Source organism: Chrysemys picta, chromosome 13, assembly GCF_011386835.1.
Source record: "Chrysemys picta bellii isolate R12L10 chromosome 13, ASM1138683v2, whole genome shotgun sequence".
Classification (NCBI taxonomy): domain Eukaryota; kingdom Metazoa; phylum Chordata; order Testudines; family Emydidae; genus Chrysemys; species Chrysemys picta.
This window is the reverse complement of record NC_088803.1, coordinates 50,844,704-50,915,828: the sequence shown is the minus strand read 5'-3', so window position 1 is coordinate 50,915,828 and position 71,125 is coordinate 50,844,704. Positions and strand designations below refer to the sequence as shown.

Sequence of the window (71,125 nt, the reverse complement as noted above, 5' to 3'; positions counted from 1 at the left end):
ATAAAGCCCGGCTGAAAGTGGGGGGAGACAGCGCCAGAGAGACAGGCAGCCGGGGAGGGAGAGGGAAAGCCACTGGGGGGGCTGCCCTGGGCCCTCCCGCTTCTCACAGTTCGGATTCGCAGCGGCGTATGGAGAGGAAATGTTGGATATTCCTGGGCAGAGATAAGATCATTGTAAAAGCCAGCTGGGTGACCTCTCCCATCACCCGCCTCACCAGGGCTGGCGTCTGACGAGCTGGCCCTTAGCCCAGCAGCCGCCACTCTGCACAGGGCTTTTTTTTTTATTGGGCCCTTGGATTTCTCTCTCCCCCCACCCCCTCCCCGCTGCCCCGGTTTCCCTTTATAGACTCCTGTGCTTCCGCGTGCTCCAGCACCACACCTAGGAGAGGAAGTTTGGCTGGGGATGCAGACTCTGTGGCTGAAACGCTCTTTAAACACAAAAGTTTTTTTTTCCTGTGTTCCCCCTCCCTCCCCATCCCCCCTCGTCTTTCGCGCTTCTGATTATTTGTCAAAGTAGCTGACGCTGGGGCTGCCATCAAGCTCCCACCAGTCTAAAAATAGGCCCAGCACCTCCTGCCTGCTCCAAAGGCAGTTGGAGCCCTCCAGAGTCTTTGGGAAATGGCGCTGTAGGAGAGGAGGCAGGGGAGGAAGGCCGTGGGCAGGAGGGCTGGTCAGGGGAGCTAACTCATGCTATTATTTATGATTATTTGTTTTGAGGTAGCGCTTAGGAGGTCTAGTCGTGGAACATGGTGGCAGCGCACTAGGTGCTGTACAAATACAGAACAAAAAGAAAGTCCCTGTCCCCCACCCCCCGCAAGACTAACAATCTAAGTTAAAGACAAAAGGCAACAGGTGGAGTCAGACAGACAGACGAGGGAGCCCAAGGATCTCAAAGCACTTGCCCAAGAAAGGTCATTAGCTTCATTTTGCAGATTGGGAAACTGAGGCACAGAGCGTTGAAGTAAGTTGCCCAAGGTCACCCAGCAATGGCTGTAGCAGAGCCAGGAACTGAAGGCAGGCCTCCTGACTTCAAGTTCAATGCCCTATCCGCTGGACCACACTGCCAACAGCGGAATAGTATTCGTCATATCAAAATCATTCAGGAGCCACTCCTGATTCCTGAACATGGATACATTGTTTGTAAGGATTCCCCAACCAGTTGGGACAATGTTCAGACTCTGGGTGGGTTCAGGAACTCCTGCATGAATCATTCACTCCAATTATTCACAGTCCGGGGTGTGGGATTGTTTCACATGGTACTGCTTCTACACTCTGATTGGATGGGCGAAACTTTTAACAGGAGGATATTTATTAATAATTTATTATTATTATTACTTTATTATTGGTTAACATTATATTGAAGTAACACCTCGAGGCTAAAAAAATCAGGGACTTATTGTGGTAGGTGCTGTTTAGCCATAGAAAGTCTGTACACCAAAAAGCCTAAAAGATGCGATAATTTCACTCCTCACTGAAATGCAACCCTCTCTGGGGTAGAACATGGTAGCTCTTTAACAGCACATAACAACACTATACAACATGCTAGGGCAGGAAATAAAGAAGATTAATATAGCCAGTGATAACTTTAGGGGGATTTAAGTAAGAGTTAATTACCTGAGTTTGAAGTTAGCCGGGAGACTGGGGTTAAGACACCCCTACTCGTGTCATGGGACAATCCACAAGGCTGTACTGGATGATGCCGATTGCTGTCGGGGTGGGGACATGACTGACCTTTGGTTAACTGAATATCCACTAACCAGAGTTTGGTTATTCTGTACATGGCATAAGACAGCCAGGGAAAATAAGGATGCAGTTCGCAGTAGAGTAGACATTGGAGCTGGACAGCTGTGATCCCAATCTCCAGACCTGCTGGGCTGCGAACCTGGGATCTGCAGATATACAGTGTATTAACAGGGCCCTCCATAGACTCATTCGACCCCATCACCTCTCCTGTCCCCTACTTTCTCATTCATGCACCGACCTATCCCCTACATCTCCAGTGGAACCAGCAGCCTCTGATGGTCTCGTTGCCTGTATTGGTCGCCCTGGTATTATGATCAGCAATAAGGACTTCATCTTTTTCTAAATCAAATATTTCCAAAAGACTTTAAAAAAAAAAGCCATTTCCTGGAGAACAAAGAGCTCAGAAGTCCAAGACTGTTTATAAGCCTTGTGGAGAAGTTAAAAGATGCAACACAGCTAAAGGGGCCAGTTAGGTGAGGACAAATTCATCCCTAATGACACTCATTTGACTCCCAGCTGAGTTCCATTTGGCCCCTCGCCTTTTAGGGTGAAACTTTTCAGCCAGCTTCCAATTTTTCATGCCTATTTCTGCATGCACAATTGTTGTGACCACTTCTTTTGTGGGTGCAAACCCCACACGGGTGCACCCGTGATGGATGACTAACTTCCTGGTGTGCAAATGCTGAGATCTGTTTGCCCACCAGGATGTGGTAACATTGGACACCAGAGTCAGCTGATCACTGCAGAGGGGGAGCAGAATGGGAGGCCAGGACTGGCATGCTGGTCCTTTTTGGTCTGACCTTTGTTCTCTGTAGCTTCTCCAATCCTTGCTTCCGGGGGTGGAGGGAATCCCTAACCTGACAAATGTAGCCTGGCTGACCAGAGATGAACACCTGCATGGTGAAAAGGTGACCAATGGCGGTGACTCCAGATGGAATTCCAAGAACTTTGATCCCTTCTTCCCTTGAATAGGTCTAAACTTTACTACGTTTGGGTATTTTGATGTGGTCTACTTGACGTCGCCAAGTTCTCCTGTGCAAGGACAGCTGGGCAGGCTGCTATTAACTTTAGGAAGGCTGGCGGTTTTTCCCACTTGCCCAAGGTGCAACAGGACCAGTTAAGGGTGGAACATCCCTCTTAGCTTTCAGTGCCCTGTCTCCTATTAGATCAGGCCACTGTGATAACTGAAGCCTAGTTGGGTTGTGCGGTAATTTCTTTCTCACTGGGTCTTTTCTGTGAAGCTTCAGAGGCCACATTTAACTGAGGACACTTTAAACGTTCAGGAAGGGCTGTTTCTGAAATGTTTTTTCTCCCCCGTTGCTTATTTGAGTGGGTTATGGAGATTTATGGCCCGATGGGAACTCACTGAAGTCAATGGGAACTTTTCCACTGACTCCATGGGGCTTTGAATCAGGACCATTGGGAGGTTGAGCTGGCTGTGAGGATTCCCTCCTGTCTGTGACTCCATCATCTGCATTCCCTGCTTGGGGTTGTTTTCTTAGTGTTTGTCTATTTTATGTGGAAGCGATCTTCATGCTGTTAAAAAGTGATGAGTTGCCAGCCTTGGCGAGCCAAGTCCTTTGTCTACAGAGCAGGTGCAGCAGACTTCCCTATGATACTACCCACCAAGGTGTCTCTGCCTTAGCCTGAAGTCACGTATTAGGACGGGAGAGGAGCTGTCCCCATGGTCCATCCTATCCCTTGGTCTCTCCACTGAGGCAGCCAACAAAGGGCCAGTTGGTGCCAAATGAGACGGCGGCATTTGATCATGTGCGCACCTGTTCAATCAGCACTGGCCAGAAACATAAGAACATAAGCATGGCCATAGTGGGCCAGACCATTGGTCCTTCCAGCCCAGTATCCTGTCATCTAACAGCGGCCTGTGCCAGAAACTTCAGAGAGAATAAACAGAACAGAACAGGGAATCATCAAATGATCCATCCCCTGTCATCCAGTCCCAGCTTCTGCCAGTCAGAGGCTTAGGGACACCCAGAGCATGGGGCTGCATCCCTGACCATCTAGGCTAAGAGCCACCGATGGACCAGTCCTCTATCTAATTCTTATTTGAACCCAGTTATACTTTTGGCCTTCAATCACAACATCTTTTGGCAACAAGTGCCACAGGCAACAAGTGTGCGTTGGGTGAAGAAGTACTTCCTTATATTTGTTTGAAACCTGCTGCCTATTAATTTCATTGGGTTCGTGAGTTCTGTGAAGGGGTAAATAGCACTTCCTTATTCACTTTCTCTACACCATTCATGATTTTATAGATCTCTATCATTTCCCCGCTCAGTCATCTCTTTTCTAAGCTGAACTGTACCAGTCTTTTTAACCTCTCCTCATATGGAAGCTGTTACATATTCCTAATCATTTTTGTTGCTCTTCTCTGTACTTTTTCCAATTCTAATATATCTTTTCGAGATGGGACGCCCAGAACTGCACACTGTATTCAAGGTGTGGGCGTACCATGGATTTATATAGTGTCATTATGCTATTTTCTGTCTTATTATCTATCCCTTTTCTAACAGTTCCTAACATTCTGTTCGCTTTTTTTGACTGCCGCTGCACATTGAGCAGATGTTTTCAGAGAACAATCCATAATGACTCCCAGATCTCTTTCTTGAGTGGTAACAGCTAATTTAGACCCCATCATTTTGTATGTATAGCTGGGATTTGTTTTCCAATGTGCATTACTTTGCACTTATCAACATTGAATTTCATCCGCCATTTTGTTGCCCAGTCACACAGTTTTGTGAGATCCTTTTGTAACTTTTCACAGTCAGCTTTGGACTTAACTACCTTGGGTAATTTTGTATGGTCTGCAAATTTTGCCCCTTCACTTTTTACCACTCTTTCCAGATCATTTATGAATATGTTGACCAGTACTGGTCCCGGTACAGACCCCCAGGGGACACCACTATTTACCTCTCTCCACTGTGAAAACAGACCGTTTATTCCTACCCTTTGTTTCCTATCTTTTAACCAGCTTCTGATCCATGAGAGAACCTTCCCTCTTAGCCCATGACAGCTTACTTTGCTTAAGAGCCTTTGGCAAGAGACCTTGTCAAAGGCTTTCTGAAATTCCAAGTACACTATATCCACGGGATCACCTTTGTCCACATGTTTGTTGGCCCCCTCAAAGAATTCTAATAGACAGGTGAGGCATGATTTCCCTTTACAAAAGTCATGGTGACTCTTCCCCAACATATAGTGGTCATCTGTGCCTGAGAATTCTGTTCTTTACTATAGTTTCTATCAATTTGCCTGGTAATTGCCAGGATCACCTCTGGAACCTTTTTTAAAAATTGGCGTTACATTAGCTATCTGCCCGTCATCTGGTACAGAGGCTGATTTAAGCGATAGGTCACATACCACAGTTAGACTCCCCCCCCAAATACATTTTGCATGGGCCACCAAACTGTCACCGTGGGGCTGTAAAATTGTGGCATAGACCTTTGGGCTTGGGCTGGAGCCCTAGGTCTGGGACCCCAAGAGGGGTGTGGGATCCCAGAGCCTGGGCTCCAACCTGAGCCCAAATGTCTTCACTGCAGTTTTGCAGCCCGAGCCCTGTGAGCCTGTCAGCGGACACGGGCCAGCCCGAAGTGTTTAACAGCAGTGTAGACAGACCCCAAACGTCATGACTTTGGTCACTACCAATCTGGGCCAGATTTGACTCAGTAATTTAGGGAAAGGCTTCTTCGCTCTCCGAGCTGAGCTATCCGCCACACACACACACACATACTGTTTGTTTTAATAGTATATTTGTTATATATATAAAACAAACAGCAAAGCTTTCATCTTCCACTCCGATTGTAAGCTCTCTGAGGCAGGGACTGCCTTTTTGTTCTGTACTGCGCTTAGTGCAATGGAGTCCTGTTTCATGACGGGGGCTCCTAGGTCCTAGGATCATACATACAAATAAATACATAACTCTCAAGGAAGAGCGTGTCCCAAGACACCGCCTGAGCATTGGCTTGCCCCCAGGAAAAGTGAGCCTTCGCAGCACAGAAACCAGGCACCAGTCGCAAGGAAGTGGAGAAAGTTTTCTCCTTCTATGTAAGAAATCAAAGTCATCCTCGTTTATACAGGAATCCCACTGTAACCAAAAATCCCCATTGTCTGAGCAGACAAAACCCACAGCTAACCCAAAAGAGCTGTTGCTTGGCACATGCTCCACCCACCAGACAACGAGCGATTGCCCCAGGAACAGAGGATCAAGTTTTGCATGGCTAGCATTTCAGGATCACCCCTGCTGCACTCAGAGAAGCCTCAACCCTCACCTGAGGAAAACTTCCGTCTCGCTTCCATTGGACATTCACAGAGATATTTGCCTTTAGAAATTCTCTTCTGGCACGGACTCTGCTGCTCTCCTCTCCACCACCTCATCAGCAGTCTGCCCACAAAGACTCCAGTGATTTTCAGAGGCACTGTGCCCACTGAATTCAGCACTTCTTAAAATCAGGCCCTCAAGCAAGGGGTTGCCATGGCTGCTCCAACTGCCTGTCCAGCTGTAACTCAGAGTGCAGCCAGCCAAAAATCTCTCGCTTTAAACAGGCCCCTCTCACCAAGCTGGAAACTGGGAAACTCATCACACTTGTGACCTGTGTTTCAGTGCTGAGATAGTACTAAACACCCCTTGCTCTGTGTGTGTGGGATTGAATGCTCTGGGTATTTCTCAGTGACATAGCAGAGGTGCATATGGGGGTGATGTCGTGACTCAGTATTTTCAAGGCCTTGATTTGTGAGCCAGCAGTGTTGCGTGCAAAGACAACCGTGTGCATGTGGAGGCCTTGGAATTGAACAGAAGCCGAGAGAGGGTTTTGCATGTGCAAATTCTATCCCCAGTGCACACGCCGAAAAATGCTGGTCCGTATAAAGTTGCACAGGCACAAACAGAATCTGTGCTTTGAAAGCGTGGCCCTGTGTATTTAACTGGATGGTGCAGAACTAAGAATGGGGGTCGGGGGGTGACTATGTAGGTATGTGTATATGTGAGTGAATGGTGTATGTCAGGGGTTCTCAAACGTCATTGCCCCGGGACCCGCTTCTGACAACAAAAATGACTACCCGACCCTGGGGCAGGGGGACCGAAGCCTGAGCCCCCCCAAGCCCTGCCACCTCAGCAAAGGGGTGTGGGGAAAAGCCAAAGCCCGAGCCCCATCGCACCGGGTGGTGAGGCTTGGGCTTGGGTTTGGCCCCAGACTCCAGCAAGTCTAAGCCAGTCCAGGTAACCCCATTCAAACGGGGTCACTACCCACTTTGGGGTCCCGACCCACAGTTTGAGAACCCACTGGTGTATGTTATGGCCAGCAATGAGCACTTTGGAAAATTCCACCCATTATGTTTATAACTAGTTCGTTTGTCAAGTGCTCTGATTATGAATAGTGCCACTCAGGTGCTAAGTCCTACTGTGTGTGACAGCATCATGTATGCACAAGTGCACATGATAGGAGGGTACGTGTGGGTCTGACTGGGGTGCATGTGTGCTTTTTTGAACAGTCATTTGTGTTTGTGTTTATTTTAGTATTCAGTGCTCATCCCCAAACCAGCCCAGCGTTTCAGCAAGGAAAGTATTACATTTCCCCCAACCATTTCCAGACTCCCATAAACACATTTTTGTTTCAGCATTAATGAATTACCTCAATGCATAGCCAGCCGCATGCCAAATACGTGGACACAGATTGCAGAAAAGCCACTGAGAAACAGAACTGGCGGTCATTCAACAGCTCCGATCGACACAATTTATTTTCTTGATTACAGCACGAAAATCAGTTCTAGGCCCAGCATCCCATACAGGCAGGAGAAAGCATCTGGTCTACACTGAAACATTTCAAATGTTCATTTGCTATGCTTGACTTTTTTTTTTAATTGTTGGCAGAAAATATTATTCATTAGTATTTGTACAAAAGATTCCCACAATTCTGAGTTCCTTGAACAGCCAGGACGCTGCTGACTTGGCTGCTTTGAGTCTGTTAAGTGGCTCTGGGTGTGCAAGAAATGCAGGAAAAGACCTGTCAAATCAATGGTGCCATCATCCTTGAGACTTTTGCATAACCGAGTTTGTAAAATCGGTTGAGTTTGTACAATCCCAAGCAGTCTTATAGGAGCTTCTGTACTTCTTATCTGTGTTAGCTCGAAAGCTTGTCTCTCCCATCAACAGAAGTTCATCAAATAAAAGATATTACCTCACCCGCCTTGTCTCTCTAATATCCTGGGACCGATACAGCTATAACACCACTGCGTACGTTACAGGAGCTCAGTTAATTATATTTATCTGCTGCAATCTCAAAGGGAAAAAAAATCTTTGCGTGGATCACTTTCAGGAATAGCTGTTCTAAAGTGTGTACCCTGCCTTGTGCATGCATAGCCTCTGATGGACATACCCAAGGGAATTATGTATGCACATCAGTATGTACAAAGCCCACCTTGCATGTGGGTTTTGGGAGTAGCGTGAACAGAAAAGCACACATCTGTTTTCATAAAATCTTTTCCTAAAACTGTTTACACAGAAGTGAAGCTGCTGGAGAGGGAAGCAGGACCAGTTTAAGTGCCTGATATCACTCCTCTGCATGCTAAGACTTTTACAATAGGTGGTTTCCCATCAATCTTTGTGTCGTTTTGTAATATGTTGCACACTTGTGTCCATGCAATACACATGGACTGATGCCCACACACACACAGTCCTTCTGCCACTAATCTACAGTAAGACAAAGGTTTGCTGTGGACTGTTTTTCCATAGAGAGATAAGGTGGGGGAGGCAAAATCTTTTATTGGACCAACTTCTGTTGAGGAAAGACACAAGCTTTCGCGCTTACACAGAACTCTTTAGGTCTGGGAAAGGTACTCAGAGTATCACAGCAAAATACAAGGTGGAACAGAGAAGGAGTTAACACATGTTCCAAGAGACCATTCAAAGTGAAGTGGGCAGCTAACACCTCTACAGGCTGGGACAAAGGAGTTAGTTGGTTACAGATTGCTGTAATGAACCGTAAGTCCGGAATCTTTATTAAGTCCATGATTTTTGGTGTCTAGCAGAGTTGTGAATTTACATTCCCAGGGCCATCTTTTGAAGAAGTTGCACAGTTTTCCTTTGCGGATGAGGACTGGGAGGTGAGCTATGCAGTGAGTGTTTTGTGAAGTGCTCGCCTACGGGCGATAGGGTGTTTTTGTCCTTTACCATTTTTCTGTGTGAGTTCACTGGAGAGCGCAGTGATTGTCTCGTTTCACCCACATAGTTGTTCCTGGGGGCATTTAGTGCACCGGATGAGGTACACCACATGTTGTGATAGGCACCATGGATCTTGAAAGGTGTGTTGGGTGGGTATTGATCAGTGATGAAGTGGAGCTATGTCGGCAGGTTTTGCATCTGTTATGGCAGGGGCTGAGTTGATGTATCCTGGTCTGTGGGGAGCTTGCCTCTGATGATGAGCTTGGTGAGGTGGTTTTTTCTGAGCACTTTGTAGTCCAGTACACTGGCCTCGTAAAGAGCGCCCCTCCCTTTCTGTTGACAGCAAAGTCTCTTTCACGCCGGGTAGTGTCAGATCAGGTGATTTGCAGGAAAAGAACCCCTCCCCCTTCTTGTGTGGAAAACCTTCTCTCCTGGGCTGTGCTCTGAGAGTTTCCTAATCACCAGGGTTCCTTTCTTGAAATTTATTGTATGTCTTGTTACTAAAACTTCATTTGATTGAAGCAGGGCCGGCTCCAGGGTTTTGGCCGCCCCAAGCAGCCAAAAAAAAAAAAAAGCCGCGATCGCGATCTGCGGTGGCAATTTGGCGGGAGGTCCTTTGCTCCCAGCGGGAGTGAGGGACCGTCCACCGAATTGCCGCTGAATACCTGGACCTGCCGCCCCTCTCCGGAGCGGCCGCCCCAAGCACCTGCTTGCCAGGCTGGTGCCTGGAGCCGGCCCTGGATTGAAGATGTCATAATAAAAGGTTCCACGCAGGCTCCCAGAAAACAATGCTCCTTTCAAATAAGGGAAATGAGCTACATACTGTGATGACAATTCAGAAGCACTTGAAAGCAAGGGCATCCCCAACACAGGATTCTACGTTGAGTTATTATACCCCACTGCAGAAATATGGCCTCACCCAGCAAATCCCAATGCAAGAAGACATCCCAGTGAGTTCCAGTAAAGCACACCCACAAAGAAGGAAGTGGGCACTCCAGAGCTTGAGCTCCAGAAATACGGGCCTCTGATTGTTTGGGGAAGGAAGCAACCTCACAATCACAGAGCAGTCTCCATGAACAGGTCCGTAACGCAGAGTTGGCTAGTGGTGCTTGCTGCTCATACACTTCGCCAGCTAGCACCGCCTGTCAGCCTGCAGAAACGCAGCTAAGAGTGAAAAGGAACATTCCCCCGTCTTAGAAGTATCTGATATAATAATGTAGGATGTGTACATCTGGGAAAGGTTTTCTGCTCCTCCAAACTGTTGTGTTCCTTGACATGTTATAAGTTATAACAGACCATTACCTCACCAGCCTTCTGCAGATGGCTGCTGTCTGCAAAATGCACTAAGTAGTTTTCTTGCTTTCCCAGTTGAGTCTGCAGCCCTTTAACTGAGCTCCTTTAGGTTTTCGGTCTGGTTTCCTAGTTTTGTCTGGTTTCCTCATTGTAACCTGGCTTGGGATTGGCATGTGCTTGTTTTGTTTGCATAGTGCTAGGCTGGGGGCTGGGGATACTGGAAATGTCTTGTAGTTCGATTTGCACAGACAGTCTTCACTATGGAGTGGGAGGTTGGAGGTTGACCCTAAGCGTGCAATGAAAGAACCCTGGACTTGCGTCTGATGTCACTACTCACAGAGTGGCACCCAGGAAGCAGAATTCCCAGTGCAGAGGTGGTGAATATTCACCATAAAGAGAGAGAATATTACAGAAATTAATAGCAGCTTGATAACAGGAGGAACCCATTCTGGGGGGGGTCCGGGGGGGGAAGGAATGTTACAATAATAGAGCCCTGCGCAGATACAAAATTTGTACCCGCATCTGTTCCGCAAACAAGATCTGAGGCTATCCGCAGATTTGCAGGGCTCTATGTGCAAACCTTGCCTTCTAGAGACATGAGCAGGGGGTTCAGACTAATGCTAACATTTAGAGTCACTCCTGATTAGACACAGCCGTCAAATCCCATGATTCCAAGAATCAGTGGATTGACTCTGGGCTAGGAAGGGACCTCCTCTCCCAAAGCACAGGTTTGTGCCGTGGCGGGTTGCTGTACTGAAGGCAAAGTCACCGTCCTCAGAAACATCAGGAATTAAACGTGTGCCAGCGAGAGGAAGATGGATTTGAGGGGCCATTTGTCCAGTCTCCTCTGGCAAATCATACGATTGTATGGCTATGTGATATGCAACATCCACAGCTCATGGTTATTCTTTACGTATGAGACAGTGGAATACATTGCAAATATCCTGAAATATGGCCAGCTAGGTAATATTCTCAGTGCATGATGTATATATGACCATGCCCAATAGATTTAAACTCAAATAGGGCTAATTTCCTTTATGGGTTGCAGACTGCGAGGCAGCCTATAGATATCCGAGTGCAATGGACGTTCAGCTCCTATTCACCCAAGGCTGGGCAGGAAATGTCCAATCGCTAGAGCATACATTTGGGGCTAAAGAGAAATGGTGTCTCTTTCAGGCCTTACCACAGACTTGCTCAGGTAATTCACGTCCCAGCTCGGTGCCTCAGTTTCCCCATTTGTGAAATGGAGAGAATTTCAGGGGTCAGCAGGTTGAATTCCTCACTGGGTGAAATTCAGCCAGCACAAGGATCAGGCGCACCACTTGAGAATCTGACAACAGCGAGGCTGCGGCTGTGCTGAAACCACTGCCCGGCACCCGGATCAATACTGTCTCATTGTTTCCTTGTGTTCCCCTGTCGCTCTGTAGCTAACTGTTATTTCTTACCTCATACTTAGATTGTCAGCTCCCTGGGGCAGGGACTGTCTTTTTGTTCCGTGTCTGTACTGCGCCTAGCGCAGTGGGGTCCTGGCCCAGGACTGGGGCGCCTAGGCGCTACGATCATACAAATAATAATAATGATAAGTGGTGGCCCACTGTCCAGGGGTGAAGCCTGTCCTATTGTCAGTAAAGCTCTTTGGAAGGAACCACTAGGAGTGCAAAGAGCAGATTATTATTGTCTGACAGCGGTGCCTGCAAAAGGAAAGGCTGGTGGTCCCTCCCAGTTTCCTCTGCCACGACCCCTGGCTATTCCCATAACCAGAGGGCTGGGAGGGGAAGTCAGCGGAAAGGAAAGGGCCAGAAGGAAGCTGACAGCATTACGTGGCTCTGGAGCCTCGTGTGGAGTCGCTGGGCTGATTAGTCAGCGCGGTTCCAGGGGCTGGGAGGAGAGGGAACAACCTGGATCTCACCTCTCTCCATAACGAAGGGTCTCCCAGCCGAGGGGCAGGATGTGCCGGGGTCATTTTGACCAAGTGCTTCTTTCCTGGAGGGAAAAAAAAAAAAAAAAAGCCCAGGAGTTTTCTGTGAAATGACGGTTCCTTTTCTTTTCAGGCCTTGGCAGCTGAAGCTCTAGCTGAGAGGTTCAAGTGGAGAAACGCTTTTCCCTTTCAGCACTGGGTTTCGGAGTCAGCACTGAGGCCTCCTAAGATAAGCCAGCCCCGCGCTCAACCCGGGCCTCCTACCAACGGCCACGCTCAGTCCCGAGAAAAGCGACGCTCCCGTGCGGGGTGGGTGCTCCCGGTCAAGCCTGTCTGTGGCTCTTATCTGGCCCCTACCACCGCAGTATCCGACACCTCACTAGCTTTAATGCATTTACCCTCCCGGTGCCCCCGTGAGGCAAGGCAGTGCTATTCTCCCCAATGTACAGATGGGAACTGAGGCCCAGAGAGGCTCACTCAGGAAGTCTATGAAGCAATGACATGAACCTGGGTCTGTGCATGTAAACCATAGGCTAGTGCCCCAGTCACTCAAGCATTTCTCACTGGTACTTGGCTAGCACTTGTCCTCCACTGCCCCCCTGCCCGCACCCCAGCAAGGACTCAGGGCCCAGTCTCTGCACCGATTCCCATTCACTGGGTATGCTGTAAACCGTGACAGGGGTTGGCAATACCGTGGGTGAACGCTCACAAATTCTGCGCCAGGCCTCAAAAAATCATGGTATTGGCTTAAAAAATGTCAAAGGTAACAACTGCTGGGTTCTGTTTTCTTTGCCTCCAGGCTTGCGAGGCTCCAGGCCGCACTCAGGACACGTGCTCAGGCTTTTCCGTTGCACGGATGAAGGCTAGAAACGAAACGTGCTTTTCGAAAAGGGCCAAACTCGCGCTCAATCGTGAGCGGATGCTGCACTGCACCAGTGGGTGGGAGAAGAAAGGCCAGAAGAAAGGCACCGCTGCACAGCACAGGACCTTTGCCCAGTGGGAGGGGTGTACCGGCTGCAGAGAAATGCTGCAGGTGTGTGTGTGTGTGTGACAGAGAGAAGGCTATTTGTGATAGATGGAGGTGTGGGTGGCTGTACAGGAAGTACCAGGGATCTGGAAGACAAGAGGGTTCTCTTCTGCAGAGGAAGGGAGCAGGAGGTTATTGACCCGAGGGGTTGGAGGTCACTGGTGGGTGGGGGTCATCGACTGGCACAGTGGAGATCTTACTATAATTAGGGCATCTGTGTCTGTCACGGAGGTTGCAGAAGTCATGGATTCTGTGACTTTCCGTGACCTCCGTGACTTTTTAGGGGCCAGTGTGGCTGACCCCAGGGCTGCCCAAGCAGCTGGCTCCGGGGCCAGCTGCTCAGGTGGTCCCCAGGACAGCCACACCAGCTGCTGCTGGAGTGTCTTCGGGGACAGCCACATCAACCGCTGCTCCGGCAGCGGTCCCCGGGCAGCGGTCCCTGGGTGGCCGGTCAGAGCAGCCGCGGCCCGGGCAGCGGGTGCACCTGGCCCCAGGCGTCCCCCTCAGCAGCAGCCCCCCCCATGCTCCCCAGCCCCCCCAAAAGATTTAATTACAGGTCACAGGCCGTGAATTTGTGTTTATTGCCCATGACCTGTCCATGACTTTTACTAAAAATACCCATGACTAACTCGTAGCCTTAACAATGCTCAACGGAGAAACACTGCTCAGACTGGGACGGGGGTTGAGCTCAGGGATCCTGCCTGTCAGAAGAGCGTTGGGAAGTGTGAGGCCAGGAAGGGATCTTGCGTCACTTAGCTAAGAGCAGTGTCGAGAAAAGGTTGTCCAGGTAAAGGATCTGAGATCCTTGGCTCAGTCCTTTGCTGCTGGTCCAGCAGGGGGTGGGAGAGCGTGATGGGCTCTGGAGTTCACAGTGGTGCTCTTTCACTTCACTCCTGAAGACCCCTACGTGTATGTGCCTTGCCCTGAGACTGGCTGCCCCGGAGGATGCTGGGGTGGAGTTAGTTCTTAAAGGAGACAGCTGATGGCCCAATGCTTAGGGCATCAGTTGCCCAGGAAGGTGTCTCTATCCTGATATCTCCCTCCAGGGATCTTATTACACCCATTTTGATGCCATTCCCCGAGGAACCCTCTCTATATACCTCAATTCCTACTTCCCCCCCAACAGTTCCTCTTTCTTAAATCTTTGAACCCCATCAGTTACTAAAATACTTGCGAGGAGCAAGAGAAACCAAGCACCAGAACTCCTCTTCCTCCCCGGGTCACGTTATAGCTGAAGAAATAAGGTTAGCGCTCTTATCTGATGGAGCTCGAGTCTTGCCAAAGCTTGCTGCTATCAGCTCAGGACACATGTACAATTGGCAAAGGCTCTGGGACAGAATAATACAAACAGTTTTCATTGTGGAGTCAACAATGATGGGAGAAGGAGCGCCATGCTATAACCAATGTAAAAGGCACACTTCATGCAGGCTCAAGAGAGGAGGATGCAGTCAAAATCAACAGCAGGGGCAAGCAGATTACTACAATGATATTTGTATTCTCAAAGGAGAAATCTGCCATTGAAAATGGCTCGGAGCCAGAAATAGGAAACGGAGGGATTTTGGCTGCCTAGTAAAAGGCCATGAAATGAACTGAAATCAACTGCATTTCCAGCGTCTTTGGAGAAATGTGTACAAACAGGGCAGGTTTGCCCATGTGCCAGGGGCCACGTTAATCTGTTGTTGATTTGGAGGAGGAAAGAGATCCTCCAAGCTGCTGAATAACACATGGGGGGATTTCCAGGAAAGAAGTGATACAACCGTGACAGTCAGAAATCTGGGGATTTGTTTCCTTATATCCAGATCCTCTCATTTATACGGTGCATGGCCCTGATTTTCAGAATACCTGGATGTGTGCAAAGTGTGTGTGTACAATTAAGCATGTAATTTGTGCACGCAGTTACCCTGATTGTGCATATAGTAGGTAATTACAATGAAAATATCAATAATTAGGTATTTGTGCTTACGATCACCTTATTTGCACACACAATTAGTGTATATTAACTATGTGTTTTGCATGTGCCATTGCATGCCCACATTCAAGTACATAAAAGGTTGTTACAAGGAGGAGGGAGAAGAATTGTTCTTCTTAACCTCTGAGGATAGGACAAGAAGCAATGGGCTTACATTGCAGCAAGGGAGGTTTAGGTTGGACATTAGAAAAAACTTCTTAACTGTCAGAGTGGTTAAGCCCTGGAATAAATTGCCTAGGGAGGTTGTGGAATCTCCATCATTGGAGATTTTAAAGAGCGGGTTAGACAAACACCTGTCAGGGATGGTCATAATACTTAGTCCTGCCGTGAGTGTAGGGGACTGGACTAGATGACCTCTCGAGGTCCCTTCCAGTTCTATGATTCTATGAAAATCTGCCGGTGACTATACCATGAATTCTTTTCCAACCACATGACAAGTCTCCCAAGTGATGACAGTCCTACCAGCCTAGCTTCTTGTCATACCACTGGTTCAGTACGGACGTGGGAACATAGGAATTGTCAGACTGGCTCAGACCCCAGGTTCATCTAACCCAGTATCCGGTCTCTGAGGATGGCCGGCACCAGATGCTTCAGTGGAAGGTATAAGAGCCTCACAATAGGCAGATGTGAGATAATCTGCCCCTCCATCAGGTCTCATCCAGGTCTTTGATAGTTAGAAATTGGCTTATGCCCTGAAGCACAAGGCTTAATATCCTTTCCAGAATTTTTGTGAGCAATGACAATTATAACTCTGGACATACTTTTTATCCATTTTATCCTAATCCCTTCGAGACACTTGTTAAATTCTTATCCTCCATAACTTACTGTGGCAATGAGTTCCACAGTCTAATTGCATGTTACATGAAGAGTATTTCCTTTTATTAGGTTTCAATTTGCCACCTTTTAATTTTGTTGGCTGGCCCCTTGGTTTGTGTTATGAGACAGAGAGAAAAGAACCTCCCAGTCTAACTTACCTCGACCATTCAGTATTTGATATACTTTTATCAGGTCCCCTCTTATCCATCTCCTTTGTAAGATAATCTTTTCAATCTTTATTCACACAAGAGTTTTTCCAGGCCCTTGATCATTCTTGTCACCCATCTCTAAGCTCCCTCTAATTCTGTGATATCCTTTTGACAAGGGTTGACCAGTACCGTGCATGAGGCTGCAGCACTGATTAATATAGTGGCATTATAATATTATCTGTATTAATCTCCATTTCATTCCTTATTCATCATAAGTCAGTTGGGTTAGTTATGTGCTTACATACCTTACTGGAGCAGGGTCTTGACTCAAAATGAAATTGTAAATGGAGAATCCTCTTCAAGTGGGTGTGTTTCTAGTGGGGTCCTGCAGGGATCGGATCTTGGCCCTATTCCATTCAACATTGTTATCAATCATTTGGAAGAAAACATCAAATCATCACTGATAAAGTTTGCAAATGATACAAAGAGTGGTAAATAATGAAGAGGACAAGTCACTGACCCAGAACGATTTTGATTGCTTGGGAAACTGGGTTCAAGCAAACGACAATTTCAATACAGCCAAATGTAAGGTCATACATCGAGGAACAAAGAATGTCGACCATACTTACAAGATGGGGGACTCTGTTCTGGGAAGCAGTGACTGAAAAGACTTGGGGGTCCCGGTAGATAATCACCCCAACATGAGCTCCCAATGCAATGCTGTGGGCAAAAGGGCTAATACAATGTATTGGATGTATAAACAGGAGAATCTTGAGTAGGAGCAGAGAGGTTATACTGCCTCTGTATTTGGCACTGGTGTGATTACCGTTGGAATCCTGTGTCCAGTTCTGGTGCCCACAACTCAAGAAGGGTGTTGATAAATTGGAGAGAGTTCAGAAAAGAATCACAAAAAGATTGGGAAACTTGCCTGATAGTGCAAGACTCAAGGAGTTCAATCTACTTAGCTTATCAAAGAGAAGGTTAAGGGGTGACTTGATCACAGTCTATAAGGAGCTACATGGAACAGACCTTTGATAATAGAGGGCTCTTCAGTCTAGCAGCTAAAGGAATAACAAGGTCATAAGATTTAAAGGCTGAAAGTTGAAGCTAGACAATTCCAGACCAGAAATTAAGCACAAGTTTTTAATTACCCATTGGAACAACTTTTGAAGGGTTATGGTGGATTTTCCATCCCTGGTAATTTGTAAATGAAGATGGGATGTTTTTCTAAAAGATCTGCTCTACTTCAACTGCAGCTATTGGACTTGAAGCAGTAATTAATCCAGGGAAGTCCTGTGGCCTGTGTTATACGGGACGTCAGACTAGATGATCACAATGGTCCCTTATGGCCTTTGAATCTATGAATTCTCCCCTTGCAGGTTTGCATCAGTTTGTTTTGTGTGTTGCTACTCGTTGTGTTAAGTGAGTGTGCGTTTCTGCAGGACTGCTGCAATCCGTCCCCTATACAGCTGGCATCCTCTGTGTAAGTGAGGGCAAGGCAGCTCTTGTCTTTATACTGAATTAGAGCAATGCTTAAAGTCAGCCCTGGCCTTGGATGGACGTTGTGTGAAATTCAGACGTTGCATTTCAGGACGTTCGTTCCCTGTACAGATGTTGGCCGTTTAGCCTTGCACGGCATCATTTGCCCCGAGTGTCGCTGCCGATAAATTTTAACACCCACCTGCCCAGCCCAACCCCATGAATTTCCAACCCACCCCCCTGAGTTTGATTTTACTTTTCCCCATCTGGGAAGCTGCAGCTGGCAGCAGACTGTCCAGGAGTTGGCCTAGTGGCGGTCTCTGCGTTTCCATAGCAATAAGCGCCGAGCAGGAAGCAGCGAGAGGAGCAGGAAGGAAGTGCTTTGCTCCCTCTGTGTGGCGCTTTGGGGCTCAGGCTGCAGCGAAGCCTTGAAACTATGCCATGAAAACACAAAGCAGAGCGGAGAGGAGGCTGGGGGAAGGCGTGTGTGAAAGGTCGAGGTGAAGCAGCACCAGATGAAGAAGGAAGATCATTTCACAGCCCAAATTGTTGGAGATGGTCAAATAGTTCAGCTCAAAATTATACCTACAGAGTCTTCCAATCTGGTGGCAAATGACTTCCAGATTCCACGCAGCGAAGGCAATCTACGTCCGTACTGCTCAGAGACGTGCCTTTCAACGACCTGATCCAAACTCATCTCTAGGGTGACTCCTGCTGAAGTCACTGATGGGGTAGATTTGGCTTATGACTTTAATAGGGCCTGAATAAAACCAACCTTGTGTAGTTTTGCGCTCTTTCAGCCAGTTCTGGAGCAGAGGTGGATGCAGGGTTTCGCCCTACGGCAGTGGTTCTCAACCTATTTACCACTGTGGGACGCATATGCAGCTCTCTATGCGTTATGTAGGCCGCATCCACACAATATATATAATCGACCTGTCGGGCCCTGAGGATGTCACATGGGCTGCTGCTGGGTGCTGATTGGGCTGTGAGTGGCCCGCGGGCTACGGGTTGAGAACCACTGCCCTACAGTTTCATGTTCAGTTTGGTACTAGAACGAAGGTGGCATCTGTCGGATGGGGGCAGTTTTTGTGGTTTATGAAACCAACTCTCCCACCACCAAGAAGAAAACACAACACAACACTGCTTAACCCTTTAAATGCCCCTGCCACAGATTTGCAAGGTCTTTCGGCAGATTGTGCAAAAGCGCCTACGCAGCTCAGGCGTCTCACTGGCATTGAAAGGCAACAGGAGTTGGACACATAACTCATGGAGGTGCTCTGTAGCGCTCATGAGGTGCCTAGCTGCATCTTTACCTGTGCGAACCTCCTCCTGCTGCCCTGGGCCTAGCTGCTCTTGCTCCAAGGGCTGCCCTGAGGTCCTGGGATCTCATTCTCAAATGACAAGTGCAAACCCAAAGTGGGTAGGTTCAGGGCTTACTAGTGGAGTTCACTGACCTCTCACCCCATTGCAATGAGGCTGACATCCTCACGTCATGAACCCAGCTCTGAAGAGTCCATGCTCTGGAAGAACATCTGGCTGTCACAGGGGAGAGGTCTCCTTTACCCCCTTCTCCAGGGCTGAGTTCTCACAGCACGGGCCTGTGGCTGGTTCATTCTCCAGCACCGTTGCCTTTGCTTTCTCCCTGTGCTCTGGCAATTCGCTGGACATTGCCTTAGACCAAGGGGAAGCCGCAGGGAGACTTTGCCGACCTCCACCTCCATCAACCCACCCACTTCCTGTGACCCCACAGGGCTGTTCCCAGCAGTAGTAATCACTTCTGTACTTCCGTGACTCCAGATCTTCCTCCTAGAGTTAGACTGGGCAGCTAGGGTCACTGGGTTCTCAGCGTGACTCTGCCACTGATTCACAGCCACCCTCGTCATGTTAGTGAGGGCAGCGCCGTGACTTTCGGGCACAGCCCTAAGTGGGCGGGGGATGGAGTGGAGCTTTCCCGCCCACTCAGGAGTGCAGAGGGCTGCTCAACCATTCCGAACTCCCCTTCTCCTTTCTGTGGGCTGGGGCCACATCCCCACTGCTCCCCTCTTCTTCCTGGGGTGACGCGTGCAGAGAAGGAGCTTCCGAGCCTGACCACGACTGCCTCGCGAGGGGATCCGTAATCCTGTCTCCGCCTTGCCTCGCCAACACATCGGAGCGAGTTCCCCACCACGGCACGCGTCACCTCGGGCACACTGAGCAGCCTTGCCCTGGTAGAGCTCGGCAGCTCATCGGTGGGCTGCAAACTGGCCACTCCCCGAGGGTGCAATGGCATGAGATGCAGAGCTGCTGCTTTTGGACTTGAAGTCCCGTAGTTCGTGCCCCACCAGGCAGAGGCTCCCCCATGTGTGGAGAACTTCAACACAGCCCTGCACGTTGACAAGGAGAGGGAAGGTTGCTGAAGGTCTAATGAAGACAAAAAAAAAAGAGACAACGAAAGAGAGAAACCTGCTAACGAAAGAACCAGGGGAGGAAGGGGTAAAACCAGGCGCCAGGTCAGAAATTCATCAATTCCCATCAGATAAATGAGCTGGCCCCGGGGGCCTGAGATACCCCCAAGTACAATGATGTCATTACAACGCCCGCGCTGCCGCAGCAGAGGAAGCAGGAAGCCTGAAGCAGCCAGCAAGTCTCTCTTCCTCAGCTCTCCCTGTGTGTTTCAATGAACAATGTGTCCCCACGGCGGACATGATGGGAGGCAGCAATTTCTGGAGAAGGGGCCTGGTGTCCAGAGCTTCCTCCTTGTGGCTGATCCTGGCTCCCCTCAATTGAAAAGGCTCTTTGTAAGATTAAGGGATAATCTCCTCAGGGCCATGGCGGAAGGCTCGTGGCTTGGGCCCTATAAGGGATGTCTACACTGCAGCTTGCAGCTCGCCCCCCAGGCTGGGTCCGCAGACTTGTGCTAGCAGGTGCTAAAAATACCTGGGTAGATGTTGCAGCTCAGGGTCTGAAGCCCTCCAGCCTGAGCTGCCATGGCAAAGCACCCTCTGTATAGCTATTTTTAGCAAGTTAGTGTGAGCCCCGTTAGCCCAAGTCCGTGGACCCGGGCTGGGCTGCTCCCTCCCAACTGCAATGTAGACACACCTTGAAACTAGTGTGGGCTGGGCCAAGCACTAGAATGGTACAGGAGGGAATGACCCCTCATGGGAGCTAATGGCCCTTTTCTATCTCCAGCTCTGAGGACGGCTCGGTGGACATCCAGCCTGCAGCCAGCTGGGCCCATCCTTATTTTCTCTCTTTCTCCCTTCTCGAAACAGGGCATGTGAGAAAGGCTCTGAATCCAGTCTTCCAGTGTACAAATCGGGGGCTCCTGTAGAGCGGCGGGGGAGCTGGGAGTGGTACCCCTTGAGGAGCAGTGCTCGAAGCCACCCGCCACGCCTTTGAGAGACCTGGAGGGAGCACGGGGACGGATGCCCCTAGTTACAGCTGTTCGGCAGGTGTAGCAGCCAGCGATCCCTCTCAGTGCAGCTGTTCTAGTATGGCTTGGTCCCTCCCCGCCTTCTCCCAGTCCAACTCATCCACCCTTCTCCCAGTCCAGCTCCTCTACCCTTCCTGCACTCCTCGGTGCTGGGAGACAGTGTACACACCTGGCCCCTGGGGAGGGGCATGTGCGAGAAAGCCTAGTGCTCCCACCCAAAAGGAAACCCTGTTTAACCGCTAATGGTCAGGCAGCGATGCTGGCTAGGGGTAGAACAGCGGACTGGGAGGCAGGAGCTATTGCGTTCTATCCCCAGCTCTGCCTCTGAGCCTGTCACCTTCACCTCTGTCTGTGTCCCTTTCCCCCCCAGATTCCCACCTTCCTGTGGTTCGGGCTAACCAGTTAATGCCCAGAAAGCCTTTGGAAAACACAAAGAGGGAAGCCTCAAAGCGAATCACCGCCTCTCTGCAGCCAGTCTCATCTACCTCTGGGGCTGGTTGGTTATACCGTGCCCATCACCCTGCGGTCTGGGCATCTACGTGCTATTAGAAGAGGCGCCGAGGCCGCTGCAGAGCAGGACTGGGGTGCTAGTTAGTCGTTCAGTTTTCTGAGCACTATAATGATGCCTAGCAAACATTTATGAAAACAGAAGACCTGACCTCTCTGTCAATAAATCGGTATCTGCTGGCTGAGGCTCCCGCAATGCATCTACCAGTGTGTATCTCCCAAGGAAGATCTTCCCAAGAATCAATAACTAAAGGGCCAACTGCCAGATTCCATCTCAGCCTTTCCCAGGGCTCCCCCCTCCGCTCACCCCACCCCACGCCCACACCCTTGTTTTGCAGAGGGCTGTGAGAAATCTCCACACCAGCCTTGCTGTGGGACGTGGCGGACTCCGGTTGCCGGGGGCTGGCAGCGACGGTTTGTGCTGGTGCCGACAGGCCGGCTGGCATGCTTTTCCCCAGGGAGGCTTTAGCAGAGGCTGTGCATTTCTGGGAATTGTGTAGGTCAGGGAAGGAGGTTATTGTTTGAGTTACAAGTGTGCAGTGCGCTGATGAGATCAGGGCTTGGTGCTCGGTGGTGGAGCAGCGGAGCTGTCTGCACCGTGGCTGATGAAGCGATAAGCTGGAGATGGATTTTATCTGGGGCAGATCCAGGCACATTGGTACAATGAGAGCGGAGGAGCAGAATGCAGGCTCCTAAAACCCAGATGTCCCCAACTCCACTCTCCTGCCCCGCTCCCTTTTAAGAAAGTGATCAAAAGACCTGGGCAAAGCCAGAAGCAGCGTGGAAGGGAATAGACCCACGTAACATACAGCTCTGCCACTGCTCCTCAATGCAGACAAGCCACACTCCTGATAGTCCAACCCTAGGGCCCCATACCTCTGCCAGCATTCCTCCATCCAGACCTGGATCTCTCCAAATACACCAGACCATCACGCCCCCTACTGGGCCAGTCCGGAACTGCACCAGCCCTGAGAGGCCAGTCCAGAGGCCCACCTCACACACAGCTCTGCCAATGAATCTCTGTTCTTGGTATCCCCATGCTCAACCTCCATAGAACTCTGCAGATGCCCCTCAACACTGATTTGCAACACCGGTCTTATTCCTGCCTCGGACCCCCACAATTCTGACCCCAGTGCTCCCTAGCTGTCACTGCCACCATCCCGTTCGGTGTCCTCTCCTGAGCTGAGACAACTAGCACAGACCGTCGTCAAGTGCAAGCTTTACTCATCCAGCTCTTCTGGCGCCTGTCGCTCCTGGCTAGCAACACCTCTGCTATCACTGTCCTGAACTGTGCAGTTGGACGGTGCTGGCTAGAACAAGACATTATGGCCCAATGTTATGGACGTGTCCCACACACAGCCTTGCCAATGCACATTCTTTGTGACCTGCAGTGTCACTACCATTCTGCATCTGCATACCTCCTCCCCATGGCAATTCTGCCCTCCAAAACCCCTGCTAATTCAGCCCTGGATCCCCCAGCCTCCTCCCAGCCCCCTGCTGCCCTGTCAGGCACGGCCCTCTTAAAGACCGTCCTCTTGGTCCCACAGCCCCACGAATCACACTGGTGGGGAGAAAACACCAGTGTCCTGATTACAAAGGAACGGTGCAGCTGGGGGACGTGAACGGGTTGCAACCTGAAGCCAGGGCTTTGCCTTCAGCCCTTTAGCACGGATGAGCCTGGAGCTGCTGGGGTTGGCACAAGAGATTGCGGCGCTTTCCCCTGCAGCAGCTCTGCCAAACATCTCCAGAGCACATGGCTCTCCAGGCTTGGAGCTGGCCTCTGGATGGAGCAAGCCATGCGACCCCGGCAGAGACAGCCCTGCGGCACGGTAGGGGCAAAGCAGTTCTGGAAAGCCTCCTCGCCATCCCCGCTTGGCAGCTCGCGCCAGTGAGCAGGGACAATATAGGAAGTGCTCAATGAGACAGCTCGGTGTGAGAGTTCGGGAGCCCCTGCCTTCACACAGCAGCCTTTATCGAGGCCCCATTTCAGATCAGCGCTTTCCACGGGCCAAACGGGAAGTGTATTAACACCGGACTTCTCAGGGTCAAGGATGCAGGGCAGGCCGAGAGGAGAAAGGCTGTGGGAAGCCAGAGGGGGAACGCAAATAGCAAAATGAATGACTTTGATTTCCTATGCTTCACATAGGCAAATAGAGCGACACAGCCGCCCGCCCACCCAGACCCCAACCCAGAGAGCCAGATCCTCCGCCGGTGTCCACAGGTATCACTTCGTCGGCATCAGTGGAGCGACACTGTTTTACGCCGGCTGAGGAGCGGCTGCGCAGTCCCCAAAGAACGCCTCGTTTAGAGTTAAAGGCAGGCACTTAGCACTTCTTCCTCATTCGGCTGTTGCTATGTTGAGTAGCAGCCAAAATAATTAACACAGTGAAAGGGAAGAGAGCTAAGAAGCAGCCCCAGTGTCTCAGAAAAGCATCTGCAGAGCTAGCGGGCCAAACGCCGCCCTGGCATAAGCCCATGGGAGTTTATAATCTCATCCCTGGCCTCACCTCCATGCAGCAGGGGCAGGCTTTCGGTAGCTCTTCGGCTCACAAGGGGTCGCTTGGACTATAAATCCTCCAGACACAGCCAAATCAGGCGGTCCTCACTCATGCAGAACTCGCACCAGTGTTAATGTGACCCGTGATAGGGCAAATGCTGCATTTATTTCCCTTTTGGAACTGAACAGAAAACGATCAACTTCCTATTGCTTTTTTGAACTATCCTATGGAATTAATGGAGAATTATCATAGAAACATAGAAGAATAGGGTTGGAAGAGACCTCAGGAGGTCACCTAGTCCAACCCCCTGCTCAAAGCAGGATCAACACCAAGGGCTGGTCTACACTGGGGGGGGGGATCGATCCAAGAGACGCAACTTCAGCAACGTGACTAGCGTAGCTGAAGTTGAAGTATCTTGGATCGAATTACCTGGGGTCCACATGGCGCAGGATCGACGGCCGCGGCTCCCCCGTCGACTGCACTACCTCCGCTCGCTCTGGTGGAGTTCCAGAGTCGACGGTGAGCACGTTCGGGGATTGATATATCGCATCTTAATGAGACACGATATATCGATCCCGGATAAATCAATTGCTACCCGCCGATACGGCGGGTAGTGAAGACATACCCCAACTAAATCATCCCAGCCAGGGCTTTGTCATGCCAGGTCTTAAAAACCTCTAAGGATGGAGATTCCACCACCTCCCCAGGTTACCCATTCTAGTGCTTCACCATCCTCCTAGTGCAATAGTGTTTCCTAATATCCAACCTAAACCTCCCCCACTGCAACTTGAGACCATTGCTTCTTGTTTTATCATCTGCCACCATTGAGAACAGCCAAGCTCCATCCTCAATTATATCCCTCCTCATCAACCAAACCTACAGAAAGATGCCACTCTCCATTAACTGCAGAATCATTTTTATGGAATTTTGTGAAATTTCTATAGAACCCCATTGAATTCTGTTGAAGAGCCTGTTTAATTCTGCAGGGTCTTTCCCAAGTGTTGGTGCACTGAGAGTTTAGACTCTCTTACAACAGCGAGATGATCCCAGATGATGATCCCAGCCCAGGCTGCAGAATTCAAGTTTGAATTTGGGTCCAAGCTTTCCCAGAGTTGCAGGGGTGCTTAGATCAAGAGTTTTGGCTGGATGGCCTATAGGCCTACAGCCAAAACGCCACAAAGGTCAAGGTGTCTGAGCCAGAGATTTCATCCATTATATCGATACCAAACTGGTTGCTCAGCTGGTGTAAGGCTGAGGAGAATCAGACCCTGTGTTTGGAAGCAGTGGTGCAGTGCTCTAGTTACATCAGCCCAGCACAGTACCCGGATCCGTGTAGCAGATAGACATACCCCCAATCTCAAATAGAAAAGAGAATTTTGCAGTTACCCCCTCCCCTTAATAATGGCCTGGATCCAACCCCCACATTCCCAAATTCTAGGTGAGTTCAGATGCCAATCAGACTAGCTTTGTGCAGGGCCGCCCAGAGGATTCACGGGGTCTGGGGTAAAGCAATTTCGGGGGGCCCTTCCATAAAAAAAAAGTTGCAAAACTATAGAATACTATATTCTCGTGGGGGCCCCTGCGGGGCCCGGGGCAAATTGCCCCACTTGCCCCCCCCTCTGGGCGGCCCTGGCTTTGCGGCTCATGCCCATCTGTTGGTTAATCTGAGAGACGCATTTCAGAGATTGCCCATGCGCTGAAAGTCGCATAGATTTCCTGAATTCATTCGTTCATGGGAATCCCTTGGGATTTTTCTGATTCCGCGCTGTGTGGCATTGGCACCCTGGAGGCTGGCTTTAAGTTCTGGGCACAAACAAATCCAAAAGCTCAGAGAAACTCCCTTGACTCTGCCCATTTTCACCTGGCCCACCTGCCAAGCTGGAAATCATCGGAGGTTCACAACTTTCCAACAAACCTGAGTCAAGCTCCAGGCTTGGCATGAGACCAGCTGAGTTTCAGGTTTTGCGGTGAACAATTTTCATGGCTCCACTGCTCCCCCTTCACAAGGGGCAGATGAGAAGCTGGGGTCCATGTGTACACAGATGTCAAAGGGTGGCTATCAGCATGCGGTGTTTGGCCAAAGTCCCCAAACTCTGCTCTAGGGGTAGAAGCAACCTGGGTCTGTTTTTAGCACATTCATGGGCTGGTTTTGCAAGAGGTAAGGGAAAGTTCATGGATCTGTTGACAGATCAGCCCAAGCGGGAATCTCTCTGGGAATTCCTGCTGCAGCAGGTTGGCTCCTGCGGAGGTGGAGTTTCCTCCAGTTCTCCACCCAGGCTCGGGGAGAATATGCTGGCGACCAACTCTGGACTCCGGAGGCTGGGCTGAGCGACGCCACCACTGTTGCTTCACAGCGGAGGTCGTCCAAAAAACCCAGCAAACCCTGCAAGCCTCCCTGTCTTTTTTAAAAGGAAGCTTGTGGGTGGAAGGGACTGTGTATTGGATCTGACCCTGTCTCTGCTAGGGAGAGATGGGGGATGAAGGGTTTCAGCCCACATCAGGCTAGATGCAGCCACTGAAAGGATCGCAGGGGTAGAGTGTGTCATTGTTTGACTTGGGTGATGCCCCTCCTGGATCCCTCCCCCATTGGCCACTGGAGGTGAGGAGGAAGGCTCCGGAGCCAGCACTACTGGCCAGCGTCATGGTGCACTGGTGTATGGAGGCAGTGGGGAAGTGGATTACAGCGCGCGCGTCAGTCGAGACTTGCTGAAGTTTGGAAGGTCGCTCCGTGTAGGGGACGAAGTGGGGTAACGGTGCTCCACAACAGCGCCGAGTGACTGAGCTCTCTGGAATCTGAGACACGCCACAGTCCATATTTGTGGTTATGAATCACGTTTGAATTGAGATGATACAAACCATATTTCCAGTGTCAACAGAGCCTCTTGTGTGCTCCGCTGAAGCAGAGTCCTGGGGTATCCCAATTTCCCCACCCATGGGCAGGAACTCCCCCTTTTCAGGGTCTCCTGCCTGGAGGGACTCCATCCCACTCCCACTGGGTTTTGCTTGCTTTGAGACGTCTTCTCCTCCCTGTCAGAGACAGTCTCCCTCTGCAATGACCTTCCCCCTTTCAAGCCCAGATGCTGTGAAATCTCCAAACCCTGGTTTGGACAGAGCCCTAATTTGTAAAGATGGGTCTGAGCCATGATGTTCCAAGGTGGATCTACATTTCCACAGAGATGAGAGAATTTGGAGTGAGGCTTTGGCCCATCTCTGCTCATCTATGGACTTTCAAGAGTGTCCCTTTAGTTACAGTAACAGCATATTTGTTACTAAATGATCCCAAAGTGTTGATCATTGACTTCAGTGGGAGCTGCAGGTGTCCAGCAATTCTGAATAACAGCTTTAGATGCCTAAATATGAATGTTAGCAGCTAACTTGAAACACCCAAGTTCAGAGCTGTTGGCCTGACTTCATTCAAAGCCACAGAATTCAGGGTCACGGTGAGGTTAGAACGCACTAGTTCCTGACTCGGGGTCCAGAGCTCAGAGCAGCAGATTATATTATCAACTCTCTGCAGGTTTTACTTTAACTCCCACTGAAGCACCACCACCTCTAGGGCAGAACGCAGTAGCAGTCTAACAGCACACAGTGGCCCAATGCAGCCCTTAAGGAGAGAAATGCAGCTGGCCCTATTTAACTGCAGAGGCAATGTAAAGCCCTCCTCCTCCTGGGTATCAGCTGAAGAAAGCAACATTTCCAAAATAAGTCCCATAAATAGGAGCTTTACACGTAATGAGTAGATCCCACTGGACCAACTCACTAGTGAACATGCATCCAGACATAGTCTTTATACGGCTCAAGAGTCCCATCTAGAGGAATTTCGGAGACATTAACACTACACTCACAGCAGCAGACCCTAGAGTGGAAGGCCCAAGATGGCTGGTTGGGAATTTTTTGACAGTGTTTTTTCATTGGAAAATGTCCGTTTGTATATAATACAGAAACTTGTCATGGGACTGGATCAGTTTTGAAAAACCTTTGGTGGGGAAATGGTTTCTCAAGTCCGGGATAGAGTTCTGGGCAAAATCAGAAAGAGGGAGAGAGAGCTTGTCCCTGCCACATTCTTTTTGCAAAAACCTTCGAAAGATCTCAGTTTCATCCTGATGCCGAGCAGGAATAATGTTCAAAATCTTGAAAATCTTCATGAGACAGGAAAATGTTTCCTGCCCAGCTTTGCACAAGGGTCAACTGTGGGTTTACCTTAAGCTGATCATTTGATGCATTATTCTACTGGAAAAAGTCCTTCCCATCAGATTGCCTTGACTATTAGAGGTTCAGGTGCTTCCGTGCTCGGTATCTGAAAAACAAATGTTGCTGCATGCATAGGGGAATTTACATTGTATGGATGGCCTTAACACTCTAACCTAACACATTAGTGTACATAAAGACACCTTGCTTTCAGACATCTTGAGCCTGATTTTCAAAGCACCAGAAGATTAGAGCCATAGGAAAAAATAAGGTGGTGCAATTAATGTATATGCAATACAAATCAGGTTTTGGCATATGCAAAAGGCCAGTTAGCCGCCGACCACACTTTTTGCATCCACAAACACCTCATTTGTCTTTGCAGATGTCATAAATACATATTCAAACTACGTGTGCAATAGTGCACACATTGCGGCATGCATCTGGTGGTACAAAAACGAACCCTAGTATGTTTTGTTGCTTTATCAGTTTACCAAATTCTTTTTATTATTTTTTAAAAAGCAAGTAGGTACTTTTTTTTAACGAAGGACCAGATTTTTCACCAAATTAGTTGCACAAAAGATACATGCAAAATGTGTGTGCACTCATATGCCTAACTGATGTGTGTATTTATTGCAGTTGTGTGAAAACTGGGAGATTGCTCGTGCAAAAGGCCCATGAAGGACATCTGAGGGTGCAAACATCCAATTTGCGTGCACAGTCACAGTAACTGCTTGCAAACCAAGCATACAATTGCTCTGCAGCTCTGTCAATGAAGCCCTGTATGTTTGAAACGAAATGTATCAGTTCTGTCTGGGGGAAAAACGAAGGAAGAGATCCAAAGGAAATGAACATCTGTGTGACTATGTGAGAAAGAAGCAATCTGTCCCAGCCACATGTCTGGGACCCTTCCTCCATGACAACCCCTGTTTCCGAGAGACCATTTTTAACTTGACCTGCATCCATTTCACTAACCCTTGCAAAGAAGAAAGGAAAGAGAATATAGCCAAGGTAAGGAAAATAGATATGCCCAGAAATAGCAAGTAAAGGGTTCACATATTGTACATGACATGAAGACAAGAATAGATGAGGCCAAATTCTGGAGTCATTATCCAGTTTTTATTTCGTCACAGCTCCGCGCCATGGACTTTTCTTTGCTATTTTGGGTTAGCAGAAGCCATTGGCATCAGCTTGTTGTATTTGTATAGCTCAGAAGACCACTGAGGTCTGATAAGCAGCAGCAGCATTGGTTGATATTCCTATAAATGATGTCATGAATAAATCAAGCTTGCCTGCGGCTCTGTTCACCTCCATAGGAACATTTTTGGGGCAACAAATCTTGTTTTCCTTGTAAAACCACCTTCAGTTTTTGGTAAAGGCAGCGCAGTCACACTGCCAGCCTGCGAGGCAGAAAGGAGAGGTTTTAGACACGCTCCAGGTGTAGAATATCAATGAGAAGCTGCGGCAGCACTTTGCTACTGTGCAATATTACATGTATGCTGGCGTCTGGGATATTCTCTGTTGATCTGTGGCTCGGAAACACGGCGGTATCCTCCCTACCACATCAAAGAGCCGTCACCCTGCCCCGTCGTTCCATGGAGGGCAGGACAAGGGTTGGGAATGATGGCAACGCTATCTGCGTTAACCACCTGAACACTGCTAAACACGCCGGTTAGAACACAAGCACCGCTGCACATACACGGCTACACATAGGGGATAGACCTTAATGCTTCATTGCCGTCAATGGACTATGATGGATACTGGTAGCACTATCAAGGGGGCAAGTGAAGCAGCTGCCCTGGGGTCAACCTACCTATAGAAACAACAGCAGCAGCTCCTGCTGCCTCACTAGCGCCATCAGCTGATTGTGCCATATCGATGTCTACAGAGTGATGACTAGGGTGTAAACATTCAGGAGTAGCTAAAAAAAGAGGTGGTGGGGGGAGGTGGAAATCAGAGATAGTCTTTTTATATATATAGAGAGAGACCAACCTATCTCATAGAACTGGAAGGGACCCTGAAAGGTCAGTGAGTCCAGCCCCCTGCCTTCACTAGCAGGACCAAATACTGATTTTCCCCCCCAGATCCCTAAGTGGCCCCCTCAAGGACTGAACTCACAACCCTGGGTTTAGCAGGCCAATGCTCAAACCGCTGAGCGATCCCTCCCCCCTTTTCTGATGGAAGACAAGTATTGATTGTTGTCAGTTTCAGGTGAGGGTCGTTACTCTTTCCTTATGCAGGCAGAAACCCTGATCCTTTAGAGGTCAGGATGGGAAGGCTGGATTGGAGGCATAGTCCCACTGTTGGATGACATTCCCCCATCTCTCCCAGTAGCAGGAGGCAGCATCAGATGAACAGACAAAATCAAATCTAGGACCAGGCTGTTGAAATTCAAGAAACCCCATGGCATGAGATTCTCGAAGCATGACAACCATTATTTGTAGGGTGACCAGGCAGCAAGTGTTAAAAATTGGGATGGGGTCGGGGGTAATAAGAGCCTATATAAGAAAAAGACCCAAAAATCGGGACTGACCCTATAAAATCGGGACATCTGGTCACCCTAATTACTGGGAGCACAAAGAGAAAAGAGACACCAAACAAAGCCAAAGCCCAGCCAGTGAAACCCCTTTTGGTTTACACTGGGTCTCCTACTGCTTAATCCATGGAAAATGACCAGGCTGTTCACAGCCACCCTGCCAGCATTTCTAGTAGCGTTTCTAACCCAAACAATCTTCGCTCAACAACAAGAAAACCTTGAGCAGTCTCAAAGCATATCGTCACAAATCCTGTTTTTTAAACAAAGCTCCATCAGGGTCCCAGCATGAACCGTGGTTATTAACATGGCTTTGATTAAACGATTTTCAGCTTTTCCCCCAAAGTTCTAGGCTCCCTGGTTCATAAATCTGCTACAGTCACTCTCCTGGAGGCAGGCCAGGTTGGTTGGTCCATTGCCACAACACCCCCTCCTGTGGAGTTGCTGAACTATGGAGGAAGGAGACAGTACTGTATAGGAGCTAAGCAGACTCCCTTTCTTACTCAGCCTGCTGGTTCCTTTGTCCCACCTAAGCTCTGCGCCCCATCCAATCACACACTTTAAAAGGCCACTTCCAGCATGCGCTTGTTGTATGGTGTTTCTGCACCAATGCTTGATTGCCTGAGGCCTTGTCTATACTAAAGTCGCACAGACTTATCTAAAATTGTTTTGTTTCTAAATCAATTTAGTTAAAATGGTGCCAAACCCAGCATGGTCACTCTTACACTGATTAAAGCCTAGAGAATAGTAATATCCGAATTAAGCGTAATCAACATAAACTAGGATTAAATCAAATTAAGACCATCCACACGGATGGGTTTTACAGCAGTTTTACTAAAGCAATTTAAAAACACACCTTTAGTTAAATCAGGGCAATTCTGAATACAAGCAAGGCCGGAGAAGTGCCCCTGTCTACAGTCAGGGTTATAGAGAATCACAAACGTAATATGAGTCAACAATCTATGTAATATGGTTGCAAAAAAAAAAAAAATGAAGCAGCAAACATCATTCTGGGATGTATTAGCAGGAGTGCTGTAAGCAAGACATGAGAAGTAATTCTTCCATTCTACTCAGCACTGATGAGGCCTCAAGTGGAGTACAGTGTCCAGTTCTGGGCACCACATGTTGCAGAAGATGTGGACAAACTGGAGAAAACCCAGAGGAAAGCAATAAAAATGATTAAAGGTTTAGAAAACATGACCTGTGGGGAAAGATTGGAGAAATTGGGTTTGTTTAGTCCGGAGAAGAGAGAACTGAGGGGGGACATGATACCAGTTTTCAAAGATGTAAAAGTTTGTTACAAAGAGGAGAGTGGTAAACTGTTCTCCTTATTCACTGAGGACAGGACAAGAAAGTAATGGGCTTAAATTGCAGCAAGGGGGATTTAGGTTGGACGCTAGAAAAAACTTGCTAAATTAAGCACTGGAGGCTGTGGAATCTCTGTCATTGGAGGTTTTTTAAGAACAGGTTAGACAAACACCTGTCAGGGATAATACTTTATCCTGCCTCAGTACAGGAGACTGGACTAGATGACCTATCAAGGTCCCTTCCAGTCCTACATTTCTGTGATTCTACGTGTGCACATGCTCTACAAAATTCTTGACTCGGCACTACATGAGCTGCCCAAAGGACAGCTGAGCAGTTCTCCATCTCCTAGAAGTTGATCCCATATCCCTCTCTAGCCTGCTGGAATATGGGAGAAGAACTCATTATCTCCCTTCCCAGCCCATGTGGGGGAAGGAACTCCAAGACAACCCATACTAGTGATACAGTCAGACTTAAGCCTGATACAACATGATGCAAGTACTAGTACAAAAAACTCCCTGACAACGGGCACAGTCCTGCAAGGTGTTAAGCACCCTCAACTCCCAATTGAAATCAGTGCTTAGCATCATGCAGAGTTGAGCCCAGAAGTTCTACCAGATTGTGGATGAATGATGAAAACATCCCTCCAGACCTCTCCATAAACCGGGCACTGGGCTCTCCTCACTGGGGGGTCAGCGGAACCCCAGGGCACTGGGCTAGCAATTGTGTTGCAGCCCTCGTTGTGTATTTGTTCTACACCAGTCAATGAAAAGACCAGCACCTTCCAAGATGGGGAGGTCCGACTCCTCCCTAGTACCAGTGAGAGCCAGGCAGCCTGAAACAGCGGTGCTTTCCCAGACCATGTCTACACTACAAAATGAGGTTAACCTCACTTATGCCGGCACACAGCTACTGCAGTTATTAAGTCGCTTGTGTGGGTGCACAGTTGGCTCCGTGTGTCGGCGTCCTCATCAGGAGCGCTTGTATCGATTGTCGTGTGAGTGTGGGGCATTGTGGGATGGCTCCTGGAGGCCAGTCATGGTTGACATAAGCAATGCAGCACCTACTCTGACATTGCATGGCCCTAACTGCATGGCCTGGGACGCTGCGCCAATCGGGGAGATGGTGGTACTAAATTGACCCAGAGAGGCACTCACGTCCGCAGCAGAGGAATTTAAGTGAAGTAAAACATGCCCACAGGTAGGTCGCCGCAAGGCAGTTTACGGGGACCTAAGCCTGTCGTATAGACCGGGCCTCAGGCTCAGTTTACCGCCTTCCCTTTATTTTCCCTTCTCTTGTCTTGTCCTTCCTTTTACACCCCCTCCTCAAGGCCACTTGATTTTCCCTCTTGATCCTTCTTCCTTCTCCCCCATTCTCTCGTTTGTTCTCTCCCTCTCTCCATTATTCTTCCCTCCCTCCTCCATCTCCCCCTCTTTTCCTCTCCTCCCCTCGCCCATCACTCATTCCCCCTCTCCGCCCCTCCCGCTGTAGTCCCTCCCCCCTCCAAACTGCCCCCCCCCTGAAAACAGCTGTAGCCCCAGCCACCCATGCCGGTCCGTTCTCAGCCTGGCTCTCCGGTGACTGCTGGGGCTTGTAGTCCTCGCCTCGCCCGAAGAGCGTGGGGAAAAGGGCCAACGTGGACTACAAATCCCACAGTGCCCCGCGGAGGGGGGCGGGGACCTTGCCGGCGCACTGCCCTCTGGCGGGCTGTAGGCGCCCCGCCGCGGGAGGCTGTGCGAAAGAACTACGAGTCCCATCGTGCCCCGCGCGCCGCAGGGCTGGAGATCGGGGCGGGCGGACTGCGGACACCGGGGTGAGTGAGTGCATCGGCAGCCCCCCCGCTTCGGCCCCGCCGCGTCCCCCTGCTGCGGGGAGCGGAGCCATGGGCGGGGAGGAGGAGATCGTGCGCATCGCCAAGCGGCTGGACAAGATGGTGTCCAAGAAAAGCGCGGTGAGTCCGGTGGGCGGGGAGACCCAGGGGTGCCCCCAGCTCCCGCCCCGGAGCGCCCGCGCCCCACCCCCCAGCGCCTTCCGTGCCCCCCTCTGCTCCCTGGGGTGCCCCCGTGGAGCGCCCCTCTTCCCCCCCTCAGCTCCCGGGGTCCCCCCCAGAGCGCCCCTCTTCCCCCCTCAGCTCCCGGGGTCCCCCCAGAGCGCCCCTCTTCCCCCCTCAGCTCCCGGGGTCCCCCCCAGAGCGCCCCTCTTCCCCCCTCAGCCTCCCCCCCAGAGCGCCCCTCTTCCCCCCTCAGCTCCCGGGGTCCCCCCCAGAGCGCCCCTCTTCCCCCCTCAGCCTCCCCCCGTGGAGCGCCCCTCTTCCCCCCTCTGCTCCCGGGGTGCCCCCGTGGAGCGCCCCTCTTCCCCCCTCTGCTCCCGGGGTGCCCCCGTGGAGCGCCCCTCTTCCCCCCTCTGCTCCCGGGGTGCCCCCGTGGAGTGCCCCTCTTCCCCCCTCAGCTCCCGGGGTCCCCCGTGGAGCGCCCCTCTTCCCCCCTCAGCTCCTGGGGTCCCCCCCGAGCGCCCCTCTTCCCCCCTCAGCTCCCGGGGTCCCCCCCAGAGCGCCCCTCTTCCCCTCTCAGCCTCCCCCCAGAGTGCCCCTCTTCAGCTCCTGGGGTCCCTCCCAGAGCGCCCCTCTTCCCCCCCCTCAGCTTCCCCCCAGAGTGCCCCTCTTTCCTCAGCTCCCTGCGCCCGCCCCTGACGTGGCCCCCCCACAGCACCCCTCTTCCCTCTTCAGCTCCTGGGGTCCCTCCCAGAGTGCCCCACTTCCCTCCTCAGTGCCCCGCCCCCCAGCACCTTCTGTGCCCCCTCTTCTCCCTGGAGTGCCCCCTTGGAGTGCCCCATTTCCCTTCTCAGCTCCCGGGTTCCCCCCCCCCAGAGTGCCCCTCTTCCCTCCTCAATGCCCTGCCACTGGGGTGCCCCCTCCCTGAAGAGAGCCGCACCAGCACTTCAGTCGTGTCGCCTGGGGTGCCCCCTCCCAGGCTGTGCCCTCCCCCATGAGTGCTCCCCTGTCTCCTATTGTGTATCTCTTCTCAGTATGTGCCCACAGGGGTGCCCCCCACTGTCCCTGGTTATCCCCTTCTCTCCTGAGTGTACCTCCATCCCTCTCATGACCTGGTATATGACACCCCCTTCCCCCCCCATGCCCCTCTCCTTATAGCCCTACCCTGGGGTGTCCCTGTCCCTTCTGAGCCCTTGGGTCCCCTCTCCCTGCTGCCTTCATGGAGCGTTCCCCACACACCCCCTCCTTTGTTTTCAGTTATGTCCCCACTACTGCATCCCCCGATATCTCCCCAGAACACTTAGTATTCCCCAACAGAGCCCCCCAAAGCCTGTTGCTGCCCCCAGTGCGTTATCCCATACAGCCCCCTATCTCTTGCTGTCCCCCTCTATGTGTGTGCCCATAGCAACCCTTCACCTACGGTCAAGTGGATCTAGCTCCAGCGCCCTCATGTTCCCTATCAATAAGGCCCTACCAAATTCACGGTCATGAAAAATGCATCACGGACCATGAAATCTGGTCTCCCCCCATGAAGTCTGGTCTTTTGGGCACTTTTACCCTATACTATACAGATTTCAAAGGAAAGATCAGGATTTCTCAAATTGGGAGTCCTGACCCAAAAGGGAGTTGCAGGGGGGTAGCAAGGTTATTTTAGGGGGGGATCGTGGTATTACCACCCTTACTTCTGCGCTGCTGTCTTCAGAGCTGGGTGGCCAGAGAGTGGCGGTCCTGACTGAGGGCCCAGCTCTGCGGGCAGCAGCGCAGAAGTAAGGGTGGCAATACCATACCATGCTGTCCTTACTTCTCCCCTGCTGCAGGAGATGGCGCTGCCTTCAGAGCTGGGCCCCCGGCCAGCAGCCACCACTCTCCAGCTGCCCAGCTCTGAAGGCAGCCCGCCTCCTGCAGCAGCGCAGAAGTACTGCAACTCCCCCCCTCCCCCAACTCCTTTTCAGGTCAGGATCCCTATAATTACAACACCATGAAATTTCAGATTGAAATAGCTGAAATCATGACATTTACAATTTTTAAAATCCCATGACTGTGACATTGACTAAAATGGACTGTGAATTTGGTAGGGCCCTACCTATCAACCATCTTGCAGCAAAGCATTGTAATTCTGGGTTAGCCATCTGCAGCACTGTGGTAGGCGAGCCACCTGTTGCTTTCTGCTCCAGTCCTGTTAGCCCCCCTCCTTGGTGCTTTCCTTGCGGAAATGCATGGTGGACCCTCATCTACGCCTTTCTGCCCCTATAGTCCCCTCACCAGTGCCCTGCCGGAAATCACATGCATACAGGGAACCCTCCTTTGCCTTTTGGTGGCCTTATCATTTACCATCAGACCTCTGCAGAAAAGCATGATGAGTCAGGGGGAGCCCCTCTTGCTGTCCCCAAATCCTTCCCTCAGCTCCCTTGTACCTTCCCATTGCAATTTCGCTGACTCCTGCAGCCCCCTCCCACCAGTATACTTGCAGCCACCATCACTTCCTCTCAGCCCCCTGCAGTACAGGGAACTGTAGACCTTGCAGTCCCCTCAGCCCTCTGAGGTCTCCATTATTTCCCATCACTTGGTCATCACTGCTTTGCCTCAGAAGGGGAACACCATCACCTTCCCTTGCTTCCCCATCCTATTCCGCTGCAGTAGAGAGAAGAAGAAAGCGCCCATCATCTCTCTGTAGCTAGAGGTGTGAAGAGCTCCCTTCTTCCTCTCAAATGACCAGAGAAGAGGGGAAGCATGCCCATTGTCTCCTCCTAGTATTACAGGAAGATTTTTGCTGTCTCTTATCTACTTCTGGATCCCAATTGCCTCCCAACCTAGAAAGCTTTGGTGGGAGAACACATAATCTTCACAGCTGAGAGAATTCCTTCATTTCCTTTCTCCCCCCAGCTCCTCCTGCATCTCCTTCCTGGGGACTGATCCTTTTTTGCTTCCTCCTCACCTAGCAGTTCTCCCCAGCTTCTGTGATTGCCCTAGTTCTCTCATTTCAGTCCCCAACTTCCTTCCTCAGGGGTGGATCTATATCTCCTCTTAACCTTCCCTTTATACAATAGCTATTTCTCCAATCTTCTTCCCCTGTACTGCCCCCCAATATGCTTTCTCTGCCATGCAGGCCTGCTTCCCAGTACTCTTCTTCCTCCCTAATTCTCTTCTGTCCCTTCACTATGAAGATAAAATGACAACCTCTGCTTTCCCCTAAAATCACATCACTGAAGAGGTCCTCAGCCTCAAAGTGGTGGGGTGTTCTTCAGAAAAGGAAGCATGAAAGGATCATTATTGTTGAATTGGCTTCCAAGTGTCAGTGATTAGCAAGGAGAAGCAATGTGTTGAGTGATTTGACCTAGTTGGCATTGGCGTGTAAGGTAACGGACTGTCCAGTTGGTAGTTTAACAGGTGGGTCACTATATCTTGTGATTTTTGGCTACTAAACCATGTACAATACATGAACCAGCATCCAAACCTTTGGTTACTGCAGTCATGGTCCTTTGCCACTGGGTCCTCATTTTGGGTACTGGTGCCCCACTCTGCCCCCACCTTGTCAAATGAGGAAGTTAACTTTAACACACACTGGTCCCAATCCTGCTTTCACTAAAGTAAATGGCAAAACTTCCTTTGAGGGGAACAGGAATTGGGCCATTACTGTAAAGGCTGGATTTATTTGAGACTCGATCGTGGAATGTCAGAAAGAAATTTGGCAAGTCATTCATTCATTCATTCTGGGTAAGTTGCTGTAAGGCTCCCGAGGGAGTGAATTGCCTGTGTGTGTGCATATTGAAATCTTCAACTTCACTTTGATTTAGCTCTCGCAGCCTGTGTCCTGCAGGATGATGCTGGCAGCTGGATCTCTTCCTGAGATGAATCGGAAACAGCCTTTCTGCATGGAGGGGGAGGGATCTGAAGCTGAAATGTCTGTCAGTTCAGGCTGCTTCACACCACTGCAATTATAGTCTCTGTAGGTTTTGTGTTCCAAATGGGCCTGGAGTGGTTAGTATTTTAAATGAGCTGTTAAATGTGAACATTAGAAGGCCTTGTCGGTTAGGAGAAGAGAGGAAGAAACTGCAGTCTGAATGGAGGCTGACAGATTCCAGGCGCTAGTTTTCACGGAGAGTACTGCAGAAGTGAGGATTTGCTAACATCTGTCCAGAGTTTGCAATTGTACCTGATATTTTAAAATGTACACATGGTGTAGTTAGGGCCATGCAGCCATTGAGTTTTCTGGATACAATGAAGCAGATGGATGAACATTTTACATACCATATTCCAGGTGACCTGCTCCCTAACTTCCTTGCTTCTTATCAATTTTGATACAGTGGTCAAAGCTTTTCTAAAGAGCAGTGGGTGGACCTCCTGAGTACTTTTGCAAAGCAAGTTTTCCTTCTAGCCACAAATCCTACCAGGGACACAATGCCAGCAGCTGTCTACTACCATAGGCAAAATAACCACTACCCCCAGGGGTGATTGTGAAGTGCTCTGAGAGCCTCTGATGCAATACCTTGGCAAAGGTATCCGCGTCATCAACCAGGTCACCTAAAATGGTGATTTGCTAATAGGATTATTCCTAAAGGAAAAATGTTGTGGGAGGGTAGTTTTTTAGGTGTCAGTTCTTGTCTGAGGTGCATTGTTTAGGAGTTCTAATTAAACTATCTGGATAAGGATAATAGTTAACTATGTAAGTAGTAGGCACAATAGAAATGTGCTGTGTGCCAGGACAGATCTGTTACATAACAATGCTTCTCTGTCTTGCTTGGTTCCCATACCTTAGCTAAGGCCGCCTTATCTACTGTAATTTCAGGAATATAATGAGGATTGTTTCTAGTGTCATCTAAAATATTAGCCCCAAGACTGGTTGGTTGGCTCCCTCATGTTCTAGGAACAATTGTTGCTTTATTGGCCTGTGCAGGTTGAACTTAAGTAGCTGTTCTTTCTTAGATGATATGGAAGAAGTGGCCCATAATAACTTTTTTTTTTAGTAACTAGTAGATTTTTTTCCCCCTCCACCCTTCTTTCACAGGATGGTGCAATGGATTTGCTGAAGGAACTGAAAAGTATGCCTATCACTCTGGACCTGTTACAGGTAAATCATGCAACTAAGGCAAGGAAAACTAAAATCCAGATGTAGGTGGAATAAACGCTGGTTTTTTTTGGAATGAGATTAAGACAGTCTCCCCTGGTATCTGTTCCCTCCTCTCAGAAACATCAAACAAAGCTATGCAATGTTGTATTTATAAAGCCTCACCAACAGAGGTGCTTAGGGTATCAGAACAAATTCAAAATTCCATTTGTAAACCTGAAGTGAAAAGACCACGCTTTTCAAAACCAGTGGAGGGATCGGAATAAAGAAGGGGAAAATAGATTGGGAAAGCAGCAAATGTGAGGCCAGCAGCAACCATATTTTTTAAAAAGCTTTTGTAAAACTACTAACAAAAAAGAGCATCAAGGTATGTTTTAAGTGGTGAGACAGAGACTGAAGCAGAGCTCGAGGGGAAGCACAACCTAGAGCCCACCAAACTGATGAAGTTGATGGAGCCCATAAAAGTTGGGGGGCATGTTCCATCGGGATGAGATTCTTGGGGGAGGAGGGGCAACTCCAATCTGGTTTTTAGAACTAAATTAAATAGTTAATAAAAGTTAAGGGCTTTAGTAATATGCTGAAACATAAAAACACTCCTTACGGGCTTCGGTTACAATTAAGGTGCTGAACATCCTTTTAAAAAGCAACAGAGGGTCCTGTGGCACCTTTAAGACTAACAGAAGTATTGGGAGCATAAGCTTTCGTGGGTAAGAACCTCACTTCTTCAGATGCAAGTCTGAAGAACCTCACTTGCATCACAAGTACTTGCATCTGAAGAAGTGAGGTTCTTACCCACAAAAGCTTATGCTCCCAATACTTCTGTTAGTCTTAAAGGTGCCACAGGACCCTCTGTTGCTTTTTACAGATTCAGACTAACACGGCTACCCCTCTGATACTTGACATCCTTTTAAAAGAAAATCCTGTTAGAAGAGTGGTTGTGGTTTAAAGGCTTGCAGTATTGTGTGTTACAGCTAGGCATCTGTTTATAATTTTGGCCCTGTTTTTAAATTTCTAGGACTCTCTGAGGGATTTTCTTTCAAATCCTGTTCAGTTTTGAGTAATATATATATTGCTTCCAGTTGGTTAGGAAGGGGAAAAGGTGTCATGGGAGATGGAGTCCTCCAAGAGAGAGCCATATGCTATGTAAGCCAGATATTCAAGACTCAACTTGTTGGTAGCTGCTGTTCTGTAGAAGCATCAAGCAGCTGGCTCTGTCTCCAGGGTTTTGTACACCTTGGTCAATGCTGCTGTGTCTTGTGGCGGAGACCTGTTTTTCTCTAATTGTAGTGCCATTGGCTAACTAGTCAGTTCTTGAGTGGTTCACTTCTTGAATGTTGATTTGCAGTCCACCCGGATTGGGATGTCGGTGAATGCGCTGAGGAAGCAGAGCACTGATGAGGAAGTGATCTCGCTTGCCAAATCACTTATCAAGTCCTGGAAAAAGCTTCTAGGTAAGAGAATAAGCAGGGTTTGTTGGATTCAGTTTACCAAATAGCCAACTCTAGCATCTAACATTTGTTAGTCTTAAAGGTGCCACAGGACTCTCTGTTGCTTCTAGCTGCGTTGCTATCCTGTAGGCTGTGTTACTCCTACAAGCTTCTGTCTGCATCAATAGAGATAGGAAGTTCTAGCAGGCCACAGAACTTAGAACCTTAAAATTAGACCTCTCATCTGGAGGGTTTCAAGTAGTACACAGTGAATTCCATTTAATAACATTGAGTTCCTATTTTAAAAGAAAATGGTCCCTGCAGAAGAAGTGGAATTAAGGGCCAGGACTGCATGTAGTTAATGTGCACTTGCCCAGGCTTGCGAGGTTTGAAATAAGAATAGTTAGCGTGCCAATGATAGTAATACACTGATCTTATGTATAAAGTTCTCCATTTGCTGACTGAGATGTTCAGGATGTGCTGCAGTTTAAAGTAAATGCAATATTAACATATCAGTAAACTAGCACAACAGATAAATAGCCAACTAGTGTAACATTGTAAGAAACCTGCTAGAAAACATTTCCAGTTGTGATGGGTTGAAGAGTGAGGTCTTATTTAAAATCTTATTGCTTGACTATACTTCCCGGAATGGGATATTGTAATGCTTAATGAGCAAATGTTCCTAAAGCTCTTTGAAGATGGTACTTTGCACAAGGGTAGCCCTTTGCTTGCTCAAAAGCATTAAACCATTCAGCCCCCTTTCAACGTAGCTAATTAGTGTGGTCCTCATTTTTTCCAAAAGTCAGTCAACTTGTCTAAGATTACTTAGTGAGTCGTTAGCAGGCAGGGATTAGAGCTCAGGAGTTTCTCTCCCACTTCTGTGTTCATTCCTCTAGACCACCCTGGAAATAAAAGTGCATTATAAACAACCTTTCCTGTGGAATTTCCAAGAATAAATGGAAATACTCCACCTGAGTACTAATAAAGACACTTTACAGGGCTTATGGTGCCACTGAACTTTTTTTTTTTCTGATTACAGACCATGAAATCCTAAGCCCTTTTAATTTCAAATCAGAAGAGAGGACATGTCTTGAGTGGGTTATTTGTATCATTGGTAACTGGTGTAATTGTCTTTAGCATAAACCATGCTTCTGAGCCTATGGCAGTACCTGTGTGTGACGCTCAGGGTAGTGTGTCCTTTCATCAAAACTAACAAGTCTGTCTGAGTCAGTAGAAACAAATATCTTCTATTTTTAATACCATCGGGTTGTTCAAGGTGTATGTGAAATGAACTGCTAGTTCCAGTCTGCATCTCAAAGAAACCTCCTACAAATAACTTGGCAAAGAAGCCAAAGATTAAATGGGTATTGGAGACTGAACTATTTTTTCCTCCAACCCACTGCCGGGGCTGGTCCTTCTACGTCAGGGTGGATACATAATGGTGGGACCATGAGGGGAAGCCTTCACTGCCTATTCCTGGCCTATATCTGATCTGCGTTTAACCAGAACTTCTGTCTCCAGGACTGCGAAGCCATCACCTTCCAACGGCACTGAACTAAGAGGAAAAGAAATATATTTCTTAAAAGAATAAATTGTATCCCTGGCCTTCCAAACACCTTCCTTGAGAGAGGGGCTGGCCCCCATAGGCCCTTTTGAAAATTGGATTGGGTTTAAGTCCCATTTTCAAAAGTGATTTTTGAAAATTTTACTGAGTCTGTACATTCAGCAGCCGGGGCCTCACTAGAAAAGAAACTTTGGCTGGGATAGGTCTTCCCTCATGAAGAAGCTAATCTCAGGGAATGAAGGATGGGTCCTTTCACACTGGCTAGCTAGGGAAAGGTTTGTGGTACTTTTGCCAGTTGCTTGACTCCTTGCCACTCAAAGGCAAGTAGAAAGATTACCATGGGTGCATTGCAAAGTACTTTAGGCTGTACAGACCTATTCCTCCATGCTGCTCTTCTGGAGCTAGTAACTTGCCTCTGACCAAATATCCGGGCTCTTAACCGTCCTTTGTGCTCTGCTTAGTGTAGTCAGGATTGTGGTGTGAAGATCAACCCTGAATCCTCTGTAGTATCTGAGTGTTTGTTTTTTCCCTCTTCTCACTGGGTGCAGATGCTTCGGAGGACAAAAGTGAGGAGAAGAAGAGGAATTCTTCCTTGTCGGCATCCTCCTCAAAGGAGAGCGGTGACTCGAGAGACCAAAGGTAACGCTTCCCTTTAGCCCAAGATGATGCTGTTGTACATGTTGTTCCGTCACTTGGGGCTTTCTGTGTTAACATTTGATCTTTAACGTGTCTGTTGGGCTGTGCAATTGGTCTGCTCAAATGCCTCATTCTGCTCAGACCTGCCAGGAGTCCAGCCTACCCAGCAAAGGTGACGGGCTGCCTGTAGATCCGTGTGGTGTTCTATAATAAAGAGAAACTACAACTGTAATGGAAGAATAAACATCTACAAAATACAGTGGCTTTAGTGAGTTTTTTTGCTTTCTGTTCTACATGATTTGTTTTACCTTCACGTTTCCATTTCCTTCTGTTCATGCTGGTTTCTTTCTCTGTTAATAAAACATTCCTTTGGGTTGGATTTTGTTTGTGTTGCATTTTTATATTTTTTCCCTTGCTTGTTGTAAACCCTCAGAGTCCTTTAGAAGGGCTGCGACTATGCTCCGCTTTAGCCTTCTCTGCTGATGCATGGGAGCCAAGTATTCACAGACGATCCTAGCAGGAGCCTCACGCCCCTCTCCTCCCTGCACAGTGAGCTCCCCTCCACAAGCGGTGGAAGAAGTCCACCCGCCCTGCAGTCGGCATCGAGCTGGTCTGCTGCTGACTTACCCCTCTTTATGGAGTGGGTACTCCGCAGCCTATTCCCCATCTGGCAAGTGTAGTTAGAACAGGCAGCAAGGGGAAGTGGGGTCCGGGTGGAGGGCAGGGAGGTTATGAGGTGGGACCAGCTTCTCCAGAGTCCCAGCTGTGCCTCCCAGAAGCAAGAGACTGATCCTTCCTTTTAGCCAGAGCGCTCCCAAGAATCCCACGCGGACTCCAGGAACCTGGCCATTTCATAAGATGTAAAACACCTGTGCATTAGTCACTTTCTTAAGGATTAATATTAAGAATGTAAGAATGGCCACACTGGGTCAGACCAATGGTCCATCCAGCCCAGTATCCTGACTTCCGACAGTGGCTTGTGCCAGATGCTTCAGAAGGAATGAACAACAGGGCAATTTTGAATAATCCACCCCCTGTTGTCCAGTCCTAGCTTCTGGGACTAAGAAGTTAGGGACACCCAGAGCATGGGGTTCCATCCCTGACCATCTTGGCTAATAACCATATTCTAGTTTCTGTTTATTGGTAACTGTCTTGTTATTGGTAACTCTCTGGTTTATGAGTTTTCCCATGCTCATTAAAGTCTGTCCCTGCGTATGCCAGTCAGTCAGTCCCTATCCGACTAGCCTCTTTACCGTGTCTGCTTTTTGTTTCAGAACTGTCACATGACCGCTGCTGCGGCCCCTGTACCTTTGAGCAGGGCTGGTACAGTGAAAGTTACTGACACGATGGCTGAGCCGCAGCAGTTTAACTTGCTACATAAATCTCCTCCTCCACTTTTGCGTATAAACGTTCCAGCAGATCCTGATTTGGCCTGTGCCTTGCCATGTTTTTAATAGCAATGGAGCCTTCTGGTTTGAGGCCATAAGCCCAGCTGCAATGCAGCGTAGCAGGGACCGTCTCTTGTTCTGCGTGTGTTCAGTGCCTAGCACAGTGAGCTCCTGGTCCATGACTGGCCTTTCTAGGAGCTAATTCTACAACTAACATTAATCTGGAATCTCCCAGCTGAAGTTTTCCCTTTGCATTGTGCAAAGAGCAGGATTTCTCTGGGACGGAGGTGGCAGGGCTTCATGTGTTTTCAGTGAAAGGTGTGCTTTTGTAAGCTGGGAGAGGAGGGGTGTGAGCACAGGATTGGGACCCAGGAATGCCTGCCGTCTAAATCCTGCTTCTGACACTGGATCCTTCTGTGCCCTTGGGCAAGCGTCTTCAATTCTTACCCCCGTTTCTCAATCTGTAAATAGAGAACGATACTTGCCAGCCATATAGGAATCTGGTGAATCTTAGTTCATTTGTGTCGGCAAAGGGGAAAGTATTATGTTTGTGCTAGGCTGATGTTATACTAGAGTCAGGAAATAACACCTTAGAGAAATCTCTGGCTTGGCCTCTAATAGACTTTCCTCAGGAAATTCTTGTGAGTCTGAAGTAAAGGGGTTTTCCTGGCACATTGCGCAGAGTTCCTCAGCTGTCCCCAAAGCACCTGGGAGAGTGAATAGGGGGGAGAATTGTGTGAGTAAAACAAACCCAGTCTGCTAGGACACTCGCAGTTTGGAGGAAGTGGCCTAGAGTTGTCGCAGCCCGAATAACACACCAGTTGTGGTCATGGAGGCAGAAATATGGTGCTACCGGCTTTTTCAGCAGCCAAGGACCCGTGGTTTACCCGTCAGTCCCACCAAACTCTTTGTCCTCCACTAGTAAGGCTCTAAGAGCCACTGCACGGCTACTACTTCTTTTTCATTTCAAAGTGTGGTGCAGACATTAAACCTCCAACACCCCGTCAGGTAGAAGTACCCTCTCCCTTTAACAGGGGGAAACTGAGGCAGAAGTTAGGTGTTAGAGATATTTAGCTCCTGTCTCCCAGCCCGTAGCCAGTCCCATATATCATGCTGTCTTGTTACAGAGAGAAGAGCATATGTTCCTCTGATGGTACAAAAGAGCCTCCCAATGCTTCCTGACAAACTCAGAGAGCTTATTGGCCAAGCATTGCCCCAGTGTCTCTGTGAAGGACAGGCTGAGACTAAATTAGTCAGACGGTATGGCTGATCTCTGGGCGATGAGTGCACTCCTATGCTGCTTTGATGAGGCTGCTATCAAAGCAGTAGAGAGGCCAGCCAGTGTTGAAATGTACTTACTTCAGCCATGGAGTCTGACAGATTTTGACTGGGCCTTTACCCTTGTGTCAGTGAAGAAATTTGGGATACTTCTTGGCCCATAACTTTTCTCAATTCCGCGGTGCAGATGGGGAATTTCTTTTGCAATGACTAGGGAATTAACATCAGTACAGCTGTATCCAGAGCGTCTCAGCCCTCCAATGTGGAGGTGGAGCTTGTTCTGGTAGGCGAGATATTTACGTGATACACTAGTAGATGGTATCCCTTATAAAATTAAATCCCGCAGTTCTGTATTGTTATGGTTCAAAGCACTGTATCTCACTCCTGGATGGTGTAGTATTGTGGACTATTACTACGGTATTTTTTTAATAGGTTGCATATAGAATGTCTTCATCTCGGGCAGCACTGTGGTTTCTTTTTTTGCCAGAACTCTCATCAGGCCACTTAATGGGAGTGTCTGGATTTGTTGCATGTCAGTGTATTACTTTTATGGCAATTTCCTTTCCACTGCAGTCCAAATTCTATTTGAGTCCGGCCATCACACGTGTCACCATTTTGTTCTTGGGTCACTTCTTTTGTAATGCAGAGGACTTTTTATTCTCCTCTTGGGTAAAGTGTACCGCCTTATTCCCATGTTTGACAGGAGCAGTCTAAACCCCCAGGATTTCCTGAAGCAAAGCTGCTCTATGTGGTGAGGGTTCTTATTTGCCAACTATTGTAATGACAGACAAACCTCCTCTTACACAGACTTTGTAAGTGTGGTCTGGACTGCTGTGAAATCTGTTTTGTTTGATCCAAGAGCAATCAGTTGAGGTTGTTCTCAGGCTTGCTATGGTTTTAAACTGCAGGAGTGAGGAAAAGCTTGTTCTGCCTCCCTGCTGGTCCACTGGACTACTGCCTACTCTCAGTGCTTCAATTACCTCTCATTCTACTGCACAAGCCGGCAGCTGCTCTACAGGGTTTGGGGGTTACTTTGAGCCATAACCTTCCTGGGGCAGGCCTAGGTGACTTCTGTTCCTGAGGTAGAACTGCACTTAGACACACAACCCCTACTGAGGTTTGTAGGGCAGAATATCAAATTCTCTTTGAGGTTGGCAATGGCTTTTTGTACACACGTCCACAAATGAGTCTTTCAAAGCTTTGGTGGACGGTTGCTTCTTGGGCTGTTGAATTCTACCAAAGCCACAATCTCATGTAACAGCTTCTAGGCATGGCAGGTGTTGCACATTTCCCTGGATGAGTTTTTCTTGGTCTGTTTAAAGCATCAATTGCTATAGGCCCCATTTGCATGTGTGCAATCACGTGGGCACTCAAGAGTTGACAGGAATGGTATGTGCAAACCGCACTGAAAATCAACAGGTACTCCGCACCTTTCAACCATCAGGCCCCTTTTCCTGAGTTCCCTAAATAGTGATTTAGGAATCGAATTTTCGGCATCCAGATTTGATGGTTTAGCTCTTAAAGCACCTGGAGCTTATTTTACTCCTTTTTAAAGATGTTTAATTAGCACAGATGTGACAGTTGATGGAAGCAGAGTCCTAGAATGGAGATTTTGCTGTGAGATACTTTTGTGGCTCAATGTTTCTGTCAGGCTGAGACAAAGGACTTGTAAATTTCGCCCAACGAAAGCACCAGTCTCATTGCGAAGCATCTTAGAGCCCCATGTGATCCACAGAAATATACATTCAGCCATGTATGTGTAGTCTGTACAGAGAGGCATAAATTCATATTTACTGCAGTAACTAGTGGTACTTGTTCTTTTCGAAACAGCAGCTGTTTACTGGCAAACCACCATCTTTTGCAACCCTCAGCTGAGAACACACATCTCTTGCAAGTGACGCTGTATGTACTCAGCTTAGTGACGGTAGCTTTTTATTCTACATTTAGCCTACGTTTTCAGAAAAATGCACACGCAAATTCACTTGTGCTGAGAACCGGTTGTACATCTCCGTGATTATTTGGGCCATTATAAATCTGGCCCAAAGACTTCCATTTTCACAAAAATAGGCCCTGCAGACCCCCTTTGCACATTCAGTTACTACAAAGATGTTTAGACAGCTGAAGCTGCAGATGAACGCCTAGTCGATTTTGCAAAAATGCCTAAACCAGTTCCCATTGAAAAAGCTCAATGGACGTTCGATGCCTAAAAGAATTTGAGGACCTGGACCTAAAGCCTTTTGTTCAGCCCCTGAACAACTGCCAGGGTTCAAACTCCCTACACGTCACTGTGCCCTAACCCTTATAACATTGCCCTGCAGGGAGCACCAGTAGGCCTGAGCCGGTAGTTCAGCTTCCATTCCCATTTCGTCCTTGGCTACGTTGCTGTCCGTGCCCACCGGGTGCCATTTGGGGTAGGGTTTTTAAACGTGGGATTGGTACGTCTGGAACTAGAGTCAAACCACTTCCTCCTCTCATGTAGCAATGGACAGCTTAAGATGTTTGGGCGCTGATATGCTGGGCCGGGTGGGAACTAGCCCTACCGAACTATTCCAGTATCAATGCCTTGAGCTGTCCAAGTCCCATTGTCCAACAGCAGTGGTAGCAGCTTCACGATTAGAGGATAAACACACAAGGTTTTAGGACAGCTTCATTGCCTTGCGAGTAAACCAGCAGACCTAGTAGAGTAGAGTGGGGTCTGTTTCGGTGGCTATAAATGTCAACTCTAAGGGAGTCATTCTCTCCCTCTTCCATCGAATGGGTCGGGTTCTCTGCGGCCCCCCACAGGTGGGGAGCTGGTTATAGATCCCTGATTCTGTGCCCCTGCCCCGAACAGGTTAAACAGCTGGATATGGTCCCTAGGGATCAGATATCAGCAGAGGCTAGTTGGAGTGCATGGGCTTTGGCCACTCCCCTTCTCTGCTGCTGCCATGTCCTCTGCCGAGGGGGCTGTGGAAAGGGAGGCATAAGAGCTGGGGGGAACCTCAGCAGCAGACCTATGGTTTCTGCTCCCTTTGTGGTGCCTGAATGTGCAAGGAGAGCAGAAGAGGACAGAGAACCTGTCTGTATACGTGGGGGACCAAATATCCTGCGAGGCTGAGCATGCGATACAGAGGCTTTCATCTAGTTGAAGTTCAGCCTAGGTCAGGAGGAGCTGACCATATTACCCTCTTGTTAAGTGGCCTAGAGCAGTGCTTCTCAAAGCCAGCCCGCCGCTTATTCAGGGAAAGCCCCTGGCAGGCCGGGCCGGTTTGTTTACCTGCCGCGTCTGCAGGTTCGGCTGATCGCGGCTCCCACTGGCTGCAGTTCGCTGTCCCAAGCCAACGGGCGCTGTGGGAAGCGGCGTGGGCCGAGGGATATGCTGGCCGCCCTTCCCGCAGCCCCCATTGGCCTGGAGCGGCAAACCGCGGCCAGTGAGAGCCGCAATTGGCCACACCTGCGGATGCGGCAGGTAAACAAACCGGCCCGGCCCGCCAGGGGCTTTCCCTGAACAAACGGCGGACTGGCTTTAAGAAGCACTGGCCTAGAGGGAGTGAGTAGGTGTTTTCAGGCTGTTTCCTAGTGGTGGTTTGTCCACATTACACTCGCTCTTGTTAGCAGCTCAGTTGGTCAGGGCTGATCCTGAGTGAACGGACCCTCACCTGCCCTTTCAGCCCGAGTAGTGGGCCTTCCCGCCGCAGGGTTAAGCTATGTGGCTAGAGAAGCTCGCACTGTTACTGTCTGGGCTGTGCCTGCTCTGTGAATACACAGAGGACTCCAGTCTCCAGGACTGTCAAACCAGCCGTAAGTGCATCTGTAAATAAAAACTGTGAACACTAGGGGGCCTGACTTTAGAAACCCTGTGTGCAAATGAGTGTGCCTGCACATGAAAATGACCGTGAGTCACCATTACAGGTGCAGTTAGTCAGTTAGCGTGTTAATTCACAGCTGTTGTCCATGCTCCCAACGCCTCAAATGATTCCAAGGTAGAAGCGTCGATGTCTCTCTCCTAACCAGTGTGCTCTAAGGAAAGGTTCAGGGTGGGGGGTGCTCTGGTTGCATGACCCATTGTGATTTAATAGTACAGTACAGACAAAGCCCAGGTCTCTCACCAGCTACTTCTCATTAACTGCTGACCTTTTCTACAGGTATAGAAAATACCTGCTATACATACAGCTATATAGTTGAATACAGCTATATTTCAACTCAAATCCATAGGACTTGTTTGAACTGTTTTGATGGCAGGAGTTGCTGCATTGAAGAGATGAGGCTTTACATAGAAACCAAAGAGGTTAGAATTTGTGCTGAGAGAAACTGCCATGGGACAGAGAGGGGGTTCTCTGCCTTTATCCTACCTTTGGATAGTCCTCTCGGTCAGGGCCAGGCTTCCTGGGGTCAGAAACAGGGAACGTCTTCAGCTGGATTGTAGTAATCTTCATTGAAAACCCCCTCACCAGAAGGAAATTTGCTAAGCAGTGCGCCGTTACCAATGCTCAGAAATCAAGTCATGCTAATTGTGGGTAGGAGGGAGCTGAGTGGGGGGCTGGAGATGTAGAATTCAGACCCCTCTACCTCTAGGCAGGAAGTGAGACTGCAGCACGAAAGGACTGCTCCCCCGTATGGGGGTTTTTTGGTGACTGGGTCCACATAGTCATGGATCCCGTTACTTCTTTCCTGGTCTACTTCCTAATAGTCCTTTGTGCTGGCCTCCCATTGCTGTGTCCAGGGGGCATAGAGGCCCTGCTGCATCCCTCAAGAGGCCCCATATACAGCCCTACCACAGTGCAGATATGGGGTGAAGGGCCTTTATCTGATCTTCCTCTCTGGCCTGCATTTCACTCTAGAAGATTTAATTTCAACTACCTGGCTCCGCCGAGAGCCTTGTTTTCCATACAGTGATTTTGGTCATGAGACCATAGCCCTGGTGAAAGGTGTGGGCCTGCCAGCCCTGGAGACTAAAGACTTCTATCTCTGGAGAATCTGTAGTGCGGTCAGTAGCTGAGCAAGCTTCCCCTTGTTACCCTGGGGGCATGAGTCTCCATGGCCCATTTGCTTCTGGGGCTCTCTGATAGTTACCTTCCAGGGTGCTAGTTAGAGGAGCAGTTTCTGATGTGGTCACTTAGGAACTGGACTGCGATCACCCGACTCCTTCAGCAAATACCAGTTTCACGGGGGGAGCAGAAGGGGTGATGTTTACATTTATTGGATTTTGAAGGGGTGAATAAGGGCATAATGTGGGTTAAGTGATGCACAGAATGATAAAGAACTGGGGTATGATGGACCAGCTCACTAGAATGGCTAGACATTCCTGACCCTAGCATTTCACATATGGTGGGAGTTCATGGTGTGGAATGGACCATCCTTGATCTTGTTGCATTTTAAGAATGTGTAGAGGAGCACATGGTGTTTATTTGAACAAACTCCTTTATTTGACTGGATATTCTGCTTGCTCGCTGAAGTGCTTCGCAACGCATTGTGTGGTGCGTATAGTGCTTCAAATAAAAAAGTCTCTTTTTTTTCTTTTCTGTGTTACACTAAGGAAATGAAATACAAAAACACTCCAGGAATAAAAACATCGACCCTACTCCCACAATCTTAGCCCAGGCCCCTTCGCTCCACCCCAGTTCTAACAGAATTCACTCCCAAGAGCAAAATTAATTTTAAACTCCCCACAAAGGGGGCATCTGTGAAAAGAGTCGGGCAATCCTTGAGGATCCCATCATCACTAACTGGCATTAACATCACTGGGAGTTTTGCCTGAGTAAGGCTCTTCCTTGGGTCTCGGCATGTCATTCCAGGAGGTTCCACGTTCCAGGGAGCTCTTTCTTGGAGTTGTAAATTCCTGTATGGCTGTGTGCCAAAGTACCATCACCAAACACCTCAGGCCCCATGTTGGCAGGTAACAGAAAGTCAAAACCCAAGCATGGAGTGTAATCTCCCTTCTCATTGGGCCTGTTAGGAGATTTTAAATGAGGAACTCTAGGTTCTGGGGCAGGATTCTTGGTCAGGCTTTGTGAGGGTAAGCTCTAAGTCACCTCCTTGCTCTGCTGATGGGGGGTGACCTGGGATCATTCTGCACCAGCCCAGAAATGCCCCATACAGAGCACCATCTCTACAAGGCAGTCCTATGCTCCAGTGCTGATTGTCCAATGTAGGGACAAGGCGGGCACGGTAATCTCTTTTATTGGACCAACTTCTGTTGGTGAGAGAGACAAGCTCTCGAGCTCCATGGAGCTCTTCTTTGGGTCTCAGCATGTCATTCCAGGAGGTTCCACGTTCTAGGGAGTTCTTACTTGGAGTTGTGAATTCTCATATGGCTGTGTGCCAAAATACCAGCACCAAACTCCCCAGACTCCATGTTGGCAGGTAACAGAAAGTCAAAACCCAAGCATGGAGTATTGGCAGTGTCCAATAGCTGTGTAATCTCCCTTCTCATTCACCTCCAAGGGTATGACCGTTTCCTTTTGATTCAGTGGAGTAAATCAGTTTGCATAAACAATATCATAGAATCATAGGACTGGAAGGGACCTCGAGAAGTCATCTAGTCCAGTCCCCTGCACTCATGGCAGGACTATTATCTAGACCATTCCTGGCAGGTGTTTGTCTAACCCGCTCTTAAAAATCTCCAATGATGGAGATTCCACAACCTCCCCAGGCAATTTATTCCACTGCTTAACCACCCTGACAGTTAGGAAGTTTTTCCTAATGTCCAACCTAACCCCCCCTTGCTGCAATTTAAGTCCATTGCTTCTTGTCTTATCCTCAGAGCTTAAGAAAAACAATTTTTCTTCCTCCTCGTAATAACCTTTTACGTACTTGAAAACTGTTATCATGTCCCCTCTCAGTCTTCTCTTTTCTAGACTAAACAAACCCAATTTTTTCAATCTTCCTTCATAGGTCATGTTTTCTAGACCTTTAATCATTTTTGTTGCTCTTCTCTGTACTCTCTCCAATTTGTCCACATCTTTCCTGAACTGTGGCACCCAGAACTGGACACAATACTCCAGCTGAGGACTAATCGGCACAGAGTAGAGCGGAATAATTACTTCTCATGTCTTGCTTACAACACTCCTGCTAATACATCCCAGAATGATGTTCACTTTTTTTGCAATAGCTTTACACTGTTGACTCTCATTTAGCTTGTGATCCACTATGACCCCCAGATCCCTTTCCGCAGTACTCCTTCTAGGCAGTCATTGCACACGTTTGTATGTGTGCAACTGATTGTTCCTTCCTAACTGAAGTACTTTGCATTTGACCTTACTGAATTTCATCCTATTTGCATCAGACCATTTCTCCAGTTTGTCCAGATCATTTTGAATTTTAATCCTATCCTCCAAAGCACTTGCAACTCCTCCCAGCTTGGTATCATCCTCAGACTTTATAAGTGTACTCTCTATGCCATTATCTAAATCACTGATGAAGATATTGAACAGAACTGGACCCAGAACTAATCCCTGCAGGACCCCACTCGTTATGTCCTTCCAGCATGACTGTGAACCACTGATAACTACTCTCTGGGAACGGTTTTCCAACCAGTTTTGCACCCACCTTATAGTAGCTCCATCTAGGTTGCATTTGCCTAGTTTGTTTATGAGAAGATCATGTGAGACAGTATCAAAAGCTTTACTAAAGTCAAGATATACCACATCTACCACTTTCCCCCATCCACAAGGCTTGTTACCCTGTCAAAGAAAGCAATCAGGTTGGTTTGACACAATTTGTTCTTGACAAATCCATGCTGACTGTTTATCACCTTATTATTTTCTAGATGTTTGCAAATTGATTGCTTAATTATTTGCTCCCTTATCTTTCCAGGTACAGAAGTTAAGCTGACTGGTCTGTAATTCCCCGGGTTGTCCTTATTTCCCTTTTTATAGATGGGCACTAGATTTGCCCTTTTCCAGTCTTCTGGAATCTCTCCATCTATAGTATGAGGTTTCATTGATAGGTTATAAGGACTTGTCAGCATCCACATGTGTGCAGAGCCACCCCAGCTCCTAGGAGCTCTGTGTTTGTATCCAGGGATAGCCCTATTGGTTGGCATATTGTCATCTTTGTGAATTTGGGGGGCGGCTATTGGCCAAGGTCTTTGCTCTGCTTTTTCCCGATTGGTTTTACGTCGTCGTAATGAACAGGATACGTGACCACGTTGCCGCTGCGCCCCGCGCTGCTCTCAGAGACCTGAACCGAATCATTCTGAGAGGTGAAGTTTCTCTTTTAGCTCCAACAAAAGGCAGGACCCGCCGAAGACGCCAACCACGCCGAAAATCACCACCTTTCCGCCGGTGCCCGTCACCTGCGACGCTGTCCGCAACAAATGCAGAGAAATGCTGACCTCTGCTCTGCAGACCGACAGTAAGTAGGGCAACGGGCTCCACTGGGCTGGCTGCAAAGTCCCACAGAGGCCCCTTTGCCATGCGTTCCTCCTGAGCGTCAGAACTGTCTGGGCGTAGGGGCCAGTGCTGCGGTAGGGAGGAGTTCCAGGCACAAACAAGAGGACCGGAGCCCTTAATCCCCTGGCCAAAGCTTATTTCACCCAGGGGATCTGGGGATCGACCTCTCTGTGCCGTAGAAGGGATGAGAGTAGGGGTGGCCAACTTCTCCCGGACACTTCTGCTGGGAGTATTCTGCTGGGCGTCTAGTTGGGGGAGTCCCGTAGGCATTGGGTTCACTCCCCATCGCCCGGTCTTGTGTGATTGCTTTAAAACTCAGCTGACATCCCCATTTCCCCGCTGGGAGAAAGCAGAGCTGGAACGCAGTGGGCTGGATAGGTTCATAACCACACTGCTGCCAGTAGTGTTCTGCGGCTAGGACTGGACTCTTAGGGAACGCAGCTATTAGAACGGATCCTCTTGAAGGTCGTACGTCTCTAACGGCTTGGGCTGAAGTTTGTCCCTCAGTTACCCATGTGCTGCCCCGGTTGAAGTCAATGGGAGCTGTGGGTGCTCGGCACCTCGGAAAAGCAGTCCCTGAGTGTCCCACATTGGGCCCCTAATACTTGGGATGTCCAAAAGGAGAGGTCGCCTTTGAAAATGAGGGCCTGGCTGCATGTTGAGGCTCTGCATGAACTTGGAATGATGGAGCGTAAATGACAGATGGAGAAATGCACAAGTCACAAAGCTTTGCTCAAATTGCTCCTGTATGTCTCACAGGAGCTGGGGGGAGGGATAGCTCAGTGGTTTGAGCATTGGCCTGTTAAACCCAGGGTTGTGAGTTCAATCCTTGAGGGGGCCACTTAGGGATCTGGGGCAAAATCAGTACTTGGTCCTGCTAGTGAAGGCAGGGGGTTGGACTCGATGACCTTTCAAGGTCCCTTCCAGTTCTAGGAGATGGGATATCTCCACTAATTATTATTTATTATGTTAATTGCAAGAGTTTCATTGTATCATCCCCTCACCCCATCCCTTGTCTGCTTCAAGGAAGCCCAACCCGTGGCTGTCCATCCCCTTCCTGCTCATCGGTCATTTGCCATGTCCAGGCTCCAGCCACACAATCATTACATCACTCAGGCTGTTCCTTATACAGTAAAGGTTGTTTACTGGATTTCACCAGCTCTTTGCTCCAATTAGAGCAAGTAGGAAGCGGGGGGAGATAAGGGTGTGGCTGGAGGGAGGTTGCAGATCATTTGGCCAAGAATAAGTAAAGTGAAGGCCTGATTCTGATTACACCAGCTTTACTGCTGTGTAACTCCATGGATCGGAGTGGAGTTATCGCCAGGTTACACCAATGTGAGATCCGAATCAGGCCCTGTGTATTCATGTTTAGGCTAAGTTATAAGTTCCTAGTATCGTGTGGGTTACTGGCAAACAATGCGTATTACTGCACCTGGGTGCCAAACATTGCTTTAGCTCTGGCCACCCCATTGGAGTCAGTGGAGCACCAGAGGGCGAAAGTCAGCTGGGGTTGTCTGTTTTTGTCATTGTATTTTAAAATGTGTCTAGCGGTGCCGAGGCACTGCCTGCGATAGTGGGAACGTGAAAGTCGAGATAGGCAGAGAGCTCGGTATTGGTCCCCAGGGTCTCCCTCGGTGTTCGAAAGGGATCAGTAATTGTGCTCGTTGTTCTTTTACAGATGACTACGTTGCCATTGGTGCTGACTGTGAACACCTCTCTGCCCAGATTGAAGAATATATCCTTGTGCTATTGAGGGTTCCCTGAGCAGCACCCCCGGGGGGGGCGAGACATTAACAGGCCAGCAGGAAAATAGGGGCAAATGGCGTTGTTTGTGCAAAGGTCTCGCTCAGCCTGGGCTCTGGGCTGGGTCGCAGCGTTGTTCTGGAGTAGCAGAGCTGCAGGGTAAAGATGAAGCCCCTGGATGGATTTGTTGTCGACTCAGAACTGACCCCCTCGCTGGCATGATTGTGCATGGCCGCCTGTTTGTACTGCCCTGATTGCCCCATCCTCCTGTGCAACAGACGTTCCCTGGCAACTTCCCCGCACTTACCTCCTTGATGGCTCTCATTGCCACCAGGCCATGGGGCAGGGGCCAGGCAAGATGTAGCAGTTGGTGTCAGGTAGCCTGCTAATTTCAGAGACGATGGAGTGCCAGCAGTGTGTGGGTGTGTGTGTGTTAGTTAATGCTGTTAATGTAGGGTTGCACAGCTTTCTAGCCGCTCTAATAGATAACAGCATGTGGAGGTACTTGAGGATAGTGGAAATTAGAGATTAAGTCCACCACGCTGCCATTCCAGCGCTGGGGGGAAGTCATTCGTTAGAAGAGAATTAGCTGCAGCACTGGGACCTCTCCCCTCCTCCCTGTCCTGAACTGGCTTTGGGGGAACCCCTTTGCAATTATTTCTGGGGAGGGTGGCAGCTCAGCACTGGTCCCGGCCCACATTTGACAGCTCCTGCTGGGCGAGCAGGGAAGGAGTTCCCATGTCTCCCAGTATTAATCTCTGGCCTTTACAAGTGCTTGAGTTCAGTTAAATTAAACAAAACCTTGGCCTGGTGAGTATATGTGGCCTGCTGGTCAATGCGTGGGCCTGGGAGGCCTGATTCCAGCTTCTACTCACAGCTCTGCCACTGACTTGCTGTATGCCTCTGGGCCTGTCACTTCACCCCCTCAATGCCTGTGTCCTCATCTGTCCACTGGCTGCAGCGACACCCCTACCTCACAGGGGACTGAGGCGAAATTCCTTAATGCTTGGAAAGTGCTTTGAGATCCGTGGATCCGAGCAACGGGAGGTGTAGGCTGACCAGATAGCAAGTGTGAAAAATCAGGATGGCGGTAATAGGAGCCTATATAAGAAAAAGCCCCAAATATTGGGACTGTCCCGATAAAATCGGGACATCTGGTCACCCTAGGTAGGTGGCAGGGCTAATTATTCCCCTGGTTGCTCCTTAACTGTCCTCGTACGTATATACCAAGACGTCAAGAACACCGACATGAAGTACAAAAACCGCGTGAGGAGCCGCATCTCCAACCTGAAGGACTCCAAAAACCCTGATCTGAGAAAGAACGTGTTGTGTGGAGCAATCACCCCGGAGCAGATCGCAGTGATGACCTCAGAGGTGAGGAGTGGGGGAGGCAGGGGAACCTTCATAGGCATTATTCGTAAGGGATCGTGTCCCGTTGATTAACTTCAAGGTAGCAGCCGGTCTGCTCTCAAGATGGCAGCTCTGTTAAGGTTCAGAGCAGCAGCAGCCACTGATGTGCATTTCAGGGCCAACCATCTGTGGGGGGGCTTTTTAGTTACTCAAAGGAGTTTGGAGCCAGAGATTAGTCCTGGACAGCTCTGGAAATTGAAGCCTTCTGTGTATCCACAGAGCATTATAGCACGCGCTTCCCTGCACATTGAGGGTCTCAATGCTGGCTGGAGAAAGCACCGCTACAATTAAATGGGCAGCTCTGTACTTGGCCTCTCAGCTGAGAATCCCACTCAATGGGGCCAGGGAATGGTGGGGACATTTGTCTATTGGAAGCTAGACTGAGCATCCCAGTCACTTCCCATTGGCGACACGGGCTGGATTTGAACTGGTAACCTATAGTTGAGAGGCTCTATAGCCCATTATCTGTCCCTTTAGCCATCCGGCCCTGCTGGCTGTGTTCTCCCTCTGCTTCAGTGGGACCGGCAGCAGTGTGGTGGGGAAGTTGAGCTGAGATGCCTTTGTTTGTGTCCTAAAGGAAATGGCCAGTAACGAGCTGAAGGAAATCAGGAAAGCCATGACGAAGGAAGCGATCCGGGAGCACCAGATTGCTAGGACGGGAGGGACCCAGACCGACCTCTTCACCTGTGGGAAGTGCAAGAAGAAGAACTGCACTTACACTCAGGTTAGCCACCAGCTTTGCTTATAAAGGGCACCGTCCTGCAAGGTTCTGAGCAATCTCCACTCTGGTCAGACCAGTGGAAGTTGATGATGTTCAGCATCTCCTCAGCTGCCCTTGGCACATCATGGGATTGGGCACTGTCAGGTGGCACGGATCCTGCAGCTCACCAGGAGAACCAGATTTTTCAGGGTTGTTTAAGTCCACAATGTATTTGCAAAATGTGCTCCCTTCATTTGCGTGTGTAGTTACCATGACTGCCAGTTGGGTCACTGCACATGCAGAGCACCGTAATTATCCCGGAGCATGTTCTGTGACCTGAGATGTGCAGGTAGTTGCGGTGATTTGACATGCAAGGAAGCACCTAGTTTCACCTGTATGCTTTGAAAATCTGGTTTCTAGAGTTTAGTAAAGTTCCTGTGTCTGACAAGCCTGTTCAGAGGCAGCGCTCACAGGGTTAAATACCAGGATTCCCTATAGGCTTAAATACAAACCAGATTGGTAGTTTGCAGGCAGCAGTGACAGAATATGGCCCTGGCAGACTGTAAAGCTGAAGTTAGGACTAGCCTGTAAAAGAGAATGATTTGAGTGCTTTTTTATGTTTTCCTCTGAAACCTGTGGCTGGAGGGTTGGGAGATACAGAGGCAATTTCCTTAGGCACTTGCCTGCACTGAAAGCATGAATGTCCTGGATTCTCTCCAGATTTTAGAATGGGAATGGATCAGCTGTGAGCTAGGGGGACCAGATGTCCCGATATTTGGGGTTTTGTCCCTATTACCCCCCACCTCGATTCTTCACACTTGCTGTCTGGTCACCCTCGCTAGAGCGCACCCAGCGCCACTGGCTTTGGGAACGGACTGCATCAGACTGGTGTTTTCACCGCTAAAACGGAAGCCCTTGCTGCTTGGAGGCCCTGCTGCACTAACACTAATCAGTTTCAGTGGGTGTCATGCCAGATGGGAGCAGATTGATCAGTGTTTCTCAAACTGGGGCCGCCGCTTGTGTAGGGAAAGCCCCTGGCGGGCCGGGCTGGTTTGTTTACCTGCCCCGTCCGTAGGTCCGGCCGATCGTGGCTCCCACTGGCTGCGGTTCGCTACTCCAGGCCAATGGGAGCTGCAGGAAGCGGCGAGGGCCGAGGGACTTACTGGCCGCCGCTTCCCGCAGCCCCCATTGGCCTGCAGTGGCGAACCGCGGCCAGTGGGAGCTGCGATTGGCCGGACCTGCGGATGGGGCAGGTAAACAAACCCGCCCGGCCCGCCAGGGGCTTTCCCTACACAAGCGGCGACCCCAGTTTGAGAAACATTGAGATAGATGGACCATCCCTCATGGCAGTAGATATCAGCCACATAAAGACTATTGGGGACCCATCTGCAGAGTGCTGCCATGGTGATGACCAGAACGAAAATGCCCTCCTTGGACTAGCCCAGCCTCAAGTGTGCCCAAGCCATGCTAGTGCCAGTCTAGAGCAATGGTGGGCACACTACTGTAGTGTAAAATGGCGTTTTCACCACCATCCTGTCCAACGCCTGCTGTTGGTAGTCATCCAACACAATGGTGACAATCCCAGTGCCCTGCTTCCATGACAGCTTCCACTGTCCCTGCTGTCAGCAGGGACTAGTGCGATGGGAGGACGTGGCTGAAAAGCATCTGGGGTGGACACACAGCCACAGTGTTCCTTGTACATGTCAGCAACGTAGTGTCTCTCCGGGGTCTGCATACTCTTGGAAGGCAGCTGGTGGGCTCCCTTCCACTGTCGGCTGCAGCCTCACGCCGATTGAATGCCCTGCCCGCATTGCTGCCAAACTCAGCTGAGAAGCCATTTCTGTGCCTCCGGGAGGTATCAGGGCTTTGTGCAGGGTAGCCGTGGTAGCACCATTTCCATGCGCATTTGGGGAAGGCTCTCAGGCTCCTAGCACTGCGATTTCAGGGCTGTCAGGGTTGGGCTCTCCTGGTCTGTGCCCACGGTACGGGTGTGCTGTGTGAGGCCTGAGTATGGAGGCAGGTACTGAGGGGACGTAAGGCCATCCTGCTTCATCGCACTCACTGCTTAAAGAACGAAGCATTTTCAGTAGGCTCTACAGCCCGGACTCAGCGGTGGTGATGGAATGGGAGCCCAGGGAGAGGAGGGCAGTGACTAATCAGACTTATAGGAGTGTGAGGCTCCTTTTCCCTGCTCAGACCGTGCATGCTGCCCCGGCTCACAGGCTGGGTTCTGACTGATGAACCCAGAGGCTATTTGAGGACTACCAGGGAAAGCCTGTCGTGAATCTCTTTGGAAGGGCCAAATGGGGGCTTTTCCTTCCCATTTCCCTTCTTGTCTCCTTCCCACAGGTGCAGACCCGCAGCTCCGACGAGCCCATGACCACCTTCGTCGTGTGTAACGAGTGTGGGAACCGCTGGAAGGTAGGGCGTGAATGACACTTGTTTGAATGAGGGTGTGAAATTTATGAAGATAGGGGGTGTCGACAGCTGTAGTTTGTCATTTTAGGAATAAATCCTTAGCCCCCTTCCAAGCCCCAACTGACTCTAGCAAATGCTGTCACACCAGGCTAGAGGGAGAGACAGAATGTAACATGTCCAGCGAGTCGGTGGGGATGGGACCAGCACTCAGGACTTCTGCTCTGGTCACTGTTGGGTGGACTTGACTGCTGGCTGTATAGAGCACAGATCTCCTTCTGGGACACAGCGGGCTGATGTCTTTGCAGCCAGTCACTTTGCAGGCCTGGCCAGACGTACATGCTGGCACTGGTGGAAGGTCAGTGGTGCAGGCGTTCTTAGAACAAGGTCAGCCTCCATGGCCCCATTGTGCCACTAGAGCCCCAGTGAACCAGCACTGCTTTCCATGCCGTCGCCGGACACGCAACACTTCTCTGGAGCTCCCCTCCCGCCACCAGCCAATAGAAAGGAGGCAACAGTGACAATTATTCAGGCTTTTAAAGCTCTCTCATTTTTGCCCCTTCGTGCTGTGCCCAGACTTGGATCGGAGCAGAAACCTTAGCTAGCGAGTGAATGGTGAACAGCAACAGCACTGGCGCCTGCCCCCTGATGAGAGTGGCACCTCCTAATGCCCAGCTCTCTACCCCCCCTCCTTTATATTAGTCACCCTCATTCACACTGGGTGGCTCCTGTAGCTTCCCCTGCCATGGGAGCTGAATGGCGACGCTGGAAGTTAGCGAGATCACCCGTCTTTAGACGAGAAGGTTCTCCCTACTCCAGGAGAAGCACGTGCTGCTTGTGCAAGATTCCCCAGCCCCACGAGGAGGGAGACTATCAGCTAGATCCATGGCCCCGAGTGCTGCCCGCGGCCCTTGTTTGCAACGGGGTTTTCTAATCCGGGTCTAAACTTCAATCTCTTGCAGTTCTGTTGAGATGTCTGTGAGCCCGACGGCAGCAGCCGAACCTGGACAGACCACACCGTATATTCTCTGACTTCTCCAGCCATTGTGTACTGTATCCCAAGTGAGTTTCCTTTGTGTCACACACTAAGTGCATCATCTTGGGGGGAGGCCTGGCTCTCAGGTTGTGCACCTGTGGAGAGGAGCCGCTGTGATTGGAATCCAGGGGGCAGACAGACTGGCAGGAGAGTTCACTCCATGCATTTTGGCTGTATTTTCTCATCCAGATAAGTATTGTCATTTTTTTCATAACAGTATTAAACTTTTTTTTTTTTTTTTTTTTTTGCCAGTTTCTGACTTTTATTTGAACTTGCTGCTTGCAGCACTTCGCATTTCCTGCCCAAATGTCATGTGGACTCGGTGGACGGGCACTGCGTGAGATACCATCCGGCCAGAAGCCACACCGCTTACCATAGATCTACTTAGATACCCTGAAATTTGGTCTTCCTTCTCTGTTGGGCAGTAGGGTTGTGTGTTAGCCCACTGTGCCATCAGGAAAGGGGTCGGCCTTCAAACCTCAGCTGGCCGAATCCTGGCTGTGAAAAATGCCCTGGCAGTTTTCCTGACACGGCAGTTTTCCTTGGGATGCTTCCTAGTCCTAAACATATGACATTTTGTGCTTAATCAGCTCATGAACCAAAAAACCCTGAGCCAAATCTTGCACCCAGATAGGCCACATTGCAGCTGAGTTAATGGAAGCTTTGCTCAGATATCAAGTGCAGGACACGGCTCATTGGTGGTATGTAGTGGTGGGGCAGAGCAAAGCCTGGATTCTGATCTCAGGTGCCGCTGGAAGTCAGTAATGTTACTCTGAATTTACAGCAGCATCGTTGAGAACAGTGCCTGCGTTAGTCCAGATCTAGGGCTTTTGTTTTGGGGGGGGTTGTTAATTTCATTTGGGGGGGGGTATTTTTAGCAATTTTTGAGTTTTATGGAGGTGTCCAAAAATTGGGTTTTTGGGGGGCTTTCTCTTTGCATACTCTAATGAATAATGTATATTATCTTTGCTGTGTGTATGTTGAATGTACATTATTCATGACAGGCGTATATACTGTAATGTTCCCTAGTGCACTTTGCCGTCGTACTGTTCAAACAGCGTTGCATTAATGCACACTAGGGAACGTTTAGTGCACCGCCTTTAGGTGTCCGGACCAAGTGATGTGCAACACATTAGTGCGTGTTAGAAATCACACCCCCATAGTCCACATTACAGCTGAGTGCAGACTAGCCCTTAGCTACAAGTATTATTGGATAAACACCAATTTCCATTATTTTTTTGTAGCGGGGATGTTCTAAAAGCTCAAATCAGAAGCCCTATGCACAGCTCGCTCTTGTCATGTACCTTTTAACACCAGCTGGGGAAGGCTGATGTGAAGGAGGGTTTTGTAAAGACAAATCAAGGACAGATTGTCTGTAAAGTCACTGATCATAAAATAACACAGCAGCTCTGACTACAGATGTTTAATTCCCGATGGAAGGTGGCAGGAAGAGTGCGGGGAACCCACAGGAATACCCTCTGCCAGAGGGGCTGGCGGTCCCCAGATTGAATCCATATCGTAGAGACAGATTCCTCGCAGTTGTAATACAATACAGAAAACCTGGCAGCTGGCGAAGGTTCCCCTAACACCAGGCCCCATGTTACAGGCCCAGAAGTTCAGCACTGCTTTAGCGGATTCAGAACGTGGTGAAAAACAAAGGGGTTGTATCTGTTCGTATTGATTCAGCTCGTGCTACTAAATGCCACTCAATTGGCTGGGAGCCCCCACCCGGCCGTAGGCTCCTGCCTGCAATCGTTAGAGCAGGCCTGGGCAGCCCTTGATGGAACAGGAAGGCCAGTTCTAACACTGGGCGAAGGGAATTCGTTTGTGACTGAGTCTGTAATTGATTAACTCCTTCATCTCCATACACAGATTTCCATAGGTATCTTCTGGCCTCTGGGTATTTTGCCGTACAGTATATGTATGCAGCTCCCCTTGATTTCACTGCAGGTGTGGGGCAGAATATGGCCACACACATTGAGGGCCAGATTTTCAGAAGAGCTCAGCACCTCACAGCTCCTATTGAGAACAATGAGGACTTCTACCCCTAGCCCACGTGAGAGCAGGGGCAGCTGCTGGGGGCCGATCTCCTTTGGGTACCTGGCCACTTGCTTTTCATTGTTTCTTGCTTCCCTCTCCCAGCCACAGACTTGACCCTTTGGTTCGGGTCAGTTGTTTGGACAGTATGTTTCTAGCAAAGCTCTGAGCCCTGGGTCACCAGGCAGAATGTTCTCAGTAGGACTGGGTGAGCTCTTGCCACTCTATCGAATAAACAGCCTCGCTGCTACAGCAGGGTGGGCACAGTTTGCACTTAACAGCTCCTGCTGGAGAAATTCAGTGGAAACAGGTGTGGGGCAAGTACTCCAAGTACTGGAAAAGTTTGGGGAGATCCTAGCCTGGGAGGAACATGGGTTGCCAGGGTAACTAATAACCCTTAGCTCTTACCTTCTGCAAAGTCCTTGCAAACTGTAACTCATTCATCAGCTCCTTTCATTAAACCTGGGAAACCAGCATTCAGAAGCAGTGAGCTGACGAAGTGAACTGATGATGGATCCAGCTCCCTGTGGCAGCATGAGTGAGCACGCAGGGAATTAGTCAGCAAGATAATTAGAACCCGATGGACCATTGTTTTCCTTCAGCAGAACAGAGGAGAAGCCGGACTGTGAGACCCATGCAGATCTCAGCCTGCTTCTCTTGCAGGACTCTAACACCGGGGAGGCAGGAAAGTAAAGGAAGGATGGTAGAAACGTAAATCAGCATTGAAAGGGGGCTGCATTTTGCTGTGAGTCCAGGGCGATCTGGAGCGACTCCAGTGCATTCCAGGGAGTTATTCCAGATTTGGCTCGCACTATTTACAAAGGGGCTAGCAATCACCCTTTCGATTACATTGCTCGTCCGCTCCAGGAGCGACACCTCTGCACGAAAAGTGAGCCGCTGCGTTGTTCTCCCTTCAGAGCTCGGGCTGTCGAACATTCCATGCTCCTTGGAGCCCTCCAAAGTGGGTCATGCATGTGAGACCCATTAAAGATCTGACTCGAATGGTTTTCCACAACATGTGCTTCAGGTTCTTTAAATAACACCCATCTCAGGAGGAAATGGTTCCATGACGCTGGTTCGCCCAGGGCTCTCACTTCACAGTTGGATTTACAGAGAACGAGCAGATCCCACGAGGCTGATGACTTGTTAAATTCCATGCCACTTGCTGCTGACTAGAGCGTCTCTCGAAGCAGAGTGGTGGTGGAATAAGGTTCCAGCAGAGGCACATGTGTTTCAACAACACAGCATGGGGGCATTCTAGGTGCTGAAGAAATAGCAAGCGAGCCAATTAGCCGCCACTGGTTGCTTTCCTCTGGTGCTTCTCCAGGGATGTGCTGCTTGGAGGGAGTTGTGCTCCACGGTCAGCCAGACTAGGAATGCAATAAAGATCCGTGACTGAGCTGACAAGGTGCTTCTGCATGGGCGTTTCTCCCGGGGGTGGGCGGGTGGTGGCTTTAATAGGTTGAAAATCCACGGAGCTGGGTGCGGGAGCGCCCTCCTCCACACCTCATCCATGTGTCTTTTAATCTGATGCTGAAAAAACCTGCCTCCTGGCATTTTACTGTCATTTCCTTTAACCTCTGGCTTATTATCTGGCACCCACCCTTAGGTCTGAATGAGGGGAAACCCATCAATTAAGCACCCCTGTGGCCAGGAGGAGCCTGAGAGTCACTCTTTGGATGCTTGAATGCATGGTAATAAATTCATGAGCATGAGAGGGAAAGAAGTGACCTGGTTGTAATGGGGGCTGTACCAGTGGGCGACAAGTGGCCCAGAACCGCTGCAGTAAGCAAGTCGGTCCAGAGCACAACCCAGACAGTAACTGCTTGGGCCTCTCTGCTTTTTGAAGCCCTATAGTCACAATCTTCACTGCCCAGTAGAATCCCAATTCGCTAAAATATCCTGCCACGCTCTAGTCCTGCCCAACAGGCGGGGCTCGGGGGAGCCGCCTATGTTCTCAGCTCCCCTCCAGTCATGCTACCCCCTACGGGGCTTACACGGCTGTGCCCCAAAATACCACCACTGCAGCGCTTGCTTTCTCCAACTGCTCTGGGGGGCTTTGTTTGAGACTTCCTGGGACTTGGCGGACGTGGCTTTGGCCCAGAACCTCCTGGAAGGAGTGAAAGCAGGAGTCTCTGCCCAGGATAGTCACGGCTCAGTTTACTAACAGACTCCTCTCTTAGAGCAAAATTCAGCCTGGGGGCAGATGCTGCTTTTGCATCATGTATATCATTGCTCTGTCATACAGGCTCTGGTCTTGCACGCACCCATGCACGTGTTTGACTTTAAGCTCCCAAGTAGCCCCAGTGATAGCACATTCAGAGCGAAGCATGTGCAGGAGTGGTTGGTGGGTCAAGACATAATTAATTCCACTGTTACTTTATGGTGAGTCCCTGGTGATAAAAGTCACTTCCTGGACCGTCATTCTCAACCGTTCTGTCATTTGTTTTAGCAGCAATTGCACACGCCACTTGCAAGGCCCATAGCCTCATTCCTGCACAAATCACCTGAACACCCCTTTCATACACCCCCTGCTACACGTCAGACAGAGGGTACTTGAGAGGGGCCCAACCAAGCCTGCAGCTCACCATCCTGCAGCTTAGAGGGTGCCCAGAATCCAAGCGCTGGCTTGGGATTGTGCAAACCGTCCTAGATTTGGGGTCGTAAGAGGCCAAACCAAAACCCCTATGCTGAAAAAACCTCCTAAATTTAGGGGAGGGATCTAAATTTTGCAGCTTGAGCTCATCCTGAGTGAAAAGAAAGCTGCCTCCATTTCGCTCAGGCCGAGCGCTCCCAGTGCGAACCGAGCGCCCCTACAAGCGCTGAAGTGTGTTTCACAGTCTTTGGAGACACCTGTGGGTGACTGTCCTGGCCCTGAAAAACGAGAGCATTGTTATTTATACCCACACTATGGAATCCCCTCAGAACCCAGTTTCCGTGCTGCTTTGCTATTGGTTTCACGAGGAACGTTCTGATTTAATTTTTAAGCAGAATGGTCAGCGCCAAGTTCTTCCAGTCCTCACACACACACTCAGAGCTTATTGAAGCCACATGTAACCCACAGCAGCACTCAGCCTTCGGGTGACTACCGTGTAAAGCCCGTCTGCTTAGCCTAGAGCAGGCTAAAAGACACAGCCCAGGCCCAGATGCTGGCGGACACTCCTGTTAGGCACTTACACGGGGGTGATTAGACACAGGCTCTCTATACTGCCCTAGGAGACTGGGGTTAGACTCTTTCAGTGGACAGTGTCACCCGTTAAGGCACTTGCCTGCAAGATGGCTGCCAGCTGCACCCTGGAAATAAATGTTTACAAGCTCTTTTGACCCCAAATTGCTTCTGCCCTTGGGGAATAGGCCTGATTCTGAGGCCGAGAAAAAGAGGGCAGTTTTCCTTGCTGGTAATGGTTAAAAAAGCACCATTTTTTTCTCTGACATTAAATTTCCTGCCCAGAAATTCCTAGGTCCCCTTCCCCCAGCCTGGGGGTGGCAGGAAACTGCCACCACAGCTCCAGCATGCCCCTGCTGCATGTCTTTTGGCCAGCAGAACCATGCAGTTGCTGATGCTGGCAGCCTATTCCCAAACCCCCTCACGCCATGGGCTCTGGGCGAGAGGGCTCTCATACGCAGCGATTCCTGGGGCAGCTCGCTTGTCCCCGCCTCTCCCCTCCAACCCATTGCAAAGCCCTGGCTTTAGGCACCAGCGACCTATCAACCTTCTGCCTATTTCAGCAGCTGCTGGGAGGCCCATCTTCCTGGCTTGCTTCCAAGCATGGATGTCTGTTCCCAACTTCTTCTGTGGAAGATTTTTGTGCTGGGGGAGAGAGGTGGGATCTTCCCTCCCTCCTTATTGGTCACATTCTCCTTCCCATATACATTCATTCTCGCAGAGCCAGGCAGATGGCTTTTGCCTGCCCCCCAGCTGGAAGAAGAATATCGGAGCAGCGATTGCACCTCCTGTATCAGCACCTCAAACCACGAACGGTCGCCCTTTATTGCTCCCCCTTTCCCTGCATCCATAGGGGCTGGACCATGCTTGAAGTGGTTTCCATCATAGGCAGGGTTTACAGTTTCATTCAATGGCTCTCAGCACCCCTACTATAAAAATTGTACCAGCATCCTTTCCCACCATCTCTCCGCATTGTCTGGCAAAGAGAGGGGGGCAAAATTACCCTGGATACCACTGCTGCCCTCCTTACGTGCGTAAAACTCCCACTCGCTCTAGTGTTTCCAGAGTCAGGCCTGCAGGCTTTGGGCCAGAAGTAGCCTATTCCTAAATCCAACGTCAAAAGCCAGGCTGGTTAGGTGGAGAAACCATCCTCTCCAATCCCCCAGGGCATTGGCTTTCCGGCTGCTTTGCTGTGGCAGGAGCTGACCCTGGACTTCAGGGGGACGAGGAGGGTGAGAACTGTGAGCACAAGCCGGCCCCAGGTAGTAGTGCTAGTGAGACCATGCACGTTCAGCAGCTGAGTAACCAGCGAACAGCCGCTCACTCACGCTTTGATCAAATGAAGAGGAAGGCATGGAAATCCTGGGCCAGATTTTGAAAGGTGCAATTTGAATCGGCTTGGCCTGTGCACTCCCACCCTGCTTGTGCGTGTGTGCAGGCTGGGGCTTGCACACACAACTCCCCCACTGCCACATCCACGTGCCAGGGTGTGAGTTAAGCAAGGCAACTCTGCAGGTGTGAAGGTCTGGTGCACACAAACACCTTTCAAAACCAACCCTCTCACCTGAAGGTGGAATGTCAGATGTGTATTGATTGACACATGCAACATGCCCCCTGCAGGTACCCAGGCAACTCATACTGGAGTCAGCCAGAGGCGCTTGTACAGTTCTGATGGCACAAGTTATCACCCAGTAAGTTTTTTTCACTGGGCCAATCCTGCAGACTACCCGGGTAAGCTTGGCTAGGACTGCTGGATTTGACCCTGTCATTACAGGTGCTCACTCAACGTGTTGCTCCTTCCAAAGAAGATGCAATCAATCCATTGCTAGGAGGCAGTGAACACAGGTGCATCAGCCTTCTTCGTTAGCAACCAGCTAATTAAGATGATAACCCCATGCTTAATAAATGAGTGCTCTCTAGTTTCTCTCACCTTTTGGGAGGGGGAGGGGGCAGTGGGAGACAGAGGATTGAATTTCCCATTTGGCAAATACAACCAAATTTCGATCTATTGAAACATGATTTTCCGCACAACTGCAACCACCTGCAAGGAAACAAAAAAATACAAGCAGAGAATTCGTTTGTTTAAAAAATATCTTCAATAAAAAGGACCAACGTTCCTAAATTTTTTCTTTCTTTTTTGGGGGAGATGGGGGGATAAATATTAAAACTGTGGGCTGTTTTTGGTCAAACATACAGACAGTCAAGACTAATCAGCATCCTTTTACACTGGGACACAGAGTTTCCAAATGATCTGAAGATACAAAAGCCAGGGGTGGGTGTGGGTGTGTTCTGCACAGCTGGCTGTGATGTGGTGTCTGGTTTGTTTCCTACCGAAGGGCAAGGGCCATCGGCACACTATTCTAAATATGGGCGCCACAGCCGGCTGCTCAAATAAACCATTCCTCATGCGTTAAAAATATAGATCTACTCTCCACCAAAGGCATTTCCCATCCCAAGCAAACCGCCCCCTGGACAAAGATCGCTGTTGTACGCGCAACACTGAGCTGTTCCTCTCTGGAAGGAAATCTTTATTTACAAAGAGACGCTAATGTGCAGTACAGGCCCAGGCCTGGGGCCATCATACTGGAGCCTAAGGGATGCCTGCAAGTTTCCTTACAAATCCACGGGGAGGCGGAGGGGAGCATCCAAACAGGTGGGTTGGTTTGTTTGTTCTGTCTGGTGTTTAATCCAGAGCCGAGATTCCCCAGGGCAGGGCAGGGATTGGATTTCACTGCAGTGACCTCTGATTTGCAGCATGGATCAAGTCGCCAGGCTCCTGGCATGTAGCTGCAAGAGCCCATTCAGAGGCAGTACGGTGCAGCCCCAGGAATTGCCATGGGTTTGGAAGTGGCCCTGGTAAGCAGAGTGGAGACCGGGGCGGGTTGCCTGGCTACCACACCCACAAGACCCCACGTCTCATTCTTGAAAACTGGCTCTGCTCCAAGCCCAGGAACTGCACAAGGCAGGTAGAGAAATATCTCCCCCTGAGCCGGCGCAGGTGGGACTGCAGACTAACCCCTTCCCTAAGTGAGCAGGTTGGTAGGCCTCAGATCTCAGTTTGACTCTGGATCTGGGGGCAAACAGCAGCGACAACATGGAGCCTCATACTTCGGGGACTTGGCCGCCTCGCAGCTCCACCATGCACGCTTGCAGTGGTTCCCAAGAGAAAGGCCCCACACAGCAGCTGATGCTGGGGGGCGGGGCGGAGCAAGGTGCACGGACAAAGCTACCTGGAGGGTGCTCACACTGGGGCAGTCTCACTAAGCATTGACCCCAGCCAGTGCTTTCATGAGCACTGAAATAAATCAAGTTTCATGAGAAACCAACCACGTGAGGCCAGCAGCGAAGGGCCCCTGGGTTGGGGGATGGGTGTATCAGAGACGAGGGCACCTAGAGCGAGGAATGGAAGTTGGCACAGAGTCCGCTACGAGCAGGCATCTGTTGCGGGGCATTTTCTGCGTTTGCCCAGCCCGCTGCTCCTTTCCATTGTATAAAAAGACTCTCCTGCTGCTTGTTGCCCTTGGAAATATCTGGCCCTGACCAGTGGAGGGCTGGGGTGATGCTGGAACGGGGGGCTGCAGCCTGATCCCCCAAGTGATGTTTCCATCTGTGTCTTCCATGATCACGCTATGGGGCCAGAGCTGAGAGGGCACCCAAGCTGTTTCAGGCTGGGTCTCCAAGGCACAGCCGTCTCTTTCTCTCCTGTTTACCCATTGTTCACCCTTGTCGCCCGAGCACAGTACCGCGTGCCCTGGAGACAGCCTGGAACTCTAGGGCCAGCCTTGAAGGAGCGTATGGAGGAGACGGTTATCTGCATGGCCCTAGGAGCCCCTATGCATGAGCCGGGCTGGCAGCCGGCTGACACCCCTTCCACCCTCAGCTGCCCCCAGACAGGCTCTTTTGGGCACAGGGACACAAAGCTGTTCTCTGGCCCCAAACAGCCACAGCCTCTGCTGGCAAGGTCAGGGCATGTGCCCCACACCCGGCTTGTCCGGTGTCCCAAGGGAGCAGATGGAGCCGCCTGTGCGTCTCACGTCTACACACTGCTGCATTTCTCTTCTCCTTCCCCCTCGCCCGCCTCAGGCCCTGTGAGCCAGGAAGCAGAGGGGCCACGCAGAGCCAGGATGGGGGAAGGAGAAGGGAGGGAGAAGAGATCCAAGCCCAAAGAAGAAGCCAGTTGAATCTAGTTCCATTAGGCTGTGCTGGCTTCTTGGGGGCTAGGACATCTCAGCTCCCTCCTGTCCATTTCTCATCTCCTTTTCCCCAGGGGTGAAAGTAACTTAAAGGACTTACTGGTACGCTGGAGTCCCGAGTGGGGCGTGGCCTCAACCGGAAGAGGCGGGGCCTTTAAATCACCCCCAGAGCTACTAGCTGCAGAGGCGGCTGGGAGCCCCGGGTTGATTTAAAGGGCCCGGGGCTCTGGCTGCCGCTACCGCAGTGGAGCTCCGGACCCTTTAAATCGCTGACGGAGCCCTACCCCTCCTATCCCGGGGCTCCGGCAGCAGGGCTCGAGCGGCGCTTTAAGGGGGCGGGGTTCCCCGCAGCGGCAGGAGCCCCGGGCCCTTGAAATCACCGCCCGAGCCCGGCTCTTGCCAGTATGCCGTACCGGCCCACTTTCACCTCTGCTTTCCCCCACTCTCCCTCCGCAGTGCACCATTCTTCTCCTGTAGCTTGAGCCCAGGCCCCCGGGGGATTAGAGGAAAAGGGGTGGGGCTTCCCCACATCATTTTCTGTATCCCCAATAGAGCCGCTCGGCCCCTGGAATTCCAGTGCCCTGGGAAAATACAAAAATTTTAAAAAAAGTTTGTTCTGAATGGGAACAAAAATTCAACCATTTAAAATTTCCGGAAAACTTCGAACCTTGGACATTTCGTTCTGCAAAGACTGAGCCGACATT

The 71,125-nt window shown here is 49.7% G+C and overlaps 1 protein-coding gene across 1 annotated transcript; it reads left to right on the top strand.

Moving 5' to 3' along the window:
- Positions 1-33,692: 33,692 nt before the first annotated feature.
- TCEA2 (transcription elongation factor A2) lies at positions 33,693-61,268 on the top strand. The gene is made up of 10 exons (XM_008174750.4): positions 33,693-33,952; positions 38,997-39,059; positions 40,402-40,507; positions 42,596-42,686; positions 53,550-53,683; positions 55,400-55,456; positions 56,684-56,838; positions 57,452-57,598; positions 59,924-59,995; positions 60,952-61,268. The coding sequence occupies exons 1-10, from the start codon at positions 33,884-33,886 to the stop codon at positions 60,958-60,960; spliced, it is 903 nt and encodes a 300-aa protein (XP_008172972.2). The 5' UTR covers positions 33,693-33,883; the 3' UTR covers positions 60,961-61,268.
- Positions 61,269-71,125: the final 9,857 nt, after the last annotated feature.

Coding starts and splice junctions, on each gene's coding strand:
- TCEA2 (XM_008174750.4), top strand. CDS start 33,884: ATGGGCGGGGAGGAGGAGATCGTGCGCATCGCCAAGCGGCTGGACAAG. Junction 40,508..42,595: donor GTCCTGGAAAAAGCTTCTAG/GTAAGAGAATAA, acceptor CACTGGGTGCAG/ATGCTTCGGAGGACAAAAGT. Junction 55,457..56,683: donor CTCTGCCCAGATTGAAGAAT/ATATCCTTGTGC, acceptor CTGTCCTCGTAC/GTATATACCAAGACGTCAAG.